Below are 72089 nucleotides of genomic sequence, written 5' to 3' on the forward strand. Positions count from 1 at the left end.
TCTGAAGGCAGACCTGTTTAGGGAAGCTTTTAACGTCTGATGTTTTATTGTATTTTTAATATTTTGTTGGAAGCTGCCCAGAGTGGCTGGGGAAACCCAGCCAGATGGGCGGGGTATGGATAATAATAATAATAATAATAATAATAATAATAATAATAATGGCGGCTGACTAGAATTTAGATTGTGGGGAACCTTTGGTCCTCCAGATGTTGCTGAACTACAATTAGAAGTATAGAATCATAGAATTGTAGAGTTGGAAGAGAACCTGAGTGCTGTCTAGTCCAACCTCCTGCAATTCAGGAATCGTGGCCACAGCCATCCCTGGGTGGGCTTGAATCACCAACCTTCTGGTTAATAGCCAGATGCACTGACCCATTGCACCACAGTAGGTCTTGTTGGCTGGCTTGTGGGCGAACCAGAAGTGTCATTGCTGAGCGGTCAAAGAACCCCCAAAGAACTCTGGCTACATTTCCCCTTAGAGCCATTAGTGATTTCCAGTTGCTGAAAGCAAAAAGTATGTTTTCCCACCAGCAGGAAAGTTAACACCATATAAATGAACATCCTTTCATTTAATCATTTTCATAATGGAAAAACACGTAGGAAAAAACATGGAGCCATTTAACAAATCACATGCTTTTCTTGTCCTTCCTCCAAAATCTCAGGTGGCACTCATGGTTTGCACACACATACACTGCCCTTGCCTCTATCTTGTGTTCACAACAACCCTGTGACAAAGACTGGACTGCAGAAAGTTTAACTGGCCCAAATTCACCAAATGGGCTTCATGGCTAAGCAAGGATTTGAACCCAGGTCTCCCCAGTGCAATCGATCTACACCTTATGAGCCTGAACCTGAGATCAGGGGTTTTGATCAGCCCTGGCTAGAGGTGACTGAGGGCAAACAATGCCCAAGAAGCTCTAAACAGTGATGGCATTGGTTCACAGATTTGAGGACAGTAAATTTAACTTCCTTTTGAGAGCCAGCGTGGTGTAGTGGTTAAGAGCGGTAGACTCGTAATCTGGGGAACTGGGTTTGCGTCTCTGCTCCTCCGCATGCAGCTGCTGGGTGACCTTGGGCCAGTCACACTTCCCTGAAGTCTCTCAGCCCCACTCACCTCACAGAGTGTTTGTTGTGGGAGAGGAAGGGAAAGGAGAATGTTAGCCAGACTCCTTCGGATAGTGATAAAGCGGGATATCAAATCCAAACTCTTCTTCTTCCTTTTCTCATCTTGGAATGTTGAGGTGCAGGGTTGATTCCTTTCTCCCAATTAATGCTTAGAATATATGTAAGACTATCTGTGTGCACCCTAGGAGTGTTGGGCACATAAGCTAGGAAACAGACAGAAGCCACAGCTCTACTGCACACGGGCTACAGAATGCAATCTGTTGTATATACATGTTTCCAGGGTACAGTAACATTTAGTGGCAGTGTCTTCTCAGGGAGCTGGTAGGGGGAGACTCGCTCTTTCTCCACTTACTATACAACAAGCCTGAAAGATTTGTTATTAGAATATCTGAGAAACTGTGCCTCCCACTCCCACCCCAGAACAAAGCACCCTCATAAAACCAAGGAGTGGTGATGGATCTTGGCAAGAGCCAGCTTCTCCCGTCCTGGCTGACAACAGATCCAAACTTGTTTTCAGCATTCAGCAGGCAGAAGATGGCAGGATGCATAAACAGCTGAGCCTGAAACACCTTAACAATGACATAGAACGTACAAAAGCAGCAAGCAAAATCTCAGGATGGCTGAGGAAAACTGATTGTCAACGAGCACCATTAAAAACTACATACACACACACTCAAGAGAGCAAGAAAGGCCTCAGCTTGAACCCTCCTGCACCCAAGAAATAGTCAAGGGGTGTCTCTTGGGAAACAGGTTGTCCCATCCAACTTTTGCTTTTACATCTATAAATGTATCTATAAATATTTCATTTGCTTCTTTGATATTCACACCAGAGCCGTTTCCTCAGCAAGTCACAAAGGAGGCAAAATGCTTCCAAGTGTTCCCCACCTGCAGATGGAGAGAATGGTAACATCTCTAGCTAGCAGGTCCCTTTCCTTTGATGTTTTGCTCCATTGCCATCCTCCTCGGTGACATCTCAGCCTAGCCAATGGCTCCCCTCCCGCTTTTGGAATGGCTTGCCTGTCACTCCGGAGCATTGGCTGTGCTAGTCCGAAAATCCACAGGGCAGCGCCTTCACAGTGGAGTTGGCTGTCAAAGTGATCAGTGAAGGTCACTCTCTGCTGCTCTGCACCTCCGCTCCGCTGGACAGAGGAAAAAGAAGGACAAAAACGAAGTTATCTTTGTGCTTCGTTGGTGCCAAACCGCATCACAAGTGCTGAGGGATCCTATGTTCGTTGTACCCTGTGAGAGGCAGAAGAAGAATGTTCCCACAGGTTATTTTGTAGTTGAAACTCAAGTGAAAGCCATCATGCAAAATAATACCAGTAATACCCTTGTGGTCCCTTTGAGCCATAAGACTCCAAGGGACCAGCCCCCTGTGGGATTGCATGGAGCTGGTGTGAAGGTATAAATCAAACAGAGGAAGCGGAAGGCATCTTCAGAGGGATCATTGTGCAAGACGGTGTGCATTGCGTAGTTCTGTGACTGCAATGAGTGCACAATTTTTTTGCTTTTATCTGCATGGTTTTGTTTCTTTACAAAGTTTTGTATTAAGACTAAACAGATAAAATTCACATAAGGCTAAATGAGCAAAACATGACTACTACTACTTCTACTATTTCCAGCATAATTCTTTCATGCGCAAGTAGTTACTGGATCACCAAATGTTACATGATAAGAGTCTTTCAGTGCACTTCTAAAGATTTCCTAACAAAACAAAAACTAGTCTGCAACAAGAACATTTGAAACCTGAGAAAATCTTTGGTCGTATAACACTTGAACATATTAGAATAGTTTTTACATTATCCCACAAAAATGTAAGCATTACTACCAGGGAGTAAAATATAACCAAGTGAAGGAAAGCAAAATTACTTCACAGGGTCAGAAATTTGAGCATGTAGAACATGCACATCCCAGTTATAAATTGGGAAGAGGAGCCCATCTTATACTCTAGATTTCTGATGGATTTTACCTTAGAAAACACATTACTAAGTTATTAGTGTACAGTAAAAATAAGAAAAAGAGGTGTGTGGGAGAAACATACCTTGTGAAACTTTTGTTGTTCATTTAGAGAACGTGAAAGAAACATAAAAAAGAGAGAAAAGGAAAGACGTAACTATCAGGAATATTCAAAGCACATCAATAATGGAAAAACAGAAGCAAGTAAAGTGATAAGCAATTAAACAGAAATTTACTACTATTAGGAATGGGCTTGCAAAACTAATGGAGGATTTCCCCCCAGCTCCATAAATTGCAAGAACTTACATTTGGTTTTTATGAATGAAGTAACCGCGACAAAATTATAAATTTAAAATCTTGTGCCTACTTCAAGCTAAGACAATAAGACTTGGTGCATGGAGCACAACTTACTTAGCAGCACAACTATGTCATGCATGCATTTTAGTTAAGAGAAGTGGACATAAAACAGAAGGTACAGAAGAGCACTACACAAAGTTCACTTTTAAGACCTTGAGCCTATGCACACCTGATTGGAAGCAAGGGCAAAGTGATAAACATTAGGGCAAAGAAACACAACCTCACATGTACAGTGATGGTATCTGAGCTGGCAGCAGGGCCACCATCTGGGGTGGCTATGAGGTGCCCCAGAATTTTTTCAAGAAATATTGGAGGTATGGTCGTGTTGACTTGCCCTGTCTGCTAGTACAGAAACTGCAAACTTCAGTGTGATTCTTCTTCCCATTTGTAAACAGAGAACAATGACAGCAACACCACTTGGTGAAAAGGGCAAATAACTGAGAAGTGGAGGGTTGTATGTCACAGTATCTAACACAGTTTGAGTTGAAATCACAGAAAACCTTGGGAAGAGAGGGTGCCTTAAATGGCAGGTGTCTCATCAAGCTGAACTTTAAGCCCCAGTGCAGAGCTGCCTTTTCCCAGCTCTTAAATAGGCACATCCTCTTAACATTAGGTCTACCTCTCAGACAGAAAGTGAAAACAAATGCATGTGGCTGGAAATTCACACAATGCATCATTTCTGGGTCTGTGCCTCTTCAGAAAGTTGGTGTGATGTAGGTAGCAAGCTTCAATGCTCCTTCATTTCAGAAACTTCCTGCAAGCAGAAAGCTAGAATGTGCAAAAAAGGTAAGGTCATCTTTCTTGCTAGCTTTCCAGGAGCAGATGAAAAATTAAAAAGTCATTGAAACATGATATTCTCCTTCTGAAATGGTAGTGTAACAGGAAGACTTCATTGTGTGGTGCTTCCACACACGGACATCAGCACGTAGATCCACATTGTGTGCCCTCTCGTAGTGGATGCCATTGAAGGCAGTTCCTAAACTGTGGAATTCCCTTCCTGACGGTGCATCTGCTGCCTTCACTGTATAGCTTTCATTGTATCTCTTTATTCTGCCCCTTGACACCTGAAATACACATTTTTAGGACCCACTTTGTTTTCTCTGATTGTAAATTACTTTAATAAGATTTGAATGTTGTATATTTATATTGCTGTACTCCACCATGGAGACCTTATTGTATAAAGTGATTAAGAAGTCCTTTATTCTTATTTTTTCATTATTGTTAATAGCAACAATGAATGCTTGAATGCACAGAGGCATGGCAAAGCCCTTCATTTGCATGCCCTCTAGAGCAGTGTTTCCCAACCTTGGGCCCCCAGATGTTTTTGGCCTACAACTCCCATCATCCCTAGCTAGCAAGACCAGTGGTCAGGGATGATGGGAATTGTAGTTCAAAAACAGCTGGAGGCCCAAGGTTGGGAAAAACTACCTCTAGAGGCCTTCCACCTCCTGTCCAATGAAATGATCAAAATGCTTAGAAAGAAGGCAGAAACTGGGTTCACTATTAGGCCAAATTTGTTTTCTGATCTGTTTCTTTCCAGCTGACATATACGAGTGATACAAAATGAACATTTTTCTTAAAAAGAGAAAAAGAAAGATACATGAGCTGCTTGCATACAGAAGGCTTAGTCAGGCACAGTTTTAGACAGATAACTGGTTCTATTAATTCATTGTGTGTCTCTTATCAAAAGTTGCTGTCCACCCACCTTCACACATGAAAGGGTGGCAAACCTGTGTTGCCGTGGCTCTCTGGAAGAACAAACGTGGGCATGGGCTTTTTGAAGCTCCGTACAGTCATAAAAATATAGCAGCCCTGTAATAGCTGTCAGGTTCAGAGACCTACAATTACTCTGGGGCTGAAAAGTGGACTGCAAGATTGCAAATTAACCTCTAATTACTGCTCCCTAATGCAGGCATAGCCATCACAAGTCCTTTAAATCAGGAGTCTGCCACCCATTAGCACCTAGCTGACACTCTAAATCAGTGTTTCCCAAAACTGGATCTCCAGCTATTTCTGGACTACAATTCCCATCATCCCTGACTGCTAGTCTTGCCAGCTAGGGATGATGGGAGCTGTAGTCCAAAAACACCAGGAGATCCAAGTTTGGGAAACCCTGCTCTAAATAGTGGGGAACACAAAGCATGAACTCTTCCCACTCAAAAATTCTGGCCCCACTTTGAGGTGGGGTATGTCCCTCTCAAAAGCAGTTCTGTTAATCCTGATGTTGCACCCGATTGGGAGAGCAGAGTAGGTCAAACCGTGCACCTTTTATCAAGGAGAAGGAAGAGTGGATGGGGCAAGGATGCAAACCCTATATTTAGCCCTTGCAATCAGATCCTACCAACAGGACAAACCACAAGATAATAGCCTTAGCTTGTTGTTGCCAGATGGCAAAGCGGTTAACTTCCACAAGTGGATGCCCATAAAAAGAATGAAAAAAGAAGCTATTGCAACTGTACTCACTGGCAAGAATGACCATGTCCATTCCCCAAAATATACTCATGATCCAGCCAACCATCACAATCGCTGTGAGGATCTGAATCAGAGCTGCTGCAATGTTCAACCAGAACACACAGCAGATGTGCCTGTCGGGGAGGTCGGTCCGAGCTCCACACAACACCGTGAAGGCAGACACAAACGTCCCTGTGGAAAGAAAGAGCATCAGTGAGGATGTGGAAGGAAGCAGAAGAGGGTCACATGCATGCCAAACAAAACGAGAACATATCAAACCAACATCATTTCATTATTTCATTTACATACTGCTAGTTTATTTTATTTTTTAAAAACCTACCACAGTTTACAACAGTGGTACATAAAATCGCTTCTCGGCCTTTTGGCTAAGATCAAGTGTGTGTAATAAAATCATACCATAAAAACTATATAGAATTGTAGAGTTGGAAGGGATCCCCAAGGGTTATTTAGTCCAACCCTCTGAACTGCAGGAATCTTAACCAGATCATTACATGACAGATGGCCATCTAGCCTCTGCTTATAAACCTCCAAGGAAGAAGATTCTGCAACCTCCTGAGGGAGTCCATTCCACTGTCAGGCAGCTCTTACTGTCAGAAAGTTCTTCCTGATGTTTAGTCAGAATCTCTTGTAACTTGAAACTTGAAGCCATTGTAACTTGTAACTTGAAGCCATTGTTTTGGGTCCTACCCTCCAGAGCAGGAGAAAGCAAGCTTGCTCCATCTTCCATGTGACAGCCCTTTAGACATTTGAAGATGGCTACCCTATCCCCTCTTTTCCAGGCTAAACCTAACTAACTCCCTTAACTGTTACCCATAAGACTTGGTTTCCCCATAAGACTTGACCCCTGATCAGCTTGGCTATCCTCCTCTACCAGGGAAGGCTGGCGGGTACAGGGAATGGAAAACTCTTTTGCAGGTAAAGCTGAATCCCCAAATGTGTTTGATCATGTTAATAAAACACAGAGCTCTGTAGCTGGGTTATATGAAGAACTCTTTGTCACTTGGTCACAATCCATTTTAATTTTACAGGTAGGTAGCCATGTTGGTCTGCCGTAGTTGAAACAAACAAATTCCTTCCAGTAGCACCTTAGAGACCAGCTAAGTTTGTTATTGGTATGAGCTTTCGTGTGCATGCACACTTATTTGAAGAAGTATCTGAAGAAGTGTGCATGCACACGAAAGCTCATACCAGTAACAAACTTAGTTGGTCTCTAAGGTGCTACTGGAAGGAATTTTTTTATTTTGTTCCTTCACAAAGGTTAATACTCTGCCCGTAGAAGATACATTTTACAGGAACATGTTTTTGATATGGTGCATTTGATACAAGTGGTACAAAACATACAATAGGTTTTTAAAAAAAAAACAAAAAAAAAACACCCTGAAAGAATTGTTGGGACACCTTAAACTTCTGGGGAAAGGAAATGGAAAAGCAGAATCAATGGACTGGAAGGGACACCCCTGCCTCCATAAATTTCAGCCATGGCAAACCCATCAAATCCACAGTCTACTGTCTACTGATATCATGAATATCTAAGCATCCCAAGGAACATACACAACATTAGGGTGAAGACATGGACTAATCTAGCGCTTTAGATTCTTTATTGCTGCTATGACTTTCGGTTATTGTTGTTTTAATTCAACTGTCCTGGAAAAATAGTATTAGAGGCGGCTTCAATCTTCTAGTGCTCATTTCCTAATATAGCAGAGAGGCAGGTGGGTGATCAGGCAGAGGTGAAAGCAGTGTTGGATGTGAAGCTTCAAGCACTTTAGTTTTGGGGGAGGTGGGTGCTCGTCTCCCAGGCCTCTTGAGAAAGACAGCCTACCTAAGAACTCCCACCAGTGAGAGGGGGGAAATTGTGCCATCCCTGCCCATTTAAAAAACCTCAAACCTTTTGCAAACTCAAATTAAGTTGCTTTCTTCTATTGTATAATATCTCAAGACACTCCCCCCCTCTTTTCCTGCTGTTGCCTTTATTTCCAACTCCCACTTTCTCCAAACTCTCCTCAAGCTAGTTTAGAAGCACTGCAGAGAAAAAGAGTGGGTGGGAGCCGCTGAGGTCGAAGAAAGCAACTCTATATTGAAGCTGGAAGGTGGTAGTGGGAAGAAAAGATGGGGAGACTCTTCTTTTAATGAGACAATATCCTTGAGGGCTTCATTTTCACAAGACTGAACAGCTGTAGAAGCCCAAGGGTGAGATGATGCATTTTATAAGCAGTGCCTGCTTGTAGGCGGGGGGTGGGGTGGGGTGGGGTGGGGGGAGGAAGAAATTCAATTCACTTAATATTTAAATATGAATTTACTTAATTCGCACTTCCCGAAACAATAAGCGAATCAAAACACAGCCGTTCTTTGAATTCCACCCATCTCCCAATTTTGCGGTGTAGTTCTCCAGACACATAATGTGTACAAAGAAATGCACATACTAGGGTAAAGTGTGCATAAAAATGTGTGTTTTAGCAGAATATACATATGAATGTGTTAATTGTCAAAATCGTTTTGCAAAATTAGGCAAAATTGCACACAAACATGTATATAAGGGGAAATGTGCACTAAAATGCAGGTGAATTTTCATGAGAAAAACAACAACAAAAAGCAGAATTTTTAAAGGCAGAATCAGGAATTCAAGACGACCAAGCTGCTTTAAACTGTGCCCCTAAATGACTATGTGTGCAGGCTGGGAGTTTATGATATCATATTGTGTGATGTCATATTGTGTTTTTACTACTTTTTGTTGGGAGCTGCCCAGAGTGGCTGGGGCAACCCACTCAGATGGGCAGCGTATAAATTATTAACAACAACAACAATAATACTTGAAATTCAATGATCAGTGAGTGAAATCAGAGCTGGGCTTGGTAAGTGAATTGTTTGGACATCAGGCAATAGGAAACACAGGGGTCCTAAAGAGGTAGCCCCCCCCCCCGTGCTTTAGTGCACTTTCCCCGCTTTCATTTTATTTTCAAGTCCTTGAAATCTCCATAGCTTGCTCCTTTTCCTCTATCGACAAGGATGCATCTTTCCTGTGGTGGGCTCATCTGTGACCAGGTAGTTCCTAGAAGTTATTTTTTTGCACAATACTACACAACAGTAAGTATGGGTGGGTTAAAGAATCCCCACCACCACCACCAAAAGCGAAATGTGAAAACTTTGCAAGGAGGCTTAGCCATGTGTCTCCTGCTGTGGATAAACCAGAAGAGTTGCTGGTTTTATATTGCAGAAGGCATGGTTCATAGTTTATCTCATGCCCCCCACAGCAGCCATTTTGTGACTGATGCCCACAGCACTCAAATCAAAATTTGAGATATACCGTACCTACTGGCCCAAAAATACTGTTGATCCCTGTATAGAAATTCAGTCTTAAAAAATGTGTCCCATTATTACCAACCTCATAAACAAACATCTGTTTATACCTTGGAGTGGGGGAAGGAAAAAAAAGTCATGGGGAAGTTTAAAAAGAATCTTGTTCTTGTTTGGTTCCAGTTAGGCAACATACTACTTCACAAATTGAGAGGTTATACCTTTGGAAAAAGAGGTAAATGAGATGCAAAATGCAACACCTAATTGCTAACGTAGTGGTAGGTGTTACTGAATGACTCAGCCACTGGCAGTGAGCCAACTCCCTGGTTCTTTGACCCAGTGCTGCAGTTTCTACTTGATACCATGTTTGGTTATATTGCTGTTCTAAATGTTCATGTTCTTACTTCCCCACACGGTCACAGCAAGCTAGAATGACAAGAGCTGGTGCAGACTCTTCTGAAAGGCTTCACTCATATAAATAAATGTTTGTTCCCCTCACCTCCACAAATCACAGAGAAGGAAAAGTGATCTTCCACGAGTGTCGCCCTTACACAGCTCATGTAAGCAGACTCCCTCTCAAGAGGAGTTATTTTCTTGGGTATGCTGGCTCCAGCTCTAATGAACTTTTCAGACACCAGCACTTCAAATGTTATTCTTATCGGTATACTAACGTTAGCTGATCCAGAGCCAAGCAGGGCATTCTGTCATTCCCACATAACGCTGGAGAGTAGACCTGCAAATGTTTTAGCACTATAAAAAAGGAAGCTTCATAAGCACACACACACACACATATTGTGTGGTACAGATGCGCTACACTTAGCCTCTGAAGAAGTAATCTTTCAAAAGGTTGGACTCACCCACGTTTAATGTGTAATATTGTGCAAAAAAATAACTTCTAGGAACTACCTGATCACAGATGAGCCCACCTCAGGAAAGATTCTTTCAACTATCAGCTGTGATGATATGGTAAAGGCCCCTTAAGATGACCTGTTTATTGAACATTCATCCCTATTTGCTTGCAGAAAGCTTGTGAGGTTATATACAATGCACGTTCTCTGAGCACCTGTTCCTATTTGTTTTCAGGGAGGTTATACAACAGGGAGCATTCATCCAGATTTGTGTACACGGGGGTTGTTTGGCTTTCCATCATATCCAGAATTCTGTTCCCGGAGTGGCTAACCTAACATTTCCAAGAGCCAGACATGATTGCAATCCCCCAGCAAGTGGTACTCAGAGGCACACTAGTCAGAGTAGCCATATTGCCTTCCGTAGATATAGTACATATTGTCTCTGATTCTGGAGGCAACATGGCTGTCATGACTAGCAGTCACTGGTAGCCTTATTTCTACCTATCAATTTGGCTAATCCTCTACATCTTGTGGTAGCAGGGTGTATGCGCAGTGTGAAGCCACACTTACTTTTGTCTGTCCTGAATTGCCTCAGTATTATTATTGTTTTTATTAACTTACCATATAGGAACGTCCCCTATATTTGCTGTTTCCTGGCCACTTATGGCTGAAAAAGGATGTCCTAATAACTATCACTGCACTGACAGACAGATCTCTCAGGTATTATCTACAGTGGTACCTCCGGTTACGAACTTAATTCGTTCTGGAGGTCTGTTCTTAACCCGAAACCGTTCTTAACCTGAGGTAAAGGTAAAAGTACCCCTGCCTGTACGGGCCAGTCGTGTCCAACTCTAGGGTTGTGTGCCCATCTCACTTAAGAGGCCAGGGGCCAGCGCTGTGCGGAGACACTTCCGGGTCACGTGGCCAGCGTGACGAAGCTGCTCTGGCGAGCCAGCACCAGCACAGCACACGGAAACGCCGTTTACCTTCCCGCTATAAAGCAGTACCTATTTATCTACTTGCACTTAGGGGTGCTTTCGAACTGCTAGGTGGGCAGGAGCTGGGACCGAAAGACGGGAGCTCACCCCACCGCGGGGATTCGAACCGCCGACCATACGATCGGCAAGTCCTAGGCACTGAGGTTTTATCCACAGCGCCACCCGCGTCCCATACCTGAGGTGCACTTTCGCTAATGGGGCCTCCTGCTGCTGCCACACCACCGCCACGCGACTTCCACTTGCATCCCAGGGCAAAGTTTGCTTCCAGGAGCACCTTCTTCCGGGTTAGCAGAGCTCATTACCCAAAGCGTTTGTAAGGAGAGGTACGTAACCCAAGGTTCCACATACTGTGAGGCACTGACAGAGTCACTCCAAAACTGACCATGCTCTTGACTAAAAGTAGTCTATTTGGTGGCTGAAGGTTATTTGCAACAGTTAACTTCTCTTGAGTTAACCCTGCGGGACTTGACATCTTTCCGCAGGGCCTGCAAGACAGAGCTGTTCCACCAGGCCTTTGGCCAGGGCACAGCCTGACCCCCTCCTTTGGCAATCCTCACAGAACTCTAGCCCAATGGTTGCCATTAATCTGATTTGAATTCATTTTATAATGAAATGATTTTAGAATGTTGTATCATTTTACTGTTGTTAGCCGCTCTGAGCCCGGCTTCGGCTGGGGAGGGCGGGATATAAATAAATTATTATTATTATTATTATTATTATTATTATTATTATTATTATTGATTGGTCCAAGGTTTGTACTTCTAACTATCAGTCAAGGGCTTGATTGGAGTTTGCTCTTTTCAGTGATTGCTATCAAATCACTTAGGAGGCCCTTCATAAATGGCACAGGGATGTGCATAAGGAAAGCACATCACAAACTGAGTTAAAACATTAATAGCTCAGTCAACAGAGCACGTGACTCTTAATTTCAGGGCCATGGGTTCAAGCCCCACGTTGGGCAAAAGATTCCCGCATTGCAGGGGGTTGGAATAATGACCATGGTGGTCCCCTCCAACTCTACAATTCTATGATTCTATTATCTCTAAGAGTCAGTGCCATAAGAAATGCAGATAAAAATAAATTATTAAGTGAAGTGGAAAGTGGGGAGGAACCCAAGAAGAAAAAAAGTACCTGAAAAGATGTGATGGTTTCCAGGTGTTGATACTAAAACCTCTTTCCGGGGGTTTGTTTGATATAAATCTAGGTGTCTTTCTTAAAACAAAATCAGTCAAAAGTAAACAGAGCACAGTGGGTTTTTTTTTTTGGAATGGAGCCGTACCCTGTGCCTCATTGTCTCCTCACACACAAACTGCCTTGAGCACTTTTAAAAATAAATATGTAATGTAAAGGTGAAAGAGAAATGCTAGAAAGAATTAAAATAAATAATCCAAAGTTTGAATGAAGATTTCAGAATTTATGCTTCAGCTGGCTTCATCCCTATGTCCCTTCAAAAAGCAAATATTGATATTGAGTTATTTTGAATTCCCTATTAATGTAAGCTGTATAGCAGAAGCCTTTACACTGAATGTCAGAACTGAACATACTGAATACAGGCATCCCTCCCACTTATGTGTGATTGACTTGTGCAATGATCATGTATATGCATGTCACTGGGGAATGAATGAATGAATAAATAAATAAATAAATAAATCCAAACCAGGAAATAGCAGGAGAGTGCTGGAGAGTCCTTGTGGCTCACGAGGAGACCCTCCACAGAGCCCAAAGAGGATTTCAGTGAGAGCGGAGGAAGCCTCAAAGACACCAAAGGCACAGCGGGGCTTTGTTTAGGCTGCTCAGCCTCCCTGCCCAGCAGCTGATGCACAGGATAGCGCAGCAGCAGCAGCCGTCGCTTTTCAGCATGACCTCTGGCCTCTAGCCTGCCCCACAGCTTCAACTCTAGTTGAAGAGAGAGTTGTAAGGAGCGAGAGAGAGTAGGAGAGCAGGAAAAGAATGAGCTTCTAAATAGTCCTGGAGTCAGCAAATTATCCATCCCTGAAAGAAAATGGCATGAAGAGAGATAGTTCTTTGTTGTTGCTGTGGTGGCGATCCATCTGTCTCGAGCGACCCACCTCTGTGGGTGAAGTCAAACTGCTGTACTAACAGCACTGAAGTGACCTCCCCAGGGCATAAGCCTAGGCAGTGTGTATGGAGGTCCTGGGCAGCCCAAACAACAACACCCCGCTCTGGGCCTTGCTGATGTGGTCCAAAGGAAAGCAGAGCAATACTCCAGCTTGGCTGCAGGAGTTGCTGGAAGGAGGCATACAAGGCGCTATCCAACCATCTTAGGGTCTCTACTCCGGATTTGTGTAGGCTTTGCTCCTTAGCCTTTTCTTCCCCAGTGAGCAGTTGAGCTGCCAAATTTTGTTCTAACTGCAGCTTCTGGGGCAGCTTTGAGAGTAGCCCCACAATGCTACAATATTCATTTTAAAAATGCCAATAGAATACCACATTATTTAAAATAAAATGTTGGTACTGTATGAAAAAATAACATGCTGTGTTGTCCGGCAGACTTGGTCACTGCTAATGTGCGGCTGACTGATTACCTCCGTTGAATGGTGACTGAGAATGGAGAGGGCACAGATGCTGTGACCAGATTCCCTCCTCCAGAAGTGCCACAAAATCTTTTTATTTGAGTTGGCTTCCGACAAATACATTTAACCCGATAGTGCAGGATGGAGTACCTTTTTCAGCTCCAGGACCACATGGTGATCACATGCCGGGGGTAGCTGTGACCGAAGGCCAAAGTGACGCGTACAGTTGTTGGTTGACGAACGCCTTGCGACTTGAATGTTTTGGCTCCCGAATGCCGCAAACCCGGAAGTGAGTGTTCCAGTTTGCAAACTTTTTTGGAACCCCAATGTCCAACGCGGCTTCTGCTGCTTCCGATTGGCTGCAGGAGCTTCCTGCAACCAATCGGAAGCTGTGCCTTGGTTTTCAAACGTTTTGGAAGTCAAATGGACTTCCAGAATGGATTCCATTCGACTTCCAAGGTACCACTGTACTTTTGTTCAGGAGGCTACAGTCCAGCCATGCAAAAAACCTCAAATATAAATCAGAGGTTTATATACACACACACAGCTGGGTAAGTAAAACACATTATGGCAGTGCAAGGGCACATGATGACAGGAAAAAGCATTTGAGCAAGGTGTGAGGGAGGCAGGGCCAATGTGGGCTGCCCTAGAGGAGAGGTGCTGCTGGGACAGAGTCCCAAGGGCCAGATAGAAAAGTCTGGAGGGCCACATTCAGCCCCCAGCCTTGAGGTACCTCACCCCCATGGCAGTGATTTCTAGATGCAATTCTTGATCTTAAAACCTTACTATGTTCTGAGTTTCTTCACTTGAGATAAATCCCAAATCCATGTGGTGGGAGAATTCCAAGTCCAAAAACAAGTATGACCAATAACTTCCAGCCAAAATATGCCGCCTGGTGACTCTTTTTCCTACGTTAGCAAGGAAAAACATGAGTTAAAAGGAAAACAACAAAGAGGTGGGTATTAGGCATGGCCTTGGACTTTTTGAGAACCTGCATCAGTTTGTTGTTAAAGCAAAGCTTCTTCTCCCAAAAGTCATCAGCCCAGCTGGCAGCAACAATGAAACACAGAAGAATTAATGATAGGAGATCCATTTCCAGAGCATGTAATCTAAAGGATAGTTCCTGTATCTGCTTTTCTACATGAGAGCAATGCCTTCCCTGCAGCCCCTTTGTGGTTATTATCAGCCATCTAAATGTCTCTGTTTCATGGAACTAACAGCCCAGATGACATTCTATGGCTTATAGCCCATCACAGCCATCAGATCCCAAAATGTCTGTCCTATTACAATTCACTGCTGATAAAGGAGCTTGTTTCTATTTTCTCCCTTTTTATAGCCCACAGACCTCAATCGTTTTCTACTGACAGACATCCCACTGCTCTGATTATGAGCACACTGTTTTACAGTTTTGCTCTAATAGCCTACTTGCTTTAAAAACAACCACACTTACATGCCCCCTTCCATTTAATAATGCTCAAAGCTGCTTCCAAAAACAATGTAAGAGCCATTTTTAAAAAACCCTTCCAAAAATGTTAACAAAAAAAGCAGAGCCAGTAAAAAAAATATTGCCAGCAACATTAATATTTAATTTATTATTTGAAATATTTACAGGCCGCCTTTCAGAACTGAACTGTCTCAAGGTATAACTGGATGGCATGCTGGAAGGGCTGGGGAAATCAAAAAGCATTCACCTGGCACTGTAGGAACATCAAGTTTGGCACCAGTCAAGCCTCCCTAGGGAGGCATTTTGCATTCAGAGCACCGCAATTGAAAAGGCCGTCTCCCCAGTGCTGCCCTGTCTAATGTCAGAAGACGGGAAGACTCAGAGGAGTGCTTCCAATGAAGGTCTAGGTTCATGCAGGTAAAGGCAGTCCTAGAAATACTGTATAGATAAGCACTTTAAATGAGGCTTTTTCAATGCAGTGGACAACCAGCGAAATGCCCCAACCCACCCTGGTTGGGGAAAAGTCAACTCACTAATATAAAAAATATTAATACACACTTTAGATTCAAACACAGGGTGTGACCTATGCTTCCACTGTGTTAGCTTACGTTTACTTTTAATTTGTGCAGCAATCCACTTTTGTGTGGACCTTCCAAGACCTTCTACATCCCCCATGAAACTTCTCAATCTTTTCCTATCTTAGATTCTCTGTCCCCAATATTGGTTTTCATCTTTTACAGGGAAGAGTCAGAAAAGAAAGGTGGGCAGATGCATTCTGCTCTTGAACAACTCACCTCTGGATTTTTGATTCCTAAGAAGTATGAGTAGATGCATTATTTTAGGGTTGCTATGTTTCACAAAGTGAAAATCTGAACACAAAAGTTGTTGATTTCTGGCAAAATCGCAAACAAAACTGACTTTTAGAGCTATTTTAAATGAAAATCTGCAGAAAACGACACTGCCGACATGGGTTGCCATATGTCTGGATTCCCCCTGGACATTTTTGTCGCTTTCTGCCCAGATACTGCTTCCAACTGCAGTATTCTGGGTATGTCCGGATGTATGGCAACCCTGATGGCCCATAAGATCAGAAAGACTTGGAAGTGAACAGCCTCAGACTTAGTGACTAAGCCTAGGAGATCAACTTTTAGAGATGAAAATCTCAATGCATTATCTGGGTCACATCAGTTTGATTCTGCAAGATACTAGGAACTGTAGTCCCAATCCTTCAAAACTGTAAAGCATTCATTTATGTTATCAGTACTGGAGTTCCACTGATCTTATAAAGGCTTTTATTTTATGCAAGTACTTTCTAAAAAGTGACAGTTCATTTCTAAGGTAAAAGGGCATTGGAAAAGGGCATTCTTAGAAAAGGATACAGGATCAACATTAAAGTGTAGATTTAAGAAATTGCTCAAGGGCAGAACTTTATATCTTGGCAAACACATGCTGTGTTTGCAGAAATGTCATGTGAACTGGGGCAGGGGCTTGCAAGAGAAGATGCTTAATCGTTTCTACACCAGGAAGTCTTTCCTGCAAATAACCCCCAGCCTCAAGAATCAGCAACACAAAAAATAAGGTTGGAATTCCTATGTTTCTTCCTATGATCTGCTTTAAGGTTGCCTGAATTAATTACTGACTGTGAAATACCCTATAGGATACTCAAAGATTCCATCTTGCCTACAAAGTTTCCCCTCCATCCCCAAACCAAAAACCTATATACGCAATCTTTATAGGAGATCTATCCTGTGCACTGAGAACCCTTTTTCTGCTGGCTATTCCAGTGTGTACCCCATTCCCCCTGAGGACACACTACACTGGAAGCTCAGAAATGATGGAACCTACACAAACATTATCTTAGAAAAACCTATATATGCATTGTTTTTTATATTGTGCCTAAAACGTACTAGAAGCTTTACAACTTTAGGATCCTGCCCAGGCCACTTGAAAGGCAAGGCAGATAGTAAAACATGAGACTAAGAAAAAAATATTAATGTACAAAAATACACCCACACATACATATACACATGGGGAAAGTATATGCTTGCTTCTTAGGCAGCCCAGTCTAGAACTAATCCATGCAACATATTCCAATATAAACAAACAAAAAAAGGACAACCTATTCTAGTGGATTGTCCTGAAATGAAGATTTCCTATTAGGGTTAAGGAAACTCAAGCAAAATAGAGGGGGCAGATATTTATCAGTAGTTTTCTTTGTTTAAAGCCAGAGGTCATTATAAGCCTGACCTTTATCAGCAGCACCAGACAAACTGTACATATTCATAAATATATCTGGCTTGACTTCCTGGAAGAATTTCAACACTTAATGAAAAAATTAAGATATGCTTCGGGATCCATTGTTGGGCATGCTAAAAAGAAAGAAAGAATCGCAGCTATAGGAATGTTCCATTTGTATGAACATTTAACAGTATACAACTGTTTAGCGGTAAAAACAAATGTCTGGAATAGAAATCCATCTTGAAGGATGCAGACTGAAATACAGATATACAACTTTCATGTACCTGGTTTACCTTCCTTTCATTTGAATGGTATATGCCTGGTTTTTTTGCATAATCGAGGGCAAATGTGTTTTAATATTTGATATCACTTCTCATTCATTAACCTCTTCATTATCTAAAATATTAAAATTAGACTTACGTGAAAGTTACCAAAAGTAAATCCAATTGGCCAGACTGCCCGTGGTGCTTGGCAGCTATACTATGATGTCACTGAGGACAAATTATTATTATTATTATTATTATTATTATTATTATTATTATTATACCCCACCCATCTGGCTGGGTGGCTTGCAGCATATATAAAACATAGTAAAATATCAAACATTTTAAAAACTTCCCAATACAGGGCTGCCTTCAGATGTCTAGTAAAAGTTATGTAGACTAATAACCCTCCCACAGTCCCTCATGTCCAAGTATGGGAGGAAGTGCAGAAGGAATGCCTTCCCAAAGCCCAAGCAACTGGGCTAGTGAACCCTGCCATGCTAGATTATAGAGGCAGTTTCTCCGCCTACTATAGTCACACATAGTTATCAACCAGTGACAAGTTGGATGAAATGAGGATGCATATCCCATTGAAAGAAACGCAGTGCAGATGACCAACTTTCAGATGTATATCGCCTTATCATTTTGATTCAGCTAGTCAACTAAATACAACTAAATAAGGTGAAGGAGAATCAGCCTAGTTGCATCAATGATGGGGACACATTCCACCTTCTCTACCCCTAGGCACCTGCCTCTTCACAAATTGTTTTGCACCCTTTCCAAAATAAACGTGTGAAGTCACCATAAAAGGGGACACATTTCACAGGGGGACTGGAAAAAAGGCGTGGCATGCACTCCCATTTGGGCTCAGATCTACACACATAGATGTCAAAGGTAAGGCAGCATCAGAAAGGATGTGGCTACAAATACCAAGGGTAACATGTGAATCTGGCTATTTTCCTACATACTTTGCAACATCATTATTATTATTATTATTATTATTATTGCTTTTTTCTGGGGGTACGCATGCCCCTAAACATTTTGTAAATCTAAGTTTGGCCTCAATGAGGGGCGGTATTTAAATGTGAGTAGGAAAATGAGGTGGTGGTGTGCCACCATCACCGGGCCCATCACCTCCTGGCAAATAGAAGGGGAAGAAATGGAGGCAGTGAGAGATTTTACTTTCTTGGGCTCCATGATCACTGCAGATGGTGACAGCAGTCACGAAATTGAAAGACGCTTGCTCCTTGGGAGAAAGGCGATGGCAAACCTAGACAGCATCTTAAAAAGCAGAGACATCACCTTGCCAACAAAGGTCCGTATAGTTAAAGCCATGGTTTTCCCAGTAGTGATGTATGGAAGTGAGAGCTGGACCATCAAGAAGACTGATCGCCGAAGAATTGATGCTTTTGAATTATGGTGCTGGAGGAGACTCTTGAGAGTCCCATGGACTGCAAGAAGGTCAAACCTATCCATTCTGAAGGAAATCAGCCCTGAGTGCTCACTGGAAGGACAGATCCTGAAGCTGAGGCTCCAATACTTTGGCCACCTCATGAAAAGAGAAGACTCCCTGGAAAAGACCCTGATGTTGGGAAAGATGGAGGGCACAATAAGAAGGGGACGACAGAGGACGAGATGGTTGGACAGTGTTCTCGAAGCTACTAACATGAGTTTGACCAAGCTGCAGGAGGCGGTGGAAGACAGGAGTGCCTGGCGTGCTCTGGTCCATGAGGTCACGAAGAGTCGGACACGACTAAACAACAACAACAAAGGAAAATGAGAGTATCCCTAAACATTTTTAAAGGGAAAAAGCAGTGATGATGATGATTAATTTATTACCTGCCCTTCACTCTAAGGTTCCAGGGTGGGTGAGGGGGTTGGAATTGTTCTGCAGTTACTCTAGGGTTGAATGTAACTATCAAATAACCATGGCGCTGAAGTTAATTCAACTGCATTTTCTTTCTTGTTCTGTGAACAGAATGGGGTATTTCCTTCCCATCTGACTACCACAACTACACACACACACAAACACACACACACCAAGTAGGCTTCTACTTGTTATATTAGATGCAGCATTGTATCCCTGCATTGTAAAATTCTACACACATGCTGACAAGTATTTTTAGCTGTATCTGCTACAGAGATTGATCTGATAGCAAAAGCTGTCATTCAAATGAAATTTTTTTTAAAAAAATATTCCTAAATGTAGCTCTGAAATGTTACCTTAATTTTAATGCACATTATGTTCTACAGAAAAATCTGCCTGTTCCAAGTAAGGTTCATAGATACACCAGTGCTACTAGGACAATTTCACCAATAAAAGTGTCTTGGCTTTGGTACAGACTAGAACACAATCAGATTTCATACTTTCAAGGGCTAAAATGGAAAATTGTGTTACAGCTTGCCTAGGGTGTTGCTGGGTACTTAAGGAGTCAGGGTCATAGGCCAATAACACAAAGTTTCATAGAATTTGTATGTGCTAATTTATATGTATAGACCTCTAGGAAATCAAGATTGCGGGCTGCCATGGTCTCAGCAGTTTTGTGTTTTCCAGTACACCCAGCCTTTTAAACAAAGCTTTAAAAAATAAACATTTCCAAACACAGGGGGAAGGGCCAGACACTCAAAGTGTACCACAGAAGAACTAAGTATTAATCATGAGCCACCCCCTACAAACGCCCCTGGAACTTTCCTTGGGGTTTATTCACACTTACCTGTCCTCTGCTCTTTCCATGCAGAGGTCTGCATCTTAACGCTCCATGTCCGAGCATGTGGTCCCCTGCCCCAATCTTTCCCCACAAACCCAATTTTTAAAGCTTAATTGGATCAAATGTCAGTTCAGATTAGCATCAAAGATGCCTGCCTAACCTCTGCTGGAAGAATGTTTGACAACATGGGATTGAAGACACTAAATTTTAGTTGATGTCAGTGGGGCTTCTGAGACACAGAGGACAAAGAACAGCACTCAAGGGCTAGTCCACTCAAGGAAGCACTTACCAATAGCTCAACACCCACTTCTTAATTCCTGGACCTTTCCTTCTGAATTCATAGCATACACAAGAGAACAGTTGGTGTGCAGAGCAACCAGTTAGGAAGAACCATGAAATTATACATCACTAAACCAATGCACAACCTCTATCCTACCTGACCATGTCATTCTAGCTGGAGCTGACGGGAGCTGTAGTTCACAACATCTGGAGGGCACCAACCTGGGTATCTCTGCTTTAGTGCTTCAGGCACAAGCTGGAACAATGCCTCGGCCTCAAGGACTTTGCTAGTGTTTGGTTTCACTTTCAAAGAATCCCAAATAGTTGTTACCAGAGATCATGCTTTATCAGAGTTAAATAAGCCAGATTTAGAAGCCATGTTTTGAAGTTGTCTTGTTTAAAAACAGTGGTTTATTACAAAATCGGGTCAATCTCTGGTTTGTATGTAGGAAGCCAGGAATAAATCTAAATGCTAGCAAAGTGCTTCTCCTGGCCACACAGGAATAATAAAAATATAATAATAATTTATTATTTATTCCCCGCCCATCTGGCTGGGTTTCCCCAGCCACTCTGGGCAGCTTCCAACAGAATTAAAATACAATAGTCTATTAAACATTGAAGGCTTCCATAAACAGGGCTGCCTTCAGATGTCTTCTAAAAGCCTGGTAGTTGTTTTTCTCTTTGACATCTGGTGGGAGGGTGTTCCACAAGGTGGGTGCCACTACTGAGAAGGCCCTCTGCCTGGTTCCCTGTAACTTGGCTTCTCACAGCAAGGGAACCGCCAGAAGGCCCTCGGCACTGGACCTCAGTGTCCGGGCAGAACGATGTGGGTGGAGACGCTCCTTCAGGTATACTCAGACCGAAGATGAGATGGGAGTGCACAAACCCAGTGCTTCACTCAAAATTGTTGCAGTTTGAACACATAGCACTGAACTAGGGTTTAGTGTTACATGAGAATCTACAGTTTTAAATAGTAAAGGTTGTGTCCATTATCTATCTCAGGTAGGAGCAGTTTGAATGATAATTATGACCCAAATAATATTGTAACATTTTAAAGATTTGTCCCCCACCCTTCAAAGTCCTTAATTCCCTTCGAAAAAAAGATAAAGTTTTGCTTGCCAAATGCTGTGGATTATTAGCAACCAGTGTACACAGCTATTTATAATGTTTGGACTTTTCTGTATCTAAATTCAGAAAACCTCTGTAGCAATGTATTTTCCCCTGATGAGCCAGATGAAGGTAGTTTGTGATCTCCTTTGCAGCCTAAAAGAAGAACTGTAACCTGGCTAGAAACTCGTATCAGAAGAGTCGGTGGAAGAAGATTGGAAAAAAATTAAAGATTATTTACAGAAATATTGTAAAATTAATGAGCTTTAGAAAAATGGTAGAATGAAGTTATATGGCTTTGGCAGAAATGTTATAAGGAACTAGGTACAGATAGACTGTTAATGTATTAAAGGGAAAAAACAAGGTTAGAATATGTTAAGATTAATTACAGGACAGAAAACAGAGGAAGATAGAAAGGAGTTGCTGAAACAGTTAATTGAAGTGGAATACAAAAAGGGAGGTGTGAGGAAGTCAATGAAACAAGTGAATGAAAGATAAGCTTGAAAATATTGGAAGTTTTTTTAATTGTTCTTGTTTTGTTTTGTTAATTCAATGTTTTATGTAGTGTTTTTGTTTCTGTTTTTGTATTGTATTATATTGATTTGTTTAATTCTTTTTCTTTCTTTTTGTAATCTTTAAACTCTTAATAAATATTACTTTTTTTAAAAAAAGAAACTCGTATCAGTGTCTACAAGGCAAGTGGATTGTAAACCTTTTATATCAGCTAAGTTGGGGGGCCTTCTGTCAGTTTCCTCTACTCCCAGCCCACAAATATATTTTTGCATGCAATTTTGACAAATGTGTACATTTCTGCAAGCATTTCCCCCTAATATAATGCATTTGTATGCTATTTTCCACCAATAGGTTCATTTTTTTGATCATGGATATATGCATTTTTCTGAACAATGGTCGGTCGGAGAACTGCACCGCAAAATTCGAGTAAGCGTGAATTTGGAAGGATGGTTGCATTTCAGCTCTCACATTGTTTTGGAAAGTTCAGATTTGAGAGATTCGCCTTTAAATATGAGCTGAATTGAATTTCTCCCACATCCCTACCTCCCACGGAGTTTGCAACTCAATTCACATTTCGTACACCCCTTCACCGTACACTTGCAATAGCTGCAGTGAAACGTGAACAGCGCTGCAAACAAGGAGCTCTCTACTTGGTTTTCACAAATCAGTCCTAACCCTTGCCCTTTGATAGCTGGCCTTCTTCAATCACTGTTATGCAACTATAACCATTAACACAGGTGATAATATAATAGTTGTGCAACACCTGAGCTGTAAGATCTTCACAGCACTGTTCTCTACTTTTGTATCAATATCTATCTCTGCTCGTGGCCTTCTCTCTTCAGACCCCACCACCCTCAGCTGTCTGAAGCTCTCCTTGTTCTCAAATGACTCCACACTTTCATTTGGAAAAATTACGTGATGCCTCCTCTTGCTTCTTTTAACTCCCTCCTCAAAGCTTATGCTTTCCATGAAGCCATAACGCAAACCCCTAATACCTACACCCTGTAATTGTGATTATATATATATTAACTGAAATAAACACACAGCCTTCTGTTGTTTGTGAGTTGTCTGGTAGCTTCCCATTTTGTATTGTGTCTGTCAGTTTGCATGCTGTTATTTTAGCTTATAAACCGCCTTGAACACATTGGCAGAACAGTGCTATATACGTTTATTTTTCCCCAATTTATATCCCGCCTTTCCTCCAAGGAGCTCAAAGTGGTGCACTTGGTTCACAGATAAATGAATGCATCAAAAAGAATATTCACCAGTGGCAGTTCCAGTCTTGAGGCACAAATGTGCACCACAAACAGAAGCTGTAGGCTCTTTGCACCACTGCAAGCCAACTTCGGTGTGAGGTGGGCAACAGCATGGAATCTGCTGTTCATGGAGAAGGAGTCGAACGGCTTGCAGTCAATAAATAAGAAGCAGGTGCCAACTGGGGCAGTTCAATGCAGAACATAAGAAAAGCCCTGTGTGATCGGGCCAAATACACATCTAGCACAGCTTCCAGTTTTTACAGTGGCCGACCTGATGTCTATGGGAAGCCCATAAGCAGAACCTGAATGCAGCACTCTTCCCACATGGGTTTCCCAACAACTGGTGTTCAGAGGCATATGGTCTTTGGCAACGGAGGTATATAACACAGCCTTCATGCCTAGTAGCCATAATGGTTGTGTGAACTGGCTTTCAGCTGCCTATTAACAAGTAATACTCCTGTCCTCTCTGCACTGGCAGAGCCTGTCAAACTCTGAAAGATTCTCACAATTCCTTGTACCCAACCAGCTTTTTTCCTAGCCTCCTTCCCTTCGCTTTATTCTTCAGGGCAGCTTTTTTACAACGTTGGCATCATTCACAAGGATTAGATGCGAACCGTTGCTAGGGAACAAGTCCCAACTGTGCCTTTAAAACTCACATTTTAAACATTGCGTTTAAAATTATTACTTTTTTCCCCCTCCAGTAAAATGCTTTGTGTGTGCACATTTATCTAAGCTTCATTTTTATTCTCACTAGACAGGCTGAAGGTTGCATTGACTTTGCAGCCTTCTAGTGAAGGGCCTGCTATTACTTGGGCTATCTGCGTGTTGCTGTGCACACCAATGTCACACACAGCACAGGAACAGCCACCGGAATTATAATTAGGTAGGGGGGGAAATATTACCCCAACCCCATAATGCTCCATTTGCCTATTCAGTAGGATTCTTGTACAGGTTAAGGAGAATAAAGATTATCTTGAGAGCTTATTTCTTCTTTTTTTTATCCCAATCTTCCCCTTTCTTTTTGCAAAAGCATGATGTTCTTTGATCCTCTTCCAGGGCTAAACTGTTATTACAATAGGAAGCAGATCTAGAGAGCCAGTGGGGTTGGAGTGTTGGACTAAGACCTGGCAGACCAGGATTCAATTCTCCACTTGGCTATGAAACTCATGGGGTGACCTTGGGCCAGTCTCTCACTCCCAGCCTAACCTACCCTCCTTGCTGGGTTGTTGTGAAGATAAAATGGGGAGAAAGAGAAAACTTGTTCACACTTTGAGCTCCCTGGAGGAAAGGTGGGATTCAAAGGCAATAAATAAAAAATAAATCTACCAGGGTTTTTGACCTGACAGCCTAGAAACTGGGGCCACGCTCATAAACAAGCAGGGCAGGGATGGAAGGAGTCAAGCAAGGCTCCCCTTTCCCTACTTGCTTATGGGTTGCTGTCAATTAAAGCCCAAAACAGGCTTTTTTCATTTAAAGCCATTACAAATATGGACACATTACCAATGCTGTCTGTTAAGTTGTGGGTGAACATATCAGACGACACAGCGATTCTTCAAACAGCTCTTGTTTATTCACAGGCCAGAACTGAACTGAACTGAAGGGTTCAGCCAGCCTGCTTATATAGAGCTCCAGTACCACGCAACTGTAACAACTTTCTGCAACTATCCAATCACTGAACATCACTTTCAATCCTTTATTTGCATATGTGAACCTGAGTGAAAACAATCTACAGTATCCCCCTGCTGGCCCAGGGTGAGAACTTCAGTACATAACACTGTCAATGGGCTCTGTCAGAGCCTTGAAAGGAGATAGTGCAGGAGAGCATGGACAGCCAGTGTGGAATGTAGCACATTGCTCCTAGTGGTTGCCCATCCTAGGCCCCTCCCAGTATTTCAGAAGTGTGGTGGGGAAAGGCAAGAAGAACATGAGGCCTCTGGTAAGCAGAGTAGGGGTAAGCAACTCCTTAAACCAGAACCATTTTAAAAGAGCAACTGCGGTTCAGCACTGCCCACCTTAGGAAATCCACTTCTGCCATCTTACCTCTGGTGAACAGATCTCATGAACAAACTGGAGCTTGGGCACACTGCCATTCTACGCACCTGGATAAGGTCTGCAATAGCCTGTAGGTTAAGCCCTTGGGGATTTCGAGCAAAGCATGTGTGTATGTGTGTGTGTGTGTGTGTGCGCGCGTGTGTGCTTTGCATCTATTGGCTCTGGTGTCCATGCTCCATTCTACCTGATCAAGTACAAAACAAAAGTAGTTGGTGTAGCTGCTACGCACAGAGTCAAAACTCTGGAGTATGTACCTTCTGCATTAAAACAATAAACCCGAGGCAAGAAACTGAGAAAATAAATGCTTATTTTGCAGAATTTATTTTGCTTTTGCTATACAAGAGATGGGCAAAGGCCTAAGGCATAGCACTGAACTCTAACATCCTGACCACTACTCTCCTGCACTTCTTAGATAAAAATAGGTACAAGTTTGAAACTCCGTTTTTGTAAATATAGCTTCCCAAGACTCGTTATTATACACGGCTGAAGGTTCTACCCTGCCTACTTTATTCATTTATTCTGCAAAAGCCTGTCTGCTACCAATTTAAAAGTCAAGATTATGTCCCAGCAGCTAGAGAGTATGAAATGGCATGTTGTGTACTGCATGGCGACATACAAGTTCGTCTACATGCATTTATAGGCTCATGACCTAAAAACAAGATGGACCCCACTTTTCTGCTGCATAATTTTTTAAGTTCTAGGGATCTTGAGAAGGGAACTCAGCCCCAAATAATGACTAATCACACTAATCAGCCTAGCATCTCATGCTAACTCCCCCCCAACCCATTTATTTTTATGTATTAGAAATACCTAACACGTGGTATATGATTTTCGCAATACAAATACAGGCGTAGAAGAATCTTGGTTTCGTTTCCTGAGTATGAAAAGTAATGCCTCAGGTTTGCCCTAAAGGAACAAAATTAGATGCAGGTGTTTATCAGAAACAGCTTCCACAAAATGGCAGTTTCTAGTAAGCATGGAAGTTAGGAGTAGATGTAGCCAGCAAATAAATGATTTTGAGTTTCTAACTAGATACCACCATTTTCCAAGCATTTATTTGCAGCCCTAAGGGTTCCAAAACCTAAGCTTCTCAGGACACTGCATTCTATGCAGAATAGCTAGCTCATTTGTCTCTCCATCACCAATCCCCATAGTACAAAATTTACTCAGAGTAAATTTCAGAATGCTCAGTGGGGCTTTAAAAAAAGGTAAAGGAATCCCTGACCATTAGGTCCAGTCGCTGATGACTCTGGGGTTGCGGTGCTCATCTCACTTTATTGGCCGAGGGAGCCAGCGTACAAGCTTCCGGGTCATGTGGTCAGCATGACTAAGCCGCTTCTGGCGAACCAGAGCAGTGCACGGAAATGCTGTTTACCTTCCCGCCGGAGCGGTACCTGTTTATCTACTTGCACTTTGACATGCTTTCGAACTGCTTACAGTGGGGCTTACTCCCTGATAAATATGTCTAAGATTGCAGCCCCCATCTATTTTAAGCGCTGCAGGTATCTGCACTTACCTGGGACCCTCATATGCTACTATATAGATTAATTATCAATAGTAGAAGCCTACTAATCCACCTTCTTTGTAACTCATGACTTGCAACTGGCAGTTTCTACCCACTACCTAGCAAACCTCCTGTCAATCACTGGTAGAAGCCTAATGTTGCTAGGATTTTATTCCCCCACCCAACCTCCTTTACACAAATTATTCTAAAGAACTTCAATGCAAGGTACCTAAAATAATAAAAATTAAGCTCTTCTTGTTAGGTGAAGAATAGAGTAAATTTTGCAGTACATTATTTTTGGATTTCTAAGCTTGGTTACTTGCTTGCTTGGAAAACACAACTCACAATCAGGTTCTCTGTTAAGAAGTAGCAGCATACAGTATATTATTTTTTAATTCCTTCAGCTCAATTTGGGGCCCGGTAAGTAAATAATGTTAATTTAATTTTAATTCAGTTTAATTTATTTTAAAATATTTCTAGGTTGCCTTTTGGGACAATGCAAATCCAAGGTGGCTCACAACCATAAAAATACAAAAAGCATCAAAACCTCTCAAAGTAAAAGCCAATACAGTCAACCAACACTCCCCCACAGCAATAGTGGCCATAGTTCAGCTAACAAAAAGAATAAGCCAGCTAGTCCAAAATCCTTGAAGCATGGCAGCCTATGGTAGATGCAGTGGCAGGGTGTGCCAAAGGTGTGAGGCAAAGAAATTCTGCTTCCTTGTGGCTACCAACCTTACAGATACACAAGAAGGGCCTCCATTTTAGGCCTCTATGTGCAAGAAACCTGGTACATGTGCAAGTGATTCAACAAATAGCTTGAGCCCAAACTGTTTAAGGTGCTAAAGGCTGAAATTGAGCATTTTAAATTGTGCTCAGAAAACCACAGGAAACTATTGCAACTGGTACAAAGGTGTTAGCAAAACCGACCACCTCACTCCCGTTATGTCTGTCCTGATTGGCAGGGGCTCTCCAGGATTTCTGCCGGAAATACACTTTCTCCATCACCAGTTACATGATTCTTATAACTTGGGAGATTCAGGGACTGAAACTGGGACTTGAGTATGTGCTCTATCACTAAACTATTCTATTGTGAGAAACTACAGTTTCACATTATGTTTAAGAGAGGCATCTTCATCATTTAGCAAACGGTGGCTCTGGGGGACTGACCGCTTAACAAACTATTCTATCAGAGCTTTTCCCCTCTCTTTCATTCCATTCCATATTTCTCAAGACCCAAGTACTATTTCCTCCTGTGTTGGGGTCATATTCATGTCCAGAACAGATGGCTCTCTAGAATAGGCTTTTCCCGTCCCCCTTTTATGGTCATCATCAATTCATGAAGTGGTAAATTTGCCTCAGCTCCAGATGGAGTTTGCTCAGCCGTTTTCCATTTTTGCAATATTTTAGATTCCATTCCTCCAATCTTGGTACAGTTTTGTTTTCTTTACAAATGCATACACAAGGAAGTCTGGTTTATGCTAACCACAAGTTTCTGGCTTTCACTGTTATTAAGATAAGGCAGCTGTTAAAAACTTACAAATGAAAAAAGGATGGTGTCTGTCTGCAAGGGAATTTTCCCCATCTTACACTCCAGAGGGGGACCTGAGGGGGAAATCACCATGGTAAACAGAATATGATAAGAACCATGGGAACCATCTCCTAGGGGCCAAGGTCCCTTTGCCCCCCAATAAAATATTTGAGGGGGTCAGCCCTCCCCCCCAGTTCATGGGCATAGCCATTCAAATGGTGTGTGTGTGTGCGCGCGCCCCCCCATTTTGTGATCAGTTATGTGGGGCAGGGCTTACCTTGGTTCATCCAATATTTTATTCAAGTTGGCACCCTCGGTAAAGATGTCCCACCATATTTAAAAGGGCTATTATTTCAAATGTAGTTGTGTGTAGGCAAGGGGGTTTAAAGAGCTACATTTTGGAGCTACGTTTGCTGCATTTCTGCATGAACTGTACTTTTTAAACCTCAGTAAACTGTGCTGAAGAAAGCCTTTTGTTTCTGTGTGGTCTTTGCATGGTAAAAGCTCTCCATGCGTCGGCTAAGCTTCCAGTCCTCTGCTAATTCATGGAGACGGGAGTGTCTCTGGTTTTTGAGCACTGCACCTCGTCACATTTAACAAGGCTTAGCTTTCTCTTTACAGCAGCAGTAGGGAAACCAAGGGCAACATTCCCTCATGACTACACATTGGGGGGGACAGTGGCAAAAATGGGTTTGGATAGGCATACAAAACAAATGCATCTCTTTGCACAGGCTGCATTCCAGCCATGGGGTTTCTACAGATACACACATCTCCATTAACACATTCCAAATTGGTAAAAGTACTTGAGCAGGGTGCAGAGGAGAGCAGGTGAGAGTTGAGGCCTGTGGAGAGGGACCTGACAGAGGGGCAGTGCCTCCCCCAGACCTGTGGTTCCCTGCCCTGAGTCTATACACTTAAAACTGTTCCACTATGAAGATAGAAGGGTGGACTTTTCCATCTGCCTCAACGCTTACATGAGTGACACAGTAAATCAAATCCAAGACAGGTATTAAGTATATGAGGAGGTGGTAGCAATGATGGAATTTGATGGATTGTTGCCTGGGGTATCCTTATGAAACAGTTTTGAGATATTAATATTATTCATATGCAACTTTGTTCACATCACTGCTTATTATAGGCCATTTCTGAATACTTCGCCTGAAATGTTCTCATCAGAACATCTAGAATTGTGAACAATTTGAACAGTGGCAGGGAACCTACAGCAGCCTAATTCCATGCAGCCCTCCAGACCCTGGGTGTGGACAGAGCAGCTGAATAGGACACAGCCTGAGGAAGTGCCATCCACCTTGGGCCTGTCCACAAAAAGCAAGTCTAGGGAGACTAGGGTGATGTCTGCTGTTTCTGGGAACTCTCTTTGCTGTGACACTTTTGTGGGTGAGCTGAGAGCTTGTTTGGAGTTACTGGGTAAGAACCTAGAGGCTGAGAGGCAGAGTGCGCCAGAAGGAAAATGAATTGATACAGATTTATAGATATTAGTAACTTTGTCATTAATGCAACATTTTTATATGTAACTGCGTATTTTTGCAACATTTTGTTTATCTGTTGTTGCTTCAGTTTTCTGTACACTGCTTAGATTTTTTGAAAATATATTAAGCAATATAGAAATTAAAAAACCAATCAAAAATCAATTCTCTGGGATTCACTTCGTCTTCTGCTGTGTGTGTCTCTCTGTGTTACAGATAACTATCCACATAAAAGATAAAATCAACCGTTTTGTGGATTTTAGCTGTGTTTATTCATGATTATTCAAGCTTAAGAGAGCTTTGCAAATCTTTCTAAATAATTGCATAAAATAAACCAGAAATGGACAGAGTCAATCAATGCACATATACTATCCCTAACTCATCACGATCTACTTCACACAGCCACTACAAACATTCACTACCTCAAACATTGTCTCTATCAACCACTCATACATTAACCACTCACACTCAACAATATTACAATCCAGATGCAAAGAGCTACTACCAAGCAAAGGCATATAAGGTACTTTTACTAATCTCTGAAAGACTAATGGACTTATGCCCTACACCCACTGAACTATGTAATACTTCTTTCCTATATATCACTTGAAAGTTATAGGAAAGAAGTGAGGCAGCCAATTTTATTGACTTGTGGCAAGAATAAAAACAGAATTGCAAAGGGTAAATGGGCAGCAAGAGAAGTTTAATATACACCAAGTGACACACACTGGGGCAAAAAAAATCCTAACTTCACATATACTCAACTGGCAGTGACTGGACAGATGGCAGGTCCTGGAGTCATAGTTGGTAGCTTGACAAAAATGCTGTGAAAACGGTGGATTTCATGCGAGCGACCATTAGGAAAGAGAATGAAAATAAAACTGCTTATGCCACAACGCCATCATACAAATCTATGGTGCAACCACACATGGAATACTGGGCAAAGCTGTGATTGCTGCTCTTCAAGGAGCTGGAGCAACTCCCCTATGAGGAATGGTTGTAACATCTGGGCCTTTTTTGTTTAGAACAGGTGGGGAACCTCTGGCCCCATGTGCCAAATTTAGCCCATAAGACCTTTCCCCAAAACTCCACATACCTACCCCACACTGACATAATATGTGATGTCAGCTGTGAGAGAAATGGAGACACAGCAGGTTCCTGCAGCTGGAACTGATGAGAGAGGAGTTAAATCCTGCTTCGTTTGGATGCCAGAACAAGTTCCCCACTAGGAACTCGCTGACACATGCTGTCAAAGTTGGCCCACAGGATGGGGACATAAAGATCTGGTCCACTGGACCAAAAAGTTTCCCCAGAACTGGTTTTTTTGGGGGGAGGGTTGGGTGGGATGGTGGTGGAGGTAAAATGAATGCATAACTTTTTGAAGAAATACTAGGACTTGGAAACATCCAGTGGAAGATTCAGGACAGTCAAAAGGAAATGATCTCTTCAAATGGTGCATACATGAACTATGGAACTCATTCCCAGAAGATATAGTGAAGGCCACCTTTAAAGGGAGATTGGACAAATTCATGAATAAGCCTATCAAATGGCCACTAGTTATGATGTCAGCCTACTACCTCCAGTACTGCAGATGGTATACCTCTGAATACCAGTTGCTGGGGAGCGTGATAAAGAGAGTGCTGTTGCACTCAGGTCCCATTTGTGGGCTTCCTATAGGCATCTGGTTGCCACTGTGAGAAGAAGATGCTGGTCCAGGTGGGCCTTTGGTCTGATTCAGTAGGGTGCCTGTATTCTTATCAAGAAATGTAAGATAGGTGCACAAAGAGATACACAGAATCATGTTTATGGAGAGGAAATTGTCATGGCAACAGGAAAGGTCTCACAAGTATTTTAAAAATAGCAAATTAACAAGACCCATTTATGAAATCCGAAATCCATTCTTTTATGAATACACTTAAACACTTGCCTGGCCCCCTGCATGCAGAAAATCACAAAACTGGGTTGGACTGACAGTTTATCAAATCTCTGGCTGAGATCATTTTAAGCTGTTAGTAAATTTTAGAAAACACATTGCATTAGACCTATTTTGTTTACAAAATATCTTCACACCATTATGTAAAATAGTTTGCAAAACTACAACTATTCTAACTTTTAGCCTAGTCTAGCATAGTGATTCGCATTAATTAGTCCTGAAATTTTATGTGGGAATTTCCATTAAAACCCAAGTTTTTGTCTTTCAACAGTCCTATAAATCTGCAGTGGGATACACTTTTCTGTTTAGCAGCCCTTTTTAATTATTGAAAACAGTTAACAAACCCAGTCCAGTTCTTAGAGAAGGTCCAATAATCCTATCCATGCTTACGTTGCAATAAGCCCTTCCAAATACATATTATTTTTGAGTCAACATACATAGGTTAGGCTAGAATGTTCTTATAATTCTTTCTTTTTAGAAGATACTTACATTCATGAGATAATTCAAACTGGAAGACTGGCTCATCCTAAAGTTAGCCAGTGGCTTTATAATCCTGCAACTAAGAGTTTGTGACTGTTACAAATGCATTGACTTTTACCATCCTCAAGAGCTTGTCAAGATACTGTCCCTAGTTCTAGTAATAATTGTTGCAATCTGCCATACTTATGAAAATAGCAAGCAAATTTATACAAACAGATTTGCAAAATAGAACAGGCACCATGCTCATAATGTACTCCAAATGCGGCTCTCATTGCAGAACATCCCTGGTACTAGAATCTAGTAACTAGATCCCTAGATTGCTATGTAGTTTTATTTTTAACAGCTTGCTTGGTAGCCACAGGCAACCAGGAAGTCCACAAAGACAAGAAAGGCGGCTAGCAGAAGGACAGAATTCTCCATTCCTCCTTCACAAGTCTGCTCAGCTTCCAGGCTAGCTGTGTTTGAAGTGAACCCCATTTCTTAGTTTAGAGTATATGAGCACCACTGGGCCATGGCAGATGTGTGAACATTTTTAATAAAACAATCCTCCCTTTCCCCACTATTCATCCTCTTTCACCTTCAGTTTAATCTTTGTAATGCATCTGGCTCAATTAAATTAAAGGATGAATTAGATTAACAGATACCCAGCAGTGTCTTTTCCCACGTGTGTTCATTCTCCAATCCACATCAATAGCACTCCATTCATTAAAATTCACAATTTAATATTTTATTTCCAGATATTTAAAGTTGTTATAGTTACAATCTCTGCACAGTGTGCAGCAAAACAACTACAATACTCAGGTTATGCAAAAACATGGCACGGAACAGATCTTTTTAAAAGCCATTATACAAACTCAGCCTGGAAAGTAACAAGCAAGTAAATATCACAGGTTTTATAGCATCATAAAGCAGCAACTTGGTTATCTGAAACTCACAGTTTGGTTCTTGCCTATCTACAGTAAAGGGTGCAATATTCAGACACTGAGGTCCAGCACTGAGGGCCTTCTGGCGGTTCCCTCACTGCAAGAAGCAACGTTACAGGGAACCAGGCAGAGGGCCTTCTTGGTAGTGGCGCCCACCCTGTGGAACGCCCTCTCATCAGATGTCAAGGAAATAAACAACTATCTGACTTTTAGAAGACACCTGAAAGCAGTCCTGTTTAGGGAAGTTTTTAATGTTTGAAGTTTTAAACTGTTTTTAGTATTCAGTTGGGAGCCGCCCAGAGTGGCTGAGGAAACCCAACCAGATGGGCAGGGTATAAATAATAAAATTGTTGTTGTTGTTGTTGTAATTTTATTCTCATAACATTGCCCAAGGAAGATTAGCCTGAGTTATTATGACTCCCTCATGCCTACCTAGAAAGACATAGCTGAACAGGATATTCTTCACTGAAGACAACGAGAAAGCCCTTTTATACATGTAGGTCAATAAGTGAAGTTAAACCCTTATATACTTGATTAGACTCATATGGATCAAAGCTATTCCTGCTGAATGTGATTGTAACACCACAGGAGAGGAGGGTTTGTTACCTCATGATGATGGCCTGATTCAGTTCTATGTTTAAAAACTGAGGAGGGGTACACCAATTGCCACCAAAGAGAACTTCTATGCTGCAAAATAAGGTGCCGCTTAGTTACAATATTTTTGAAAGGCATTGTCTGCAATGTGTCCATGGGTGAACATACTTCAAGGAACAGGAGGGTGGGATAGGAGGCAAAAATGTAATGTATTGGCTCAGAAGCATACTAGGGTGCCAAATCTGCTTCCCACAATGACTGGCACAAAGCAGCTTTATTGGGCACAGCCAAGTCTTCTTCTCAGTTCCTAGCTGGAACTCAAACTAAAACTCATTTCACATATGAATGGATGGGGTCCAGGACTGGCAGTGGCTTACAGTGCAATCCCTACATGACTACTCAGAAGTAAGTTCCTCTGAGTTCTGGGCTTTATTTCCAAGTAGGTAGGTGTAAGATTGCAGCCTCAATCAGGCAAGAGATCTTCAATCCATGGCGGACAGTGAAAATGTCAGCTCAATGTGCAGTGATGATAAAACATGCCAATTGTGTAACTAGCACAATTCTACACAGTATATAGCATAGTAAGAACATATATAGGGTATGTTGCGTGTCCTACATTTTTTCCTAGGTCAAGATTCTTTCCCCTGCCCCCAACATAGAATGATGCGTTCAACATAATGGAAGAGATTTCAAATTTAGCCAGGGGACAGAAAAAAACTTTAAGAAGGGCTCTGTTTAAAACAGAAGTAATTAAACTAACTGAGGAGAAGGTCACACCACTGAGTCATTTAAATTCACACCACTATGCCATTATAGGTAGAATAAAATAAAGCTCTCATCCCTGGAGTTGACATTTTTTATTGAAATAATTTTAATTAACGTTACATTCTGTCATAACTACACACTGCTGAGCATCTTTCATCACAAGACACTCAAGTCATATTATATGTACATACATAGTTTTATGTAAATTCATGGGTGGCTGCTTTTACTTTCATAAAGACAAGAGCTCTGGAGTTAAAATCATTGCCAGAACAAATTATGATGTAAGTGCGTATTTATCTCTTTATTTCACAAGATTTATTCACTGCTTGAGTGTAATAAAAACATCAACTATTTACAATTTTTAAAAAAATTAAAATCAACAGTAAGCTAAAAACCAGATTAAAACACATGTCAACATTCCACTCTTTACGAAGAATTGATTTAACTAATCCGTGTCATCCAAGAATACACGGCCCCACCACAACCCTCTCCACCAAGTAAGTATATAAAAGATTACCCCCTGGAGGTATATTAAGACTGGGACACACACCTCTTTAAAAGGGATCATACGAAGCCAACTCCCAGGGGCTTCTGCCCCCACAATAAAATATTTTAGGGGGCCGGGGCCCTCAAAGTTGATGAGCATTGCCATTCAAATGGTGTCCATGTGCCACATCATGTGATCATGTGATCGATTGTGCAGGGCGGGGCTTACCTCCCCCCTCCCACCACCACGCTATTTTATTCAGGTTGGCACCCCTGAAAGGGATTATTAGTCAAGTGTTCAGACAGCCACTAGCCTTCCTAGTTCCAAAGAAATAGCAACTCAACATTCTTAGCCCTGGGCAGCAAGTCTGTAGATCACCCCCTCCCAACTGGGAGCTATGTAGACTATGTGTACTTCTGCCCTTGGGGATGAAGTGGGTTTATTCATTAGATTCTATTTTCACTTTTCATCTGAAATCCTCAAAGCAGCTCACAACATTAATAAAATGGAGCTGAATACATTAGAAGCCACACACTTCAAACAAACACCTGGTGATTTCTTCGTCTGCCTCCTCCCTCCTGCATTGCTGAGGAAATTTGCTCTTAGATTGGGAAGTCACATGTCCCTATTTTGTCCATTATACAAGAAGCACAGCCATTCTTTGTGAATGTGCAAACCCTCCCAATAGCTAACTTTCTCAGAAATGACTTGTCACCTCAGTTTTAATATCCAAAGTATTTGCGATCAGATTCTCATAGATTTCTTGTTTCAAGATGCAGAGAACACAGTGGGTTCAGTTTATTGCATATTTTAAAAGACGCACCATACTTTAACAGATTAACATTTTGTAAAAGGTTGGCTTCAGTGGCTTAGCAGAGATACCACAAATGAAGAACTGAATTGAACAATCCATTCCTCGGGATAGCTCAGTTGGTGCAGCATGAGACTCTTAATGTCAGGGTCGTGGGTTCAATCCCTACATTGGGCAAATGATTCCTGCATTGTAGGGGGTTGGACTAGATGACCCTTGAGATCCCTACCAACTTAACAGTTCTATGATTCTGTTCTAGCCAAACCTCTAGTACAGGTTTGATGCTAGGGTACACTGAAAAGAAAATGTGAGAATTTCTATATACTTTCTAAATTATTATTACTGTTCTATTATTATCATCATCATCATCATCATCAACAACAACAACAACAACAACAACAACAACAGAGGACGAGATGGTTGGACAGTGTTCTTGAAGCTACCAACATGAGTTTGACCAAACTGTGGGAGGCAGTGGAAGACAGGAGTGCCTGGCGTGCTCTGGTCCATGGGGTCACGAAGAGTCGGACACGACTAAACAACTAAACAACAACAACATTATTATTATTATTGAATCACCTCTAACATGCATCTGGAGGTGATTTACAAATATATGATAAAAGCAGCTAAAATAGTACAAAAACATATTGCTAGAACACAAAGGTTGTTTTAAATGACTGCAGCTTCCACAACTGGGTTCTTGTATTGGTACAAATGCACAAGAGAGGTAGCTAGATATGACAAGAGCTTTGGATTCATATCCCAGACGCTTTAAATATTCACATTGTGGCATTTCCATCATTACTTTTAAAAACAAGTGAAAGACATTGAGTAAAGTACAAGCTATTAATTCCTGTTTCAGCATATGGAACATAAATGTGCTTTTACTCCAAGAGGCGGAAAATTTTGATGCAACTAAAGTGACATTCTGTTGCTTACTTCCCTGTGACTGTGCTCAGAGGTGAAAAATGACAGAAAAGCAAACAAGTATTGCTGATTCAGTCTGTACGGTGCAGTGTGTGTGTGTGTGTGTTAACGACACCTTTGTAAACATACAAAATAGCAACAGTGTTTCATTTTGTAACAGAATTAAGAAAAAAGCCAGATCAAACAAAAGGTGAGTCATGCTGAAGAAGGCAAGGCTTTAAGGTAGTGTTTGAAATCAGCCAGGTGTCAGGTGCATTTTGCACCATTTGCGACCAAGTGAAGATGCCTGGGTGCCAGGATAGTGCCTGATATCTCCACCATCTGGAGGTGCATGCCTGGGGATCATTGGATCTTGGCGGTTTTCACACGCTAATACCACATCCTGGAGAATTCTATCAGTTATATTTTATCTGCACAATTGGAATGAATTTCAGGAACCTAAATGCTTTTTCTGTGCAGCCTGAGTAGGAGCAGTGAACAATGTTATAGTTAATTGTTACAGCTTGTCTTCGTTTACCCCAACCCACTCCCCTGCTCACAGTATATATATGGACTGTCCTTGGATCAGGTAGTCATCTGAACTAGCCAGATGTTTAATCGATAATCAGTCACAGTCAGTCCATCATTTTAAAAATAAGATTTTAGAGCTGTCTTACCCCCAAATGGCAGCTAGACATTCTGTTTTGGCGGCTGTAACTTTGCTTACAGGAACCATTTGGTGCCTAGCTAATACATCTGAGTTTCTAACACTACTTTAAGGTGGCAATCCTATGCCTAGTCTCTTAGGAGTGAGTTTTCAATGAACACAATTGAGATTACTTCTAAACCACCATGCACAGGATGAGGCTGCATGCCCCCTCAAAAGAATATAAACCTTTAAATATCCCTGAAAATTAACCTTTAAAACAGCATACAGAAACAGATTTTAGACTGTAATGGAAGAATGAAACTGTTTTGACCCTTCAAGTAGGACAAACAAATAAATAGAAGAAGAAGAGTTTGGATTTGATATCCCGCTTTATCACTACCAGAAGGGGTCTCAAAGCAGCTAACATTCTCCTTTCCCTTCCTCCCCCACAACAAGCACTCTGTGAGGTGAGTGAGGCTGAGAGACTTCAAAGAAGTGTGACTAGCCCAAGGTCACCCAGCAGCTGCATGCGGAGGAGCGGAGACGTGAACCCAGTTCACCAGATTACGAGTCTACCACTCTTAACCACTACACCACACTGGCTCTCTAAGGAGCATCTCCAGTTCTTGATAATGGAATTTGTCTCAAGCTTAGTCTACATCACAGGGTGATTGTGAGAATAAAGGGGGTGGTGTGGGACAAAAAGGATAATGGGTGCTAGTGCACAATGGATTAAAGAGAAGCAAACTAAGACCTATATAGGGACTTAGCCACTTGCATTGATAGGTGCATCCCAAGCTAAAGACTTAATGGTAGAGATCCTTTAATGCTGCTACTACCAGCAATTTAATAATAATAATAATAATTTGTACCCCACCCATCTGACTGTGTTGCCCCAGTCACTGTGGATGACATCCAACAGAATATACAAAACACTACACAACATCACACATTAAAAGCTTCCCGATACAGGGCTGCTAATATTATTGCTGATAGTGTGCTGTGGAGAACCAATTACCGCTACATGTATTGCTTCTGTAGAATACAAACTGGATAAGTGAGAGTTTCTTTTTTTCTCTCAGTTCACCATTCAGAGACCAGTAAAGTTACCCAGGAGAACGTATTTGATATCTCGGTAGGTCCAGAGTCCTCCAAAATCCACCCACAGCTCAAGAGAACCCACAGAGCCTATTCTGCAGCAACATCCTCTGGCTACAAAGCAATTTACAAGGTGGCAACACACCACACACACACAAAATATATATAATGCAATTTTAACAACACCAACATCTATTAACACCTCGTTTCGCTCAACACTCTACAACATAATGACAGCTGGTCACCTCGCAATCAGAAGGGGCTCTGCCAGCTCTCAGTTTAGAAGGGGTTATTTATCATTTATGCATTCAGTCATCTTTTTGACTATCACTATAATTTATTTCTCACTTATTCGGAGTCAATCTAGATCAGCATTGTCTACACTGACTGGAAGCAGCTCTCCAGGGTTTCTGACCAGGGTCTCCCCCACTCTACCTGGAGATGCTGGGGCTTGAACCTAGAATCTTCTACATGCCAAGCATGTGCTCTGCCGCTGAGCCACCATGACCCTGCCCCACTACGCAGCATCCTTTTCAGTGTACTGTTTAATTCCCCACCATATATTCTCCCCAAAAGTATATACAAGTGGGTTTACAAGTCAAGGCATCCCAGCTGAGAGAAAATACATACAGGTGAAACTCAGAAAATTAGAATATCGTGGAAAAGTTCATTTACGCCATGATCATCACAATCATTACAAATAAAGGCTTGACATATCTCGCTTTGCATGTCTATCTCATATATTAGTTTCACCTTTTAAGTTGAATTACTGAAATAAATGAACTTTTTCACGATATTCTAATTTTCCGAGTTTCACCTGTATGAAACTGCATGCCTACAGGTGTTTGGGGGAAGAAAACAGTTCATCCTGTTGTCAGATGGTCACTTTTGTTCCAACCACAGGTAGAAATGCAGTTTACTGTATGGATAGAAATCCCCTTTCTGCAGCTCCATATCAGGAAAGCTAGTTTTCACTGAATATTTGCTCCTGTGCAGCTATAAAAGCTTGTAGCTCCTTTCAATAGCCTCACCCATGAAACATTCTGAAGATTCTTCAGTTTTGCTCTTCCCTCAGCCCTCCTTTTTCTGTTCAGAGCTGATCAAAGAAGCTATACGGCTCCTTTTCCCACTCAAGAGGAATACCGGTATGTTTCACCCCTTGAAAAAGTTCTACCTCTTCCTTCCTGCATACATAAAACCTTGCAGGCTAGCATTGGAAGAGCGGCCCCTTCCTGCATGAGAATTCAGCGAACAAAACAAGCCGGGAAGCCGACAGTGAGCAGTTTGTCCTGCAGGTAGGGGATATGCTAACCCAAAGTTGCTTCCACCTCCCTTTGTCTGTAAATATCCCAACAAGATTGGCAGACATGGGGGTTGCAGAATCAGCAATGTTATCCTTGCGGTTTCAGGATTACGTCCTGGAATGCAGACTGCAGCCCTGAGCTTCACACTCAAAACACCAATACTGTATTGATGATCATTACCATGGCTGCAGGCATAAGAAGAAACCGATCGGCAGCAGCTTCAGGCTAGACAAAAGAAAGCACTTCTTCCCACACGCTCGCATCATTAACTTGTGGAATTCAGCGCCACAAGTTGCAGCGACGGCCACCAGTTTCGATGCCTTGGACAGAATTTCAAGACCTATTCCTAATATGGAGGGCAAGCGCTATCCATGGCTAGTAGTCAGGATGGCTATAGGAAAGCTTCCGTGTCCAAAGACAATGTACCTCGGAGTAACGCTCGCGGGAGTGAGTGTGCGTGCGTGTAAAAGGTGGCAAAGAGCAACAAAATGAGATTGCACTCAGAGCCTGCTTGTGGGCTTCCAGAAGGCACCCGTTGCGTCACTTTGGGAAAACAGGATGCTAGACTTAGATGGCTTTTGGGTTTGATCCAGCAGGGTTCATCTTAGGTTGAAGAGGGGGGAAAGAAGCCCACCCTGTCCCCGATCCCAAGCTGCGAAAAGGCAACGTTGTCCAAGGAGGCTCTGTGGGTTCATTTGCCCATATTAAGCACTTTCTTCCCGCCAGCTTACTTGCGTCTCTCCCTCTGCCCGCCGCTCCAACAACTTGTTTGCGCTCTCACATCCGCGACCCACTTTCACATCTCCCAAGTAACCGAGAGCAGCAGGTTGCAGGGAATTAATTGGCCGCTGCTCGTCAATAAAAGTAGCCGCGAGGGCGCGAAGGCGGGTGCCTGCCTACTCCCAGGCTCCGCTCTCCCGAGGCGCTGAGAGGCGAGCAGCCACCCCGACGCCCTTCAAGGGCAGCCCCTTGGCACATGGCGCCCGCCCGGAGAGGGATCTCCCCCGAGCAGCCACAGGAACCCTCCCACGCCTTGGGCGCGCCCCATTTCCCGCCCAGGGCGCCCCCCCCCCCGGATGAGGCGCCCCGAGCTTACCTAGCCCTGGCACGAAGGTGTTGAGGAACAAGCAGATGACGGCCACCGGGAAGGGCATGTAAGGGATGGCGGCGCGAAGGGGTCCTTTCTTCTCCCGCACTTGCACCACCACGCCACCCGAGGAGGCGGCGGCGGCGGCGGCGGCGGCAGCCCCTCGAGCGGCGTCGCCGGCAGCTGCCCCGGCCGAGTCGCCTTCTTTGGGGCCGTGGTCCATGACGCCTGTTGAAGCGAGGGAGGGAGGGGGGGCAGGGAGAGGCTAGCGGGCCGCGCCCCGCGGAGGGTCTCTGCCCGGGAGCAAGGAGCCGGAGCGCCCGTCGGCGTCTGCCTGAGGAAGCTCCCCTGCGCGAGTGAAGGGAGAGCGGAGCGGCGCGCCAGGCGAGGCGCCGCGCTCAACACGCGCCCAGGCTCCCGAGTGAGCGGCTTAAAGAGACAGCGCGAGCGCGCTCCCCGTCTCCCTCGCTCACGCACTTTGCGCTCCCCCTTCTCACACACGCCGCCTCGAGCACGCCGAGGGGTCTGGCCGGCGCCACTGCGCACGCGCTTGGCCTTCCCGACGAAAAGCGCGCGGTGCCGGCCTCAGGCGCCTCACCTCACAGAAACTCTCTAGCGCGCGCGCTCCCCCCCCCCCTTTCTTCAAATGATAGAAAACATCTTGCGAGACCCACCCGCTACCTTTTTAAAAAAGCCACAGGGGAGCCATGAGTTGTTTTAAAAAAGTCAGGGGAGGGTTTATGGATTTCATAAAGGCAACTTTAATGCATTTCCCGCCATAGCCACCTAAGCATTGCCGAAAGAGAGACGCAATCCATCACCAGGAGGCGGGCTCAGATATACACAAAATTTGTATAGGTATTAATAGCTAAATGTACATGTAGATACTGTAATGTGACGAACTTTGCAGTAGTGGCGTAGAGGAAACATAGAGCTTGCTGCATGGCAGTCTCCATGTGGCAGCAGGTATTTTCAGCAGCTTCTACTTCCTTGCGTGGGTTTGTTGGAGCAAAGCAGGACATAGTAAGAGGGCTGGCCCAACCATTGACCAGAGTAAGGTGACTGTCTCAAGCAGAGGTGGATGGTTAAGTCCAGTCAAAGGCGACTATGGGGTGTGGCGCTCATCTCACTTCAGGTCAAGGGAGCTGGCATTTGTCCACAGACACCTTTCCGGGTCATGTGGCCAGCAAGACTAAACTGCTTCAGGCGCAGCTTAACAGAAACAAGAGCACATGGAAATGTCATTTACCTTCCTGCCGCAGTAGTACCTATTTATCTACTCGCACTGGTGTGCTTTCAAACTGCTAGGTTGGCAGAAGCTGGGATGGAGCAATGGGAGCTCACCCCGCCATGCGGATTCGAACCACCACCCGCCACCCTCTGTTGGAGGACAGAGCCATGTGTGCCACACAGCCTTTTCTGTACCTCCTAAGCTAGACTGCTTCCCTTGGGTGTGCTGGAAGACACCGTCCCATTGCTAGGATCTGTAGTATGGCAATGTGCAAAATAAAAAGTAGGGTATGGCCATGCCACAAGGTAAACAAAAGCTGCAGTCTCAAGCAACAAATGGGAACACATCTTAAGGTGCAGCAAAATGTGGGCAGCTATCAAAATTGCCACAGTAAAACAGATATCCTAGGGATGGGATTGACATCAGAGTAAACAAGCTTTTGATTGTGCTGCAAATTACTGAAAGTAGCGGTCCTTTGTAAGGTGGTAATGGGTCAGCATGTGCATGTATTCTGAACTAGGGTGGAGAGAAAGAATTTGAGCCTGGATATGCAAGCACCTTTGAGGTGTCTTTGTCATTATAGTGTTGTAGGCAGCTTTTTAGTCACAGAGCAATGTTGTGTTCCTTATAGCGACATAGGATAATGGCTGTTGCCATCACATTGCATGGGGTGAGTAAAAAGGAACTGGAAGTTCATCAAGGGATTTAATATGTTAGCTAAGATGTCCCAGAATATACTATTTGCTCTGGAGTCGCGCACATGCTTTTTTCCCTGGCACATATTAGAACACAAGCGTGGCCCACCTACACTTTTGCACATGAATTTTCTTGGTTTTCTCCCACACAGCGGTTCATCTCAATGCACATATACACCCACAAGGGCTCTCTCAAGGCTGTTTCACACAAGGTGGGTTTCCTATATAAATCTCATATTTCCATAAAAATTATTGTTACCTCATATGTGTGCAGCCATGTGTGATGAGTGCACATATGTCTAGTTCACTGTGAGCACATGCTTCCTACAGGAACCCACTGCAAAACTGGCTTTCCACTGGTCCCGAGGCACCAATGATGTAATGCAAGATGTTTTCTGATATGGAGGCATGTGTAAACAAAATTTGATTCATTCCTCTATTTAGGCTCAACAGAACATGCATTTGGGGGAAAGGGCTGTTTGGCAAGCACATCCTTGTGCCCATACTCAGAGCAGGGGCTAGCTAACCAGTATTATTAAATCCTTTGAGCCATTTTCAGATATTGTATATGTGCACGTAGGTGGAGTGAGATTCACATGCACTGTACATATGCCAAACTTTCATATGTTCATCTTTTTAATATATATACCGTATTTTTCGCCCTATAGGGCGCACCGACCCATAGGGTGCACCTAGGTTTTTTTTGGGGGGGGATAAAGAAAAAAAATTTATTCCCCCCCCCCAGGCACAGGGCTGGGGCGGGGGAAGCCTGAGCTTCCCCCGACCCCAGCCCCCAGAACAGGCTGCTATCCGCAAGCCTTGGGAGCCCGGCGGGGAACTTCTGCGGGCTCCAGAGGCTTGCGGATATCTGCCCGAAGCCCGGGGTACCACTGTATCTTAAAACAATAAAGAGTCTAAACTTGACAGCCTCAGACCTCAATTTTAAGGTGTTGGTCTGAAGTAGAGCTTGCATGCATGCAACTTTATACAGTGGTACCTCAGGTTAAGTACTTAATTCGTTCCGGAGGTCTGTTCTTAACCTGAAACTGTTCTTAACCTGAAGCATCACTTTAGCTAATGGGGCCTCCTGCTGCTGCCGTGCCGCCGGAGCATGATTTCTGTTCTCATGTTGAAGCAAAGTTCTTAACCTGAGGTACTATTTCTGGGTTAGCGGAGTCTGTAACCTGAAGCGTCTGTAACCTGAAGCGTATGTAACTCGAGGTACCACTGTACACACAGAGCTCTTTCCATGCAACTGTAACCTTTGGCTCCCTGTTGCAAAAAGAGAGTCCTCTGCACAGATTGTTGAAAACGCATCTTTTCCAACCTTAAGAGTAGGCACAAATTATGCAGTCCTTTGCACTCTAGCTTCATAGAAGAGTCCATGTCAGGTTTAGCAGAGGCACTGGTGGCTTCCCGGAGTAGTAAGGTGGCCATTTAAGCACTGTAGAAAAAGAAAGGAAATGCAATAAAGAGGACACAGATTTGCATGAAATGTGTATGTGCTAAAGGTATATCTATAGGTGCAGATTCAGAAATAATTACTGTAATGTAAATAGAAAAACAATAGCTCTCATCACAGTAAGGAAGACTGTCACCAGGTGATCTTTGTGCCTGCTCAGTCTGTTGTTGTGTTTCCAACAGCTGATGAGCAATTTTAACGCCTCTGCTCTCCCTTCTTAATTTTTTTTTAACAGTTAAACTGGACTTGGAGCTAACAGCTCTTCAAATAGAGGATGTTTAGAATAATAGAACTGTAGATTTGGAAAGGACTCTGAGGGTCATCTAGTCCCACCCTACGCAATGCAAGAATCTCAACAAAAGCATCCATGTCTGTTGGCCATCCAACCTCTGCTTAAAAACCTCCAGCGAAGTCCTAGGGAGTCTGTTCCACTGTCAAACAGCTTTTACTGTCAGAAAGTACTGTATTTTTCGCTCTATAGGACACACTTTTCCCCCTCCAAAAATTAAGGGGGAATGTGTGTGCGTCCTATGGAGCGAATGCAGGCTCCTTGGCTTCAGCAATAGCAATGCAAAGCCTCCGAAGCGCAGAGGGAGCGCTCCCTCTGCGCTCCGGAGGCTCCACGTTGCTTTCGCTGAAGCCTGGAGAGCAAGAGGGGTTGGTGCGCACCGACCCCTTTCGCTCTCCAGGCTTCAGGGATAGCCGCCTGAAGCCTTTGGAGTGCAGCGGAAACTCACGCTGCGCTCCGAAGGCTTTGGGTTCCTTTTGCTGAAGCCGGGAGAGCAAGAGGGTAGGACTCAAATCAATAGATTCAATTTACAGGAAAGGAGATTCAGACTAAACATCAGGAAGTACCATATTTTTCGCTCTATAGGACGCACCCGACCATAGGACGCACCTTGTTTTAGAGGAGGAGAACAAGAAAAAAAATTCTTCAGAGGGAGAGCTGCGCAGTGCCCCTTCGGCCAAGTGGGAGGAGAAATGGAAGGGGCTCCGTTTCTCCTGCTGCTTCGCTGAAGGGGCGCTGAGCAGAGAGGGGGGGAATATTTTTTCTTGTTCTCCTCCTCTAAAACAAGGTGCATCCTATGGTCGGGTGCGTCCTATAGAGCGGAAAATATGGTACTTCCTGGTGTTTAGTCTGAATCTCCTTTCCTGTAAATTGAATCTATTGCTTTGAGTCCTACCCTCCAGAGCAGGAGAAAATAAGCCTGTTCCATCTTCCATGTGACAACCCTTTAGATATGTGAAGATGGCTATCATATCTCCTCTCAGTTTCCTCTCATCCAGGCAAAACATACCCAGCTCCCTCAACCATTCATCATAAGGCTCGGTTTCCAGACCCTTGTGGTGCTCAGAACTGGACACAGTACTCCAGGTGTGGCCTCACCAAGGCAGAATAGAGAAGGGCTATGAATTCCCTTTATTTTAATGTATTTGTGGGTTAATTTTCAAGAGTACTGTGTATACAAAGAAACAATAATTTCATTGTTTCTCCCAATCCCTCTCTCCTCCCCACTCCTTGTGTCTCTGGCCACAGGAACATTATTGAGTACGGAATTCCTCATTAAATTGTTTATTGCCATTGCAATAAGTGAGTACATTATAATAGTGACACTTTTAAGACACTGAATAATGTTTTATGCAAAGTTTACGCTTGGGGAGAGGAAGCAGGAAAATATAGGGAGGTATTTTATGTGATTTCATTGTTTTTGTACGTGAAAAGTGATTGCAATGCTGCTTTCCCCAACATCTATGGACCCTAGGCACACCTATTGGTATCATGAGATATAAAATGAATCCTCCCACTTGATGGATAATTATAATTCACTACACTGCTTGCTGTCTAGAATGTTAATAGAAGACAAAAGTGTATGTTATTTGAAATAGTGACAATGTTGGTCGCAGAAGATGTGGCTGAACTTCTAAAACAAAAATCAAAGGAATTATTACAAGCATTAATCACAAACATGAATAATTGTGTAGACATGACACAAATTTTGAACCTCTCTGGTAGCAAACAGTGCAAAATGAATTCAGGCCCTCCATTCAACTCAAGGCAGTTTTGACTTAAATCATCTGCTGTGAATCCATTTAACCAATTTAAAAGATTAATTTACAAAAGAGTGTGATGATGGGAACAATTTTACAGAAATTAGAGGCTTTGTGCTCAAGTTAATTTTTGATATGGTAAAGTCACAGGGATTTTGTTAGCGCTGTACACAATCTACATGCCATGCGGTGCAGGAACAAGTCTTAGGCTTGTGCCTGTCTTTCCTACCACACAGTAGCTGCACATCCTTCTTTGCCCTGCCTTGCCACCTGCCTTCACCACCGCGGGAGAAGTGGCACCAGTATCAGTGCTGATTTGGGGTGAGGTCATGTCAATTTCTGGTGATATCTCATGCCCTCCCCAACATCACACCAATTTCAGTGAGATCTTGCTGGAAATTGGTGTGATCTCACCAGAAATAGGTGTTGATGCTGGCATTGCTTCTCCACCAACAGCAGTGGTGCTGGGGTGCCCATAGGGGCACTGCTTGAGTCAGCGGCCTCACCCTGCCTAAAGACTGTGCCCGCCCTGCTACCACATGGCATTACAGAGTGTTATTCTAGCCAGCAGGCATATGTTTGAGTATATCCATGTCAACCTAAACTCTGTCCAGACAACCCTTCCATCCATTTCTTCTAGGATGGGAAGAGTATACAGATAATAGATTATTGCTCTACAAATGCGGAGCAAAAGTGAAACATACTCTGGTCTGGGGATAGCCAAAACTGCACCCTCCAGTTGTTGTTGGACTCTCATCAACCTTGACCTTTGGCCATGCTGGCAGGGCAGATGGGAGCTTTCTTCTCCTGCCCTAACCATAACGGAACTTACCTTCAACTGATGGTTGCCCCGGGACTGTAGAGCTGAAGGGAAGTACACACTGGGTTCATCACTTCACTGCTGAGTTGGGGGGGGCTGTTTCTGTGTGTGTTTGTGTTTGTGTTATTACAATTTATTGTGAGCCACTTTGAGGGTCATTCAAACAAAAGATGGTATATAAATCTTATAAATAAATTAAAGCTATATTAACTACCGTATATCATTCGCTTTTATGCCCAGTCTCACAACAATGCCCTGACTGCATGAGGCATGCACAAGACTGAGTCCTGCTTCTGTCCTTCACCATGTCTAGTTTCTTCATTCCAGCCAGTGTGACCAACGCTAAACAGTGTCTGTGGTGCACATTTTGTCTTAATGTGCCCTGATATTCAGGGTCAAATTAGATATATTAGCCACCCCCACATAAATATCCCTTTTCCTGCTCTGATTACATTTTATAATAATATTCTTACAGCTGTTAAAATATTGGCTTAAAAACTGTAAATAGCAACATTGTGAATTTTTTTTAAAGACTTGGTGACAGAATTGCAGATGTTCTATCAAACCACAGCAGACTTTGTACATGATCCATCCAAAATTAACCCATTTTAGGTCCCATTGATTGAAGGGAGAGTGCATACTTAAGTCTCTCACTGAAATAAATTAGACTGCAAAATGGCTAATCATGTCTTAGCTTGAATTAGAATTGAATTTTTAGAGAACTAGTTTATAATTAATGTGTAATTCAGCCAAGCCTTGCGACTAATTTATTTTTAGGGTTTTTTATCAGCTGCTTAGAGGTCTTCTATCAAGTAAGCAGTATTACTTATTTTGTAAAATAAATACATAAAAATACATATGGAACTAGATTTTTCTCTATATCAGAGCATGCAATTATAAAAATGGACTTCCCCTCTAAGCAGTTCTGATTTGTAGTAGAAATGTGTCTGAACGGTTGAATGATATGGAATTAGTTTTGAAATTAGAGGATTCTGGGTGGAAACTGTGATGTAATCCACAAGCACCGTTAATTTGACTTCTTCTGTCCCTTCCTGAACCTGCCATGACAGAAGAAAAGTGTTTTTATCACAATTGCCAAGGGTTCAATCACGACAACAAATAACAGTGACTAAAATGTATAGGCTCCTGGACCCCATAAGGCAATCTAAATGATTCTGACAACTGTTTATTAATATTCCAGCAGATTGATATTTATATAATGAGATAATTCATTAGGACATGCTATTTTAAAAAGTCCATTCAATATGATCGGTTGCATTTTCAATATGTAGAAAGTAAAACAGGCCTAGACAGACTTTAGGATTCTGGGATCTACTTTGGTTTTTTTTAATAGAAGCCTGGTGCAAAAGATATACATTGTCTCTGAGCACATGCTCAGGAATTAGTTTTTAGTATCATAAACTGGATTTACAATTATTTTGCTCCAAAATCTACTCCTGGTCCCATCCTATCCCTGTTTTTTTCATTTCAGCAGACCAATTTGGAGGGGTTGAATGAAGCCTTTTGTTGTTATTTTTAAACAAAAGGGAGTCAGAAGGCCTTGCCAGTCACCTGCAAATTATCTAGAGAGCTACCTTTTTATTTTTATTAAATAAAAATTTGTTCACCCCAGAAGTAAATGACAGCTGGAATTCCATATTATTGGCTATGTTAATAAATCATATTGTATTACTATAGTGCTCCCTGCCTTTTAATAAACTAGCCCTATCCAGGCTCATATAATTGTCGCATGTGCTGTGCAATCCTGGGCATGTTTATTCAAAAGTAAACTAAACTGTCTTCAATGGGGCTTATGCCATTAACAAATCTTAGGTCTCGGGAGTGTGTGTCAGTATAGTAAAGGCCTTGGTTTGTCTTGCAACTGGCTTTATTTTCATTATAATTCAAGAGATGTTAGAGTTTTCTAGGCTTCAAGAGAACTCTAGGTTTCTCTAGGTATGAGAGTGGCAACATCATGAAGGAAGATGAGATAGCAACAAGATGAGACTTGGCAGAGCATAGTGAAGCTGCACTGGTTCCCCAGAAGATCTGATCACATACTGAGTAAGCTGTTTCGGCTTGCAAGGTTATGTTACCCACACAGTAATTTGGTTCACCTTGTAAATTCTGCCTTGATGGCACAGGAGGTAAGGTGCTGACCTCTAGAATCTGAGAAATGGTAAGTATACGGCCCCTAGTGATTTACAGGAAGAAGGAAACCTTCAAAGATTATAGAAACTGAACATTGCAACTAAATGTCCTTTGGGACAGCACAGTTATCACTGCACCAAACCAAAGCAAGACTGCTTGCTGCACAGATATGATTTTAAACTGCAAGCAAACCAAATAAATTACATTCATTAAATGCAAAGCTTAAGGTAAAAGCATTTCCCAAAATAAGAGCTGCAAGGAAATGCAAATAACAGCTAATCCAAATCTAAGAAGTGAAGTGCCTTCCTTTTTGTTAAAGGCACAAGGTAAGCACCCATCCTCTGTTAAGCCAGTTGCTTGCAAACTGGTCGGCATTCCCCCAATAGGAGATAATTTGTCAAGCTGTTTTCTAGGAATGGACAACTTACCTGTAGGGTTAAGTATGAAATTACTTCTTCTAGAAAAGATGGCAGTTTACATCTTCAGTTGAGAGCAGGGATAAGAGGCAGATAAGTTTTAGTTGGAGCAGGCTAAAACAGGCATCTATGGGATGCAAGTACTCTCTTTGGGAACTTGATGCAGAATTGAAATCTCATCTGCCTGCTTTTTAGGAGCTCATTTGTTCCTAATAACCTCTGGTTGTGAATAAATAGGCATGCTAAAGGCCCCATGGGTGGAATCCAACATAATGCTAAGTGTCTCCTTTCGTCAGTGCAAGGATTTCTTCTTGTGCAATGACAGTTGTCCCCCCCAAAAAATCTGTTCTAGAGGTTCCCCCAGCCCTCTAAAATTGATTTGGGGAGGACATGGGGGTCCATGCAGTGGTGGGTAGGGGGTACAGTCTCATTGTGCAAGTGGAAATCCTTGCACTGATGGGAAGCCATAGTTGAACACCATCCCATAAGTATTCAGTTCTCTGTTTTCTAAAGGAAACTAATCACTGGAAATCCTTCTGAATTTCTTATTGCTCAGGAATGTAGGGAGTGCTAGATACAAATCAAAATAGCAACAACTGCATAGCGCAACTAGAGTGCAAAAAGTACAACCCTCTTAAGGCATACATATCATACAAAGATCTTTAATTCTTTCCAAGGCAGATTTACATAGTTGAGAAAGACCAAAATAGACCAAAATACAGCACATAACAAATTAGGAATGCTATTAAGTGGTGGTGGGGGACCAGTAAGTGGCATATTTGCTGACCAACCCTTAGGGGGCTACATATCCCATAATATCCCACCTTCGTTTGCATATCGGAGTCACCCCATTGCTAGTATTTTTCAGTCTTTGTTTACATGAGTGATCTAATTTCCATAACTTTAGATTGCTTTTACTGCAGTAAGTTAATTATTTCTGTTCACATGGGAGCAAGGCAATCTTATAGATATATATAGTAACATAGCCATTACAGCATCAGCTGTGAGTAACAAATGTAGTTGCCCTGGAGAGAAACTAAAATTAGGGACTTCTGTTTTGCCCTTCGAGAAATGGATGTTCTTAGTTGAGGAGAAGGCTCTGCATTTCATCACTGTGGAGAAGCCAGCACAGGTTCAAATAACTTGTCCATAAATAAAATGAGACCACTAAGATTGTCATATTCCATCTGATACAAGGCCTCTGTTCCTTTAAGAACTCTTGAGTAAAGACTGAAAGGGGAGGGGAGCTATGCTGCATTGGGCAAGGTCTCACCACTTCTATAGGTTTACAGTGGTACCTCTGGTTAAGAACTTAATTCGTTCCGGAGGTCCGTTCTTAACCTGAAACTGTTCTTAACCTGAGACACCACTTTAGCTAATGGGGCCTCCCGCCGCCACCCCACGATTTCTGTTCTCATCCAGAAGCAAAGTTCTTAACCCAAGGTACTATTTCTGGGTTAGCAGAGTCTGTAACCTGAAGCGTCTGTAGCCTGAGGTACCACTGTATTTACAGGAGGGTCAGCTCCCATCTGCTTGTGGCACTGGAGCAAACATTTTGTCAGGGTTGGCCCCACCATTTGGCAGAATGATACAGCTGCCTCAGGCAGCAGAATTTGTGAGGAGGGAGAGGTGGACAGACATATAGCCTGCTCTCCAAATGCGTCAGAGGGCACTGTCCTTTTGCCTGTGTAGAGGTTAGAACCAGGAACTGGTCCTTTGTCTCTAGCAGCCAAGTGCCTTGGCTTGCCACTGCCATTGGCTTTTTAAACATTTCCATTGAACTGGATGGGGGAATGAAAAGCAGGGGGAATGAAATAGCAACAGCCTTCATTTAGCTGGTGAAAATCAACTTTATTTTCAGAGAAGATAAAGTTGATTTCTTTCCTTTTCCTTTTGATACTGTAACAAGCCCCAGTAGCACTCCCAGCCCAATCCATGACAACGCCTCCCACTTTCCACAATACCTTTACAGAAGGATGCTACAATGTTATATCCTTCAAGTTGGCATTGTTGGGGAAGGTGGCAGATTGCTGTTTGCAATGACACATTGTGGAGAGAAATGGCCCCAGAGCCATCTAGGAACACTGCCACTGCTTGTCACATTGGCAAAAATTTAAACAAACAAACAAAAAAAGTGAAATAAGTTGCCTGTGCTATGTTGTATTTGAAAGGTAAGTTCCCCCACTTGAAAATTATATTCGCTTTGCCTGCCTGTCCTTAAAATTGGCCAAAGATGCCTTCGCACTTTCATGGCAGTAAAATTGAGCTATGAAACTTGGGAGACATCCACTGCACCTCCACTTTGTATTTCATTGGGACAGATCTGATGCCACAGCATTTAGTTTGGGCCTGAGTATTTTCCCTTTTCCTTTTGGGTTTTTTTAAAAACAAAACAGATTTCCAAAGGCAATGGGTTTTAAGTTTTGTTGTTTGGCTTTTAGCACATGAAATGCACACTTGCTCTTGATTTTAATAGGGGATCCAGGCTTCTGTATCCAAGACAACATTTTCATTGCTGAGATATACCATTTTCCCAATACACCAAAATACGCTGTAAATACAGTGGTACCTTGGTTCTCAAACTTAATTTGTCCCGGGAGTCTGTTCGACTCCCGAAACTGTTTGAAAACCAAGGTGCGATTTCTGATTGGCCGCAGGAGATTCCTGTACTCAAGCAGAAGCTGTGTTGGACTTCAGCTTCCGGAAAACGTTTGCAAACCAGAACACTTCTGGGTTTGCAGCAATCGGGAGCCGATTTGTTCATCAACTAAACCACTCGGGAACCAATGTTTGACTGTACTTAGTTTCTGGGGAAATCTTATTCCTCCTGTAGGTATGTTCTACAACATCCTTTACTGCCCCTTGAAGAAGGCATCCTATGGCATTAAAAACCTGGAGGACATAAAAGGTTGTCCAACTGACCTCCAGCTCAAAGGAAAATGCACTGAACCAATTTGAAGACAGTGAGTTGGTGGCTTCATTCCTGGTGGCTCAAAAAATGCATACTGCAAGAAGTCAGGTGGATCTTGTGAGTTCTCCCGTTGGGGGCCTTTTTAAAGGGCAAAATGCACACAACTATAGTTTTTAATTCAAAATGCTTTATTAGGCATAGCACACCACACAATGACAAACAACATATACAAACTGTATAAAATACGGGTACAGCAAACACAATTTATCCTAGTCCTATTCTTAACTCCCAGAAATTAATCAATGTACATGAATAATATAATACAATTTAATATAAAATAATACACAACTATAGTTATAAATTATCGTTTTTTCTATTGTAAAAGCAAAGACAATCCAGACAAGATGAAAAGCTGCATTTTATTTGGCACCCACTTAAGAAAGCCTTGAAACTGAAGAACATGTGCTTCGCTCCATTTTTGTACAAGTTCACGTCAATTGAAAACCATTACGAAGGTAATTTATGTACGGATGTTCTGGTGCCAGCTGCCTGGTAGTTAAACCAAAGAGGAAACTTGAGTCCTCTATCAAACTGGAATAGGAAATAGAAAAGTCAGTGATGTTTTTGCTTTCAAGCCAGATCTGGAGAGGCTAGGAAGGGGAAGTGAGCATTAGAACATTTTCACACATTAGCTTAAATCAGCCTGCAATGCAGAAGCTAAAATCGGCTAGAAATGGATATTTAATTTTAAAATTCATCCCACATGAACATTTATATATGTCACAAGCAGCATGTGAAGAGGTTAAAATGTGCTTTTAGCATACTGTGAAGGGTGGGGTGTATTTAGTTGTAAACTACTGCACCTCTGCAAAGGTGGTGGTGCCTGTTAGGCTGTGGCTCCAAATATGTTGGGAAATAACTGGTGAATACCAATTAATCCTGATGTCCCATGAAGCCCCACAAAAGAAAAATGGCTGGCTGCCTGAATTCAAAAACGAGTGGCTTGACTCACTCTCTAGCCAAAAGAGCCCCCAGCAACAGAAACCTATTCAGCATTTGCAAAACATGGAAAATATAGGTTGTTAGACCTTTAAATAGCCTAGTATTAAGTGCTCACAATGTGCTCCCCCGTCTCTGCCCCTCTCAGAGTGAATAGACTACGACCTTAAGTAAGTTTAAATGCTTTACTTACAGTAATCAGAGGTCTCACTCATGCATTGTTCAGTACTGCAGCAGAAACAACTCAGGTAAGGTATTATTGAGTACAAAAAACAAAAAGTATCTTCAAACATGGAGTATGGACATGGAGCCCCAACCTCATGCATCTAGGTTAGTTACATAGTTCAAAGAGGAGAGGGCGGGGAAAACAGGAAATAAGCCTTACTTCCTCTCTCCCCAAAGGTGGATAGACTTGGGGCTTAGAAAGGAAACAGAAAGCTCTGTGACAGGAAGTCAGGGAGAAGACCCCACCCATTATCTCCCTGTGGCTTGATTGGATCAAAATGGTGGGTGATCTCATTCACAACCCAGTAAAGGCCTTACCTCTAATCTAAAGGCTGCAGGTGCTTTCTCTTAATGAAACATGGTGTCAGTGTGGTAGACTTTTAGTGTAGTCCTCTTGGAGCTAAATATATAACTGGTTTGTTTTTGGCCTCGCATTTTTGCACCTTAAAGGGGGGGGGAGAGGAGAGCAAAGGCTTTAATAATGTTCTACACGAGAAGGCCTAGAAATAGATAGACTTATAATAAATATGCTGTGATTTGGAATTGGATGCTTCCAATGCTATTTTTCTAGAAAAAGAGGTGCCAGAACTCACCATGAATGCCTTCCTTGTTCTCTTATAATGGCAGTGGTGTCCACCTAAGGGGTGCTGGAACTCAGTTCCTGTGAGTTCTGGCTGAAAAAAGCCCTGGCTCTTTGGGACCAGGAAGCATTTTTTCCACTTAACATTTCCCCCCCTTTCCCACTAGCACTTTTGCTCCCATCAGCTCTATGTAGAATCTTTCTCCTTGGAGTGAATTACTTAGGAAAGCCAGGGAATGAATGTAGAGCAGTGAACCTCAGAAAGGAGATTGCTTGCTTGACTGACTAGTGAGGATTCAGTGGAGGGAGCTGATGAGCTGCTGCGTACCCCAGAGCTCAGGAACATCTAATCTCAAAAGGAGGCAGACAACTCCTCTGCTACTAACACATTCTGTGTTTTTGCTCTCATCTGCAATCACACTTCCCAACTTCCAAGTTTCACAACTAAATGTCTCACCAATGACCAAAAGGTAAAATGCCTTTATTACTTTTCACTGTTAATGAAAACTGACAAATGGGGCTTCAAGCTATATGCAACTCATTTTAAACAAAGTATCCGAGACCTGGGAGAAGAGAGGATTGAGGAAGACTGGAAGAAATTTAAGATGTATTTACAAAAACATTGTAATTTGGTTGAATGTTAAGAAGGATGCTAGATTATAAAAAATTGGCCACCACTAAATTAGATTTTGAATTTGATGATAAGTGAGATTAAAGAAAACATAAATTTTATGGAGAATTGCTAGATTATACTTAAATGAGTGGATATAAGATCGTAAACAAGTTGATAATTTGCTTGGAAAAACCTTTTAACGATGTAAATGGGAGCGGGAGACGTGAGGGAGTCCAAAGAAGTGATGAAACTACGTTGTGATAGAAGTAAGATTGTTTATTATTGGTGCATTTGTATTCAAAAACTCTAATAAATATTTATAAAAAAAAATTATAAACAAAGTATTTTTTTTTCCATACTGTAGATTAAAAAAGGTTTTAAAAGGAAGCCAGGAAAACCAATTCTATCAAGTGTCCTCAAGCACCTCCCCTGTCAGGACTTCCTCTTTATGTAGAAGTATTAATTATGTTCTCCTGTTGCCAATTTGTATCCCTAAACGTTTACTGACACACTCTTCCACTTTCTTCTTCAGGATGAACAGCTTCTGTAATTGCTAGTGGCATTTCATCCTGACTTATTTTTGCTTACTACCCTTAGAGCCAGGAAAATTAGTTTTCATGAAATTTCTATTACTCTTGAGAATTACCTTGCATCCTTTGGGATGCATCTATTCCACAATTAATTGTCTCATTCGTTTTGCAGGTCATATATGTAGGCCTTGGAAATATCTGCAGATTTCCTCCTGGTGATTTTAATTTCCTCTGAGTCTTTCTTCACTCTTTTACAGGTTTAGAAATTGCCAACTGCTTCCCCCTCCTATGGCCTAATTTCAATAATTTTTCACCAGAACAAGCACCAGTCTGAGTCTGTAATCCTTACCTGCATAGGATCAAGCTACAGGGATGTAGCATAGTTATATACTGTATTGGTTTATACGAGCAAATACTACATTGCAAGAAACATGGGGCTGAAAGCAAAAATGGCATTCTTATATGTTGAGGATTCCCCCACCATGGTAAAATGTGTATGCTGACATTATGAAATCATGCATTCCACATTGTCTACCATTTTAGGTCACTAACACAGAATAGGTGAGGGTATAAATTGCAATTGGTTATAGTTTATGTAGCTCAAATGACAAAGCATTAATTCTTCAGTAAGCTTCTTAACCTAAGCAATTTATATATAGCCCTACCTCATCCTGTTTATATGATTTGGATTTTTGCAGATCATATTCACTAAAGAAATCTAAATTTCTAATATTTTAAATATATTTGTTAAATGTGGTTCCTGCATCTGGAGAAAAACCACTAATGTAGTTGATAATGTGTACACTGTGCAAGAAAGACCTGGATTTAAATGCAACCTGCAAGCATTTGTTTCTCAAGGCATTTTCACACCTGAGACATACAATGCACTCTCACGTATTTCTACTTCGATGTGCATTCCATTGCATTCAATGGGACTTGCTTCCAGATTAGTGTGTCTAGTACTATAGCTTTTGGATGTGTCATTGAACCTCTAGTGGTACACTGCTTATGCCATGCATCAAAGATGGGGCAGATGTTGTTGGACTCAACAACATCAGTCCCATCCCAATTGTCAGGGATGAGGGACATTATATCAACAACATCTGCAAGGCCACAAGTGCCCCATCCCTGAATGTTGGACAAAATACAAGTTATTTTTAAATATTTGCATAAGTAGCCCCTTCTAGCTTCATGCAGCTCCACAATCTGCCTGTTGAGCTGTTTCAAGTAGTAGTAAACGTGTTAAAAACATTCTTATGTGTAAAGAGTAAAGAGGTTTTTTATAATTCAGATATATATTAATCTGGCATATTGTTCCAGGACAGATGCTCAGAAGAATCTGCAAAGAACTTCTGTTAGAGTTGGAGAAAGTTGACAACATTAACAAGCTTCAAAAATGCCTTTGAAACAGAAAGAGCACCCAGAATGACCAACTATAGTCAGTATAGTTTGGAAGAGGCATAGTTTGGTTCATACATTCATCTTTGGCTGGAATAGTACAGCAGCTTTGGGACATGGTTACTGATTACTCCCAGGATTTTTTCCACATTAAAATGCAGGTAACTTCCAAAATTATCCTACTTCATCATTTTAGTCCTCTATCAAGACCTTGTTAAGCAATTTATACAGTGACAAACCTGTATACAGAAGAAGAAGAAGAAGAAGAGGAGGAGGAGGAGGAGGAGGAGGAGGAGGAGGAGGAGGAGGAGGAGGAGGAGTTTGGATTTGATATCCCACTTTATCACTACCCGAAGGAGTCTCAAAGCGGCTAACATTCTCCTTTCCCTTCCTCCCCCACAACAAACTCTCTGTGAGGTGAGTGGGGCTGAGAGGCTTCAGAGAAGTGTGACTGGCCCAAGGTCACCCAGTAGCTGCGTGTGGAGGAGCGGAGCCTAGCACATTCACCCCTTCTATCCTGTCCTAGCTCAGCTCAAGGTTCCCACCAAACTGGGGAAGCTAGGTTGAATCACAGCCACATACTGAAAAGGCAGGAACACATCCAGAAGGCCACCCAAAGAAAAGTCCAACAAAGCAGAATCGATGGCAAAGCAAAGTCAAGGTAAACTATGCAGGAGGGATTACAGGCACAGCACCGCCTTTCAGGACCACGGACAGATCACTGTGGCAGGAGCTAACTGGAACTTGAACATTGTCTCTGGAGCATGCTGTGGCCTTTTGAACTGGCTGTTAATCCCACTCCCTTTTAGGAGCTACAGTGGTGCCTCGCAAGACGAAATTAATCTGTTCCGTGAGGCTCTTCGTATAGCGTTTTATTCGTCTTGCGAAGCAAGCCCATTGACAGCTTAGCGGATTAGCGCTATTAGTGGTTTAGCGGCTTTTAGCGGATCAGCTGATAAGCGGTTTAGGGCTTAGGAAAAGGGGGGGGGGAAGGGAAAAAACCCTGCAGGAACTCGCAAGACATTTCGTCTTGCGAAGCAAGCCCATAGGGAAATTTGTTTTGCGAAGCGCCTCCAAAACGGAAAACCCTTTCGTCTAGTGGGTTTTCTGTCTTGCGAGGTGTTCGTCTTGCGGGGCACCACTGTATCTGTGTTTCTTAAAGGGCCACTGTCTGATTCTGCAGCCACTGCCTCCTTCAGCACAGGGGAGTGGTGAAGACTGTGGGGGCGGCAGCAGCCAAAGTGGGTGGGGGTGGGGAAGGAGTTGGGTAAAGCCATGTCCTCTAGGCTGGAGATCCTGGAGGGGGGAACAATTACTACTACTCCTCCAAGTCTTCTTCTGAGCCAGACAGGAGCTTGAGGCCAGAGAACATGGCACTTGCTCTCCCTGCTTGTGCTGGTATGTCCCACAGAGGACCTTACGGTCTTCAAATAAAAACATTTTGGAGATCCTGGGCCACAGGGTGGTTAGGCTAGCCTCAACCAGAGCCAGGGCTTTTTCAGCTGTGGCCCCAATCTGGTGGAATGCTCTGTCACAAGAGACTAGGGCCCTCTCCTTCTGTAATCCTCATAGAACGCTAGCCCAATGGTTGCTATTAATTTGATTCTGAGTTGATTTTAGAATGTATTTCAATTAATTGACTGTGATTTTATGTAAACTGTGCTATTTTTATGGTTGTTAGCCACTCTGAGCCCTGCTTTGGCTGGGGAGGGCGGGATATAAATATGTTTTTTAAAAAAATATTTTATTTTATTTTTTATTATTATTATTGCATGCGAGCAGAATGCCCCAACAGTGTTGCTTTGATAAGATCAGAACTTGAGGGGAAATCATATGAAGAAGTTAAAGAATATGTGAATGATTGGCTACATTACTTCCAATTGAATGCGATGTTTAAAAAAGAGATGCTGGAAAGAGGTTTTCAAGAAGAAAAATCTAGATTTCAAAAAGAAATTTTGAATAATGATGTTAAAATTATATCTAAAATGTATAAATTATTACTTGAGTGGCATACAAAGGATGAAGAGGTTAAAGTTGCAATGATTCAGTGGGCCAAAGATTTTGGTTATAATATTCAATTTGATGATTGGATAAGACTGTGGAAAGAAGGAATGAAATTTACTGCATGTACTACATTAAAAGAAAATGTTATGAAAATGTTATATAGATGGTATGTAACACCAGTAAAACTTGGAAAGATGTATAAAGTTAGTAATAAATGTTGGAAATGTCAGGAGAAAGAAGGAACATTTTATCACATGTGGTGGGAATGTAAAAAAATGAAAGGTTTCTGGGAAATGATTTACAATGAGCTGAAAAAAAATGTTGAAATATACTTTTGTTATATTTTCTGTTAGGAATATTAAGCTTTTCTGTTAGGAATATTAAGAAATGATATAAAAAAGAAGGATGAGAAGTTGTTTTTATATGCAGTAACAGCGGCAAGAATTTTGGTGGCACAAAAATGGAAACAGGAAGAAATCCCGACGAAAGAAGAATGGAGAATGAAGTTGATGGAATACGCAGAGTTAGATAAATTAACGGGGAGAATTCGGAACCGACGAGACCAAAGATATACCGAGGACTGGAATAAATTTACAGAGTATATTAAAAATATATGTGAAGGACAATTAACGTTTGTAGGTTTTCAAGAAGCTCTGTGATAATAATGGAGAGAAATATTGTTTTATAATATTTGTTAAGACTAATATGGTTAAAAAAACAACATAGATGGAAGAAATGTGAATAATTGTGATAATATGGAAAAATTCCAGACAGGCTGAGGGAAGTCTAAAAGTATAAAGACTAGAACTGGATGTAAATTTTGGATGGAATGTTTTTCCTTTGTTATTTTTGAAAAATTTGATAAATAAAAAAAAAATTAAAAAAAAGAACTTGAGGGGAAATTGGGCATTAACTATGCAGTGGTACCGCGGGTTACAGACACTTCAGGTTACAAACGCTTCAGGTTACAGACTCCGCTAACCCAGAAATAGTACCTCGGGTTAAGAACTTTGCTTCAGGATGAGAACAGAAATCGTGCTTTGGTGGCGCAGCAGCAGCGGGAGGCCCCATTAGCTAAAGTGGTGCTTCAGGTTAAGAACAGTTTCAGGTTAAGAACAGACCTCCGGAACGAATTAAGTTCTTAAGCCGAGGTACCACTGTATCAGGAAGTCTCACAGCAGTGCTGGGCAGTGACATTCTCTTGCTCATCTCAACAGGTTTCAGCATAAACCTCAAGTGTACTTCATCCTAGTTTGCTAGACCCTCTCTAGCTGACCTTCTGAGATAAAATATAACCTCTGGGAAGGCATGCATAAAATGCAGGTGGATTATTACCCATGGCAGCAATTGTGATTTCAAAGTTTTGTCTTATCTTTTATGTTTCTACTGGTATCAGGTACAATATTCCCCTCACCCCCCACTGAAAATGCATCACTTGGATCTTTATATAGCAGGGAAGGCATTATGTTAACCCATTACAGAATTGTGAATCATGATAGCACAGAAGCTATTGTAGCTTTTGTGAAGTCTATTCGCACAATAACTTAGCTGACAAATTAAAGTGCTTTCAATAGGGAAATATTGTTTCTTTGGTGTTCGTATAGCTCTTTCTCCTTTCCACTGCCACATTTACATGAGAAAGAAAAAGAACCTCTCCAGTCACACATAAAACCTGTTTTATTTCCAAGAGAACACATCACACATACCAGTTCTCTTGTATTGTTAAAAGTAGTGACATATCAATTGTAACCTGACTGAAAACACTGAAATTAGATCCGTTCTTTTTTAAAAAATAAAAAATAAAAATCTAAGCATACTTTTAAATGATTAGAGGTATGTAAAATAAGATTTTCCATATATAAGCGGGTTCATAACCATTATAGAGGCAGGTCTTGATTATACATTGTTACCCATTCCACAAACACACAACCTGTTCTATATGCAGTCCTGCTGCTTGTTGGGATACAGTTACATCATTTTTTGTTCTAGGAGCAGAAAATTACAGCTATTTGTGACGTCTATTGTAACAACATGGAAAGCCAGAAGACTGCAAGTAGCCTCCAGCCATGTCAAACATCAGGGACCCCAAGAGGTGGATATAGATTTCCTACGAGTTTTCTTTTTATATATATATTAAAAAGTTAGTCTCTAGCCCTCCTAGAAATAAAGTTAGGAAGCAAAATGTGCAGGTACCTTCTATGTGATTTCTGTGTGGTGAGCCAGCCTAGCTGCTCCTTTCTTTCGGTGTATTTTGCCAATGCATGAAGTGAGAGTTCTGACTGATGCGTGAGGTGTTTGGACAGAAGGCAATAGGAATGTCTAGGGTCATAAAGAGCTGCTGTTTCCTCCTCCCCTTAGTGCACATTTCCCAGTTTCTGTCTCATTTTTCTTTTTCCCCTAACGATCCCAATGCATCCTTCCTGTGGTGGCATTCATCTGAGATCAAGTATTCCCTATAAGTTATTTTCTGCAAAATAAGTGCAGGTACCAAACGGATACAGCACATCCTTTTCTGGAATTTACTGATTATTCCTTTAGGAGCCATTGGAGAAACCAACCATTCTCATACAGCTATGTGGCAGGCAGAAATTCGACAGGTTAAGCCTTTTCTAATTGGCATCTGTCTCTCTCAAGAGACAATGGAGTGCGCTGCCCGGGGAGAAGTGAAACTGAAGTGACTTCCCCGGGGTGCAATCCTGGGCAGTGTGCATGGAGGTCCTGGGCTGCCCATATAATAAGACCCCCATTCTTGGCCTCAATGATGTAGTCCGAAGGAAAGCAGAGCAGCATGTCTGGCACCAGCTTGGCTGCAAAAGTTGTTGGTGTACATCCGTCCTAGGGACTCCACTCTGGATTTGTGTAGGGTTTACTCCTTAACCTTTTCTTTTCCCAAAGATATCCCACAAGACAGCAGAAGTTTAGTATCAGATTTTCCTTGTCCTGGATGGGCTACCTTCCCAGGTTGATGAGCCCCATCAACCCCTCATTTCCCTCTACAGCAAGTGCAGAAAACACCTTCTTGACTGGTGGACCCACTACTGGACTTGTCTGTGTTGGGATTCGCAGGATACTGAATAAGTCTGCAGGCTTCAACAGGATGATGCAATACTCTGTGAAGTGCTGGGTCAGAGTGACTCAGCAGGAGTGTGATTAATGTGATTGGCTATCACCTGTTTTAAAAAGGAAAGCCTGTTTAACAGTGGGTGTGGTTGCTGTGGTGGTTGTGCTGTAGTGTGGTGGTGCTGTGGTGGAGAGTATTCGTTTGTAAGTACTCTGTATGGACTGTTTCTTTTGTAAATGCCTGTATATAACTCACATTAAAAAAGACTGCACTGGAAAAACCTGGAACTCTTAGCGTCTCTGCTGAAAGCGCCGTGTGGAATACGCGACAGTCTGCTCAAGTGGGGATGAAAGATGGGCAAACTACTTCAAAAGGAGCACAATGTGTCCCTCACCAGAGATACTCCCCTCCCCTAACACTCCATACATCCCCCTTTTCTAGTATGGATATATTGTCAGGAGCTCAGCCTACTCTCGAGTAGGACCCTGGCAGAGACACATGCCCGACTGGCATGTTCTCTCCCTCCTGGTCTTTTGTTCGGGAGCTTCAAAAGCTTTCTTCTGCCTGAACATCACAGCGACTGATGCCAACAGACATCAGCACAATTAGGGATCCACAGAGTCTTCGCAGCTTGCGTAACAGACCTCAGCAACTCTGCATTTTGGCTAATCTACTTTATTTACATATAAGCACACACGGAGCACTGCAACATGGCTCCCTCTCTCTCTAGCATCAGACAGCAAAGAGAAAGAACAAAGGACAATAGTCCCACTTCATGAAACACAGTAACACAAACATCCTGTCTCCATCACTTCCCACTCTGTGGAGTCAAAACATACCATGTCATGTGAAAGACAACAATCCCATGACTGCAATCACGGAGCAGGAATTCTAACATATATATGGCAAAGGTTTTTCCTGTTCACTTTCTGTCCGTCAGGCATTTTACTATGTGTATGGCCTTCCACTTGCAAAAGGGGACACAAATTTGCATGTGACACAAAGCATATGCAAATTTTATGCAAATCTGTGCCATCTTTTTGTGACTGAGTTGTGGGGAGGGGGTGAAACTGGACTCAGAATTTACTCCCTACAATTTTAGCTAAATTGTGTCCTCCGCAGAAAAGGGAGCTATGGCAAAAGGTCAGGGGGCTGGTCATTTGAGCACTGCAAATGGGGAACTGCTGAGTTTAACTGTGTCATCAGAGGGGACTTATGACTGCCTCCTTATGTAGTTACAGGTGCTTCATACTAATCCTTTAAAATTGCTAACTGGAGGCTGCTGCTCCTCAGAATCTATTCTACAGTACCACTGTAAATGGTTCCTTAAGAAAACCAGCAGGCATTTGTCATCCCTGGTATACATTCATACACAGCAGGCATGTCTCTATAACCTGTGATCTAGCAGCTGACCCAAGAGAAAGTTAAATGCTTAGCATATTGCTAGGGAACGAAAAGTAGCTTCTCCCCCCCCCCCCTATGCCATTTCCATTGTTCTTCCTGCACCTGATCCTGCATTTGCTACAGTATCCTGTTCTCCTGTGGCACCATTTTTATTTATTCATTTAAAGCATTATTTATAGCTCAGTCGCTAGAGCATGAGGCACTTAATCTCAGGTTCAGACCCTGCATTGGCCAAAAGATTCCTGCATTTCAGGGGTTGGGCTTGATGACCCTCAAGGTCCCCTACAGTCCTATGATTCTCTGATTCTACCCTGATCTTCAGCAGAAAAGGTCCCTCAGCTCCCTCCCCTTAACTGGTTGATGTAAGATTCTTTCTCCTTTTGGCTTTGCTTCTTTCAATATCATCACCAGGGCTTTCGACCCTTTGAAATGGATATAATTTTTAATCACTCATCTCTGTGCCCACCACCCACAGTGCTGGTAGGCATCTGATCACAGGCCGTACATCCAGCTTCCATTATAAGGGCTAAACTGAATCCTGTCTGTTTTTCCACTGAACCCCATCTGCTTTCATTCAGAAGATTAAAGGATGAAAGTGGCCAGCGATTCTCAGTTCTTGCAAAATGGATTCCCTCCCCGACTCCTGCCTGCCTTCGGAACATCGTTTTATGAGGCCTCAGAACTTTCACAAAACCAGAGTATCTGCATCAGAAGAAAGCAGTCTGTGGGGATGCTGTGTCCAGTTTTGATCACCACGTTTTAAGAACAATATAGATAAACTGAAAGAATTCAGACGGAAGGCCCAAAGATAATGCCAGGTTTTGAACCCCTAGGGTGTACACATGAAAGGAAATCCTAGAATTAAGAAGTGTGCACAGCAGAGAAAAAACATGATGCAGACAAGGACGTGACAGCAGTTTTCAAATATCTAAAACAGCACAAGTGATGCCATTCAGATGTTTTGGACTTCAAAATCGAAAGCATCAAGAGGACACAAGGTTGGCAAAGCAGTTGACCTAAAAGATGCTATGGAAGGCAGGCAGGCATGTTTTAGAGCCTAAATGAACGAGGGAAATTGTCAAGCAGATTTGTATTATAACACTGTCGAGTGCATTTTCTCACCACTCTCTTTATCACAAAATGTTTGATCTTTTGGGAGAAGCAGGTCCATTGCTGGTTTGACCTCCCAATCAACTGAAATTTCACAATTGGGATGTACCAGCATGTGGCTGAACCCCACCCCAAAAATAGCAACAGGCTAGAAGTATAACTAAGTCAGCTTGTGAGCAATACTTGTAGTAGTAATAATAATAATAATAATAATAATTTTTATTTATACCCCGCCCTCCCCAGCCAAGGCCGGGCTCAGAGCGGCTTACAAGCAATAATAAAAACAAATTGAATGATTACAACTTAAAAACAAAAATGCAGACTAAGTGATACCTCTGGGTAATCCAAGTTAGCTTGTAGATCCCTTTAGCAGACGTGGTGGTGCAGGAGACATGTGCAAACCTTTTCAGCAGGGGGCCAGTCCACTGTCACTCACACCTTGTGGGGGGCTGGACTATATTTTTTTATAAAAAAATGAATGAATTCCTATGCCCCACAAATAACCCAGAGAGGCATTTTAAATAAAAGGACACATTCTACTCATGTAAAAACACGCTGATTCCCGGACCATTCACAGGCCAGATTTAGAAGGCGATTGGGCTGGATCCGGCCCCTGGGCCTCAGTTTGCCTACCCATGTGCTGGAGCCTAGTCCCTGGAGTCTTGCTTTGAAACCCCCCAGATCAAGCCATAACCCACAATCACAAGCCACCCAGAGCTAAAATAATTTTTTCTCTGGACCCTAAGTTGGCAATCAATCGGACCTCCAACTTGAGCAAAGCCCATCCTTTAAGTCTACCTATCGGCCTTTAAAAAGAAAAAGAGAAAACCCTTTCGCAACCAAACATTCTGGTTTTATTTGTAGCAATCCTCAATATGTGTGCCTTTATACAACGATGCACAAGCATATTCTGCGTAGTGATTCCAAAACTACATACAGAATGGAAATGGAGTGATATAGACACCTTGAGAGGATTCACCTGGCACATTTTTTTTAAAGCCCTTCTCCGTTGTTATTTGTTTGTTTTTTGTTGCTTTTTCTCAACTTGATTTCAAGGCCCTTAGCAAAGAATATTTATTAAAAACAACGCCAAGGTCATCCCAACAGGCCTTCTTTCCCACCCCTTGGAGAAAATTTGCAAAATGGGAGCCACATCTTATATCTGTCACATTTACTGTGCCCAGAACGGAACAAAATGTTCAAGTCTGGCAAAGAGCTTCTTACTTACTAAAGGTGCTTAATAAGAGAGAACAAGAGATTACTAGTGCCTAACAAGACAGCCCTATACTAGTCATTTGCTTTCTCTGCAAGTGTAGCTTTAGAAGGCATTGTCATTTTAAGCAAACTTTTTCTCCTCTTTATGCAGAGAACGGTGTGTGTGTGTGTGTTCACAGGTCACATTAAACTGATCAACATACCTGTCCACACAAATAGTTAAGCTGTGCACTCATCCCGTTATTCACAGGTCTCATGCAATGTGCATAATGTATACTTGTGTACGCATCCATTTGAACTGTGCAGATCAACAAGTGAAGAAGAAGAGTTTGGATTTGATATCCCGCTTTATCACTACCCGAAGGAGTCTCAAAGCAGCTGACACTCTCCTTTCCCTTCCTCCCCCACAACAAACACTCTGTGAGGTGAGTGGGGCTGAGAGACTTCAGAGAAGTGTGACTAGCCCAAGGTCACCCAGCAGCTGCATGTGGAGGAGCGGAGATGCAAACCCGGTTCACCAGATTACGAGTCTACCGCTCTTAACCACTACACTACATGTTGCACCTGGGCAGCTACAGATTGTGACTGTGTTCAGTCTAACATGTGAGCAATCCTCATAAAAGATTGCTCTGTAAAATGTGACATTTTACTTCTCCCATCCTTTCCTGCCACCTCTTATTTCCGCACAAAAAATGTCCTATGGATAACGTCCCTGCAAAAATTGCAGTATACAGGGGGAGCTCGGCATCAGCTATTATGAATGTTTTGTCTGTTCAAGGAGCTCAGCTTGCCAGATGGAATGATTCCCCCCTCTCCTCCCTCTGTTCTCCTGACCCCCCCCACCCACCAGAGCCAATTTTGTGGGGGGCACAGTGGGAAAAAACAGTGGGGAATCCCTGTTGTACAAGTGGAAGTTCTTGTGCAGGGCTTCCTCTAGTGGGGTCCTTAAATCCCTAGATGTTTTAGCAACAGACTGGGCAAAACTGGGAGTTCATTCCATAATTCCACACAACTCAGACATCTTTTTATTCATGTCTCAAGGAAGAACCACCTGTTATCAGAAACATGTTTTCAGAGGAAGGCCCACAACAAGCTCAGGTCTTCCATAATACAGCGCATAACATCAAGGTTCGTAGCCATTGATAGCTCCATGAATTTGTCTAACCCTTTTATAGCCATCCTAGTGGGTTGCTGTCTCTCCATCTTGTGGGACCACTTCCATGGCCTAATGTATGTTAAAGTCTGTCAGAGAAAAGTAGGCCATAGACACAAAATTTCTGCGGTCTCTGACCCATTGCATGCTTGATAATGATGCCTCTGCTTTGCACAGTCTGGCTGGCTGCCCATGCAACTTGGCAGAGGAACTTGGATAAGGATTAATTAATCCAGTCACTGATGAGCAAAGATGAAATCTTGACCAATTAACATTTTGATATAACAGTGGCACTGATGCACAAGGATGCTGCAGAAGTATTACTGGACATAGGAAGGAGAGTATTTTGGCTTCTTTGCTTCTGGCATTTAAATCTCCTGCTTATAGTGGGAGGCTTTTGGCATTATGAGGAAAGGTCATGGGGAATACATAGCCTTTGGCTTCTGCAGATACTTCTGTTTATGTTTCTTTTCTTTTGATTCAACTTATCCCAAGATCCGAGATCCATCAGAAACAATGTAAGCATTATAATTTAAAAGCACATTCGAAGAACATTCTTTCCCTCAAAGAATTCTGGGCACTGTAGTTTGTTAAGGATTGCTGTGATCTGTAACTCTGTGAAGGGTAAACTACATTACCCAGAATTCTTTGCAGAGGAAAATGTGCTTGGGATGTGTTTTAAAGGTGTAGTGTGTACGCAGCTTCAGTAACATAGATGTTGTAAACCAGAGGCAGGCAGAGTGCATGTCGAAGTTCCCAGGTTCAATCCCCAGCATCTCCAGGTAGTATTGTAATTTTCAGATTACCCAGAAGCAGGTTTAGGACAGCACAACTGGTCCTGCTGCACTGGGTGCCAAGCTTAGGGGGCACTGCAGGGCATCACAACTATGACATAGAGACCTGAGCATAACAGAAGGAGAGAGGCAGGAGGCGCCAAATTTTGGGCTTGTGCAGAGTGCCGCTGAAATTTGAAAGACCCAAATCCGCCCCTGGATTACCCCTCCATGCATCCAGTGCATGAGGGGGGCTTGCAGTACCTCACCCCCACCACCAATGTGCCTCTCTGACTGGCATGTATGAGAAGAGGCTCTATGCACGCACAGATGAAGTATGGGCACAGGGTTCCTCCACAGGAGAAAAGAATCCTAGCTTGACTAGAACCCTGACCTCCTCGTGTGATGGAGCTCTCTGCACCTGTATCCAACACAAGATAAGGTGACTGTCAGGACGAGTCATAGCAAAACTACGCATATGAACAAACAGAAACCTTTGAAAATAACAGCCATGGGCACTTTAGACTTGGACCAGACTCCTTCACTTTACTGCACAGTTTCTAGGTGAGATGAACTTTAATACTACTATTCAGCCATAAGGCAGAAGAAATTTTTGATAAATACATAGGAACACGGTTGCATAAGGCTCTGTTCCTTTGTTCTTAGATTACTGCCTATTAGCCTTTATCGCAGAGTCTTGGAAATACCAGCTTTCAACAAAAGGAAATGTCACTGCTTTAGTTAATAGACTTTTTCCGGTAAAAGGCTCTAATTGACTATCGTCACTCAAATCCAGCTCCCACTGCACACCTCCCCCCTTTTAAGGGAATATTTAATGTCAGGCTCAGAATTTCCTACATCTACTCATAAAGGAAATCTTGACTCATACAAACACCAGCTGGGGAAAAACCCAGATGCCCCAAGGATTTTCTTGAAGCACAGCGAACTAATTCCAAAGGCAATTTTCGCCTTATTCAGGTGTTGGGTTTTCTGGGCTAAATCAACACATAATGGGAGAGGTTGGAACTTTTTCAGCCCAAGGGCCGCATTTCCCTCTGGGTAACATTCTGAGGGCCACATGCCAGTGGTGAGCAGAGCAGCTAATGTGAATAGTAGCCTAGTTTCTACACATTTTCACACACCACTCTCTATTCTCCATCCATCCAGAGAAACAAGAAGCATGATCAGCATTCATGGACTCTTTCCAGCCAGGGAAAAAGCATTTGTTTATTTAAGAGCTTATTTATTTCAAAGCACTGATATACTGTTTAAGGATGAATTCAACTACGAGGTCCCATCAGTGGAAGCCCCTGTGCAACAGAGTTCCCCCCTCCCTCTGTGTGCCGCCTTCACCCCCAAAATTGTCTTGGAGGGGTTGGGAAATTCCCTGGACCAATGCACAGGGGAAGGGGAGGAGGGATCTTCCTATCTGGCAAGATATTTCAAAAACCTCTAAGCAATGAAAAACATTCAGAGTGCAAAGCAGGGCCAATGAAGCGTATGGCCTGGGGCGATTCTGAGGGCCAATTCTGGAGGGTTGAACTCTTGGGTCTGAGGGTCCCCACATTTGTGCAAGGGGGAAGAGTGGGAATGCTTCAGTCACTGGGCTCCACTGAAAATGGCTTCTCCATGCGAACCAAGAAGTAACCTCTCCGGACAATGGAACTGTCAGTTTGCATTTCTCAGTACAGAAAGCATTGATCTGATGTGTAGATATCTTTCCTATTCTGATTAATTCAAGAATGTTCTAGAATAAGGTCACCAGATTTTTTTAATGAATCCGGGGATACTTTTTTTAAAAAAAAGAGGGGGGAAAAGTTATTACTTCTTAATATATTTTTTAATATCTTCTCCTCTGTCACATGGCCTTCCTCTGGGTTCCGGCCTGCTCTCTTGGAGCACTAGTCACCATGGAGGTAGGCTCAGGTTGGGCCTGTGCTCGGCCACCTGTCCTTGCCCTCCCAGTGCTCTCCTACCTCTCCTCCTCAGCAGTGGTGCAGCAGCATGGGTCGGCCATGGCTTCTTTCTTTTTTCTCCTTCTTTCTCTGTCCTCCTTCTTCTCTCCCCTTTCCTTTTGTGTTGGCTCCGGGGTTTTCCTGGCCCCGGATCATTGCTGGGCAGTCTGCCAGGTGGCCAGGTGCTCTTGCTCCCGGCTTGATTTGGGTCATGGGGGAGTCAGTGGCTCCCCCAGTTGACGTGCTGGCCATCCCTGGTTCCCCTTCAGTAGTGGCGGTGACAGCGGCAGTCTCAGCAGCCTGGAGCCAGCCTGGTAGCTTCAGGAGCTGCTCACTGCCGTGGCGGCCACCATGTTGCCTCACTGAAAGTCGCCATATGATGTGTCTTGTGCCATTGAACCAATCACGCAACATTCATTCCCTACTAATAAATCTACAACACTTAAAATATAAATCCAGGGACATTAAATGAAATCCGGAGACATTCCGGGGATGGATTTGTCAGGGGACAGATTTGTAAATCTGGGGACTGTCCCCAGGAACGGGGACATCTGGTAAAGCGTGTTCTCCATAATAGAGAGCACGTGTTGCGGTGGGGGCCAAAAAGGCCACCCCACTGTTGTTGGGCAAATTGGCCACATGCTGTGATTGGGCAGGGAGTGTTGCTGGGGAGAATGTTATGTTGCTAAAGTGTGGGAGGGGTCAGAGGTCTTAAATGCAGGGCTCGCAGCCTGAGGCCTTCTCTTGGACTGCGTGTACCGGATCACCCACCCACCCTCCCTGAAAAGGGGGGGGGGTTCGTTGTCCTCTGACCTTGCTATGCCTGTCATGGGGTCGTCTGCCTTGGGGCAGGGGCCTGGTAGGAATTTTGTGCATTTGGCTGATTGGCTGTTGCCATTTGGTTTTTGCTACTGCGTAGCAAATAGTCACAACTTGTAAGGTTGGCAGTTAGGCATTGGTTAAAATTGGTTGGTGGAGGGGTAAGTGCCTACCCCTCCAATGGTGGTGCGGAAAGGGAATTCCGTTAAAGGAATCCAGGGGCTTGCCATCCCTTTCGTCCTAGTCCCTGGCATCGGACTTGGGCCGTGCAAGCCCCAGGGGGCATGTGGGTGAGAGATGAGGGACTGATGCTCAGCTTCATTTCTCCCCATATGGTTCTCCTATACTGGCTTCCGCTGGAATCCGGAAGTCAGTTCTGTCCCCCTGACTGGCTTCCGCTGGAATCCGGAGGTCAGTTCTGTCCCTGGGGGAAGGACAGATAGTCGTAACCAATGCCTAAGCAACCACTCACGTGTGTATATTTAAATAAAGTTGTGGCCAAATTCAAGCCAAAAACCTTAAACAAAAATTGATTTGTGAGTTATTGGGGTGGCCTGGGGGACTTCAACGTGCAACCATAATCTAGAAGTTTTCTTTCCATATGCTAATCCTGAATGTATTTGATCTGTGACCATTATGCCCATTTGCCTTCAAAAAGCTCTGCTTTTGCCTCTAGCAATTGCCTCTGGTCTATTTTTTGGGAACTCTGCAGTGTGCTTAAGTCATCCTCCTCCACACACAACAGAAACAACTCTTCTTTTCTTATCTCTGCGGCTGCAAAATCCCTGCACTCTTCCACCGCTGGGCTCCATTGAAATGGCTTCTCAAGAAATGGGTGCAGCTGGTGCACAAGCTTTAACTGTGCAAATGCACTCCTGACCACCATGGAAGACCTGGGCATCCAATACTCAGGGCTGAGTCCAGGACCACGCCCAAACTGTGAACTTGTATCTTCTGGGGGAGTGTTACCCCATCCAGCACAGGCTGAATTATTATTCCCTGTTCTGCCTTCCAACTGACCAAGAGCACTTATGCCTAGATTGTTTCAGTTTGTTGACCCTCACTGAAGAAGAAGAAGAAGAGGAGGAGGAGGAGGAGGAGGAGGAGGAGGAGGAGGAGGAGTTTGGATTTGATATCCTGCTTTATCACTACCCTAAGGAGTCTCAAAGCGCCTAATAATCTCCTTTCCCTTCCTCCCCCACAAGAAACACTCTGTGAGGTGAGTGAGGCTGAGTGACTTCAGAGAGAAGTGTGACTAGCCCAAGGTCACCCAGCAGCTGCATGTGGAGGAGCGGGGACGCGAACCTGGTTCACCAGATTACAAGTCCACCGCTCTTAACCACTACACCATGCTGGCTCCCAGCTGGACCGAGACAGCTTCCTTAGATTTAGGTGGAAAGGAGAACTAGAGCTGGGTGCCATCAACATACGGATAACTCTGAACCCTGAAATTCTGGAATACTTCTTCCAGTGGTTTCATGTAAATGTTACATAGCATGGGTGACAGAACAAAACCCT

General features: G+C 42.8%; 1 protein-coding gene across 2 annotated transcripts; it reads right to left on the reverse strand.

The window, feature by feature from the left end:
- Positions 1 to 1218: 1218 nt before the first annotated feature.
- STUM (stum, mechanosensory transduction mediator homolog) lies at positions 1219 to 41567 on the reverse strand. Of its 2 annotated transcripts, none has more exons than XM_081854232.1 (3): positions 41007 to 41567; positions 5893 to 6081; positions 1219 to 2364 (listed from the first exon to the last, which is right to left on the reverse strand). In XM_081854232.1, exons 1-3 carry the CDS (start codon positions 41218 to 41220, stop codon positions 2330 to 2332), a joined length of 438 nt encoding a protein of 145 aa, XP_081710358.1. In that variant the 5' UTR covers positions 41221 to 41567; the 3' UTR covers positions 1219 to 2329. The 2 variants fall into 2 exon arrangements, with proteins under 2 accessions (XP_081710358.1, XP_081710357.1); XM_081854231.1 differs by having other exon boundaries at positions 1219 to 2264; positions 41007 to 41559.
- Between the last annotated feature and the right edge of the window lie 30522 nt (positions 41568 to 72089).

This window comes from Podarcis erhardii (genome assembly GCF_964252035.2).
Source record: "Podarcis erhardii genome assembly, chromosome: 3".
In the NCBI taxonomy this organism is placed as follows: Eukaryota; Metazoa; Chordata; class Lepidosauria; order Squamata; family Lacertidae; genus Podarcis; species Podarcis erhardii.

What these genes read in the sequence shown, in the direction of transcription:
- STUM (XM_081854231.1), bottom strand. Translation starts at nt 41,220, where the DNA reads ATGGACCACGGCCCCAAAGAAGGCGACTCGGCCGGGGCAGCTGCCGGC. An exon ending in CACCTTCGTGCCAGGGCTAG is followed by an intron (nt 6,082 to 41,006) that starts GTAAGCTCGGGG and finishes TTCTTTCCACAG; the next exon opens with GGACGTTTGTGTCTGCCTTC. An exon ending in CATTCTTGCCAGTGAGTACA is followed by an intron (nt 2,265 to 5,892) that starts GTTGCAATAGCT and finishes TCCTCTGTCCAG; the next exon opens with CGGAGCGGAGGTGCAGAGCA.